The sequence below is a fragment of the Cervus elaphus genome, chromosome 25, assembly GCF_910594005.1.
Source record: "Cervus elaphus chromosome 25, mCerEla1.1, whole genome shotgun sequence".
Lineage (NCBI taxonomy): Eukaryota > Metazoa > Chordata > Mammalia > Artiodactyla > Cervidae > Cervus > Cervus elaphus.
Window position 1 is genome coordinate 10,395,363 of NC_057839.1, and position 72,089 is coordinate 10,467,451.

The 72,089-nt window shown below is 44.1% G+C and overlaps 1 protein-coding gene across 2 annotated transcripts; it reads left to right on the top strand.

Annotated features, from left to right (window-relative positions):
* Positions 1-2,150: 2,150 nt before the first annotated feature.
* Positions 2,151-15,532, top strand: ENC1 (ectodermal-neural cortex 1). 2 transcript variants are annotated; one of them, XM_043887482.1, is made up of 3 exons: positions 2,151-2,279; positions 7,089-8,901; positions 12,927-15,532. In XM_043887482.1, exon 2 carries the CDS (start codon positions 7,100-7,102, stop codon positions 8,867-8,869), a length of 1,770 nt encoding a protein of 589 aa, XP_043743417.1. In that variant the 5' UTR covers positions 2,151-2,279; positions 7,089-7,099; the 3' UTR covers positions 8,870-8,901; positions 12,927-15,532. The 2 variants fall into 2 exon arrangements, with proteins under 2 accessions (XP_043743417.1, XP_043743416.1); XM_043887481.1 differs by lacking the exon at positions 2,151-2,279 and adding an exon at positions 2,799-3,172.
* Positions 15,533-72,089: the final 56,557 nt, after the last annotated feature.

The window sequence follows — 72,089 nt, forward strand, 5'->3', positions numbered from 1 at the left end:
TATCTCCGAAGTCTATATCATCCGGTTTGATCACAAGTCTATCTAGAGAGTTCTTCCTGTATAAATACAAGACTTGCTGACGCTTTTCCTCCAGTAAGTGAAGTGATAAGAACTACCTTTAGGACTGGCTGAGAGACGCTGGAGGAATAACAGTTTGAATGGCTGTGATCCTAAATTGCCAAATCACTTTCAGCTGTGAAGTAAACATTACAAAGTGCCTATAGGCCTGAAAACTTATCAGGCATCGGCTCAAGCAAACCACTGTACGGTTTGTAGGTCATTTGTCTTCCAGTTTTTATAACCCATAGAGTAAGTAATTTCTTTTCCCTTCCTCCATGCCGCTTATCTCCCTAAGGCAGATGAAGTGAATGTATATAGTCACTGAATACGTTCAAGATTTTCCAGACCACAACTTTTTTCCGCTTCTCTTTTCTTCAAGTGTAGAAAGGTGGCCACGTTAGGTAGAAAAGATACAGGAAAACAGCGTGGGTGGAAGACAGGATGGCCAGATGGAGTTCTCTCTTGTCTCAGTCCTGCCTGCTGAGCAAAGCTATTTGCAAAGACATGTAAACTTTGCTGTCCCCCCACCCCCCGTTTAAGGACACTCTGCATTTTCTGAGTGGTAAAGACGCAACAGAAACAGATGGCCTGTTCTTAGCTCAGCGGCTTCCGGTGGCAAGATCTCCAGCCGACCAAATGAACTGAGGACATGTGTTATTCCTAGGCAGGGTCATCTAGGTACAGGTCCCCATAGATTTGGTAAGTAACTGAAATAAGAAGGAAATATTTCTCTTTAATGAGAAAAAGTGTATAATCTCTTACACAGAACACCCGCCCCCACCCCAGTACCACCCTCCAGGGCAGATACTAACAATTGGTCTTCAGCACCAACCTGCTTGTTTTTGACCCGCAGTCCAGAGAGAGAAAGCGCTAGGAGGAGGTGCCTCCAGAGGCTGCACTGATTACCTTCCCCCACACCTTGCCGCAGGCTAAGAAAACATGTTTTTTAAAAGACATCTGTGCAATACAACACGTTTACCCCTCTCGGCTTTTCAGCACCTATCTCCGGTATCTGCGGCCTTTCTCTGTCTGGTCTTTGCTGATTTTTATCCACATCTTTAGGAACCAGGGGTCGGCTCGCAACCTACCCGGTCTCTTTACCTTGCAGCTCGCAGACCCCCCTGCACGTGGGTCTGATCGGTTACCGATCTGGCCTCTCTGGCTTTGTGGAGCAGTCTGGAGCCGCGACTCTGCATAATAAGTTAAAATATGAAGCAGATTTGTAAAGGCTCGTGGTGAAGCTGACGAGTTAATGCGAACAAAGGACTTCAGAGGGCACTGTCTTTCTTTGTTTGCGAGGAGCGAAATTTCTCAGCGCGAATACCTGGGGGGACCGTGCTTAAAGGAAAGTGGGGTTAAAGGACCGAGAGGGCCTTGGTTTCTGGTCTCTGGACTCCGGGCGCGCCAGGGGGAGCCTCCTCGGCCTGTTAAACCATCTCTGCGTCTAATATTTAAAAGAAAGCCGGGAAGTGGTTATCTCCACTCTAGCTATAGGGCTATGCCATTGCGAGTAGCGGTGTGCCCTCGAACTGGACAATTCACTCCAGATCTCCCTGGGCCTCAGTTTCCCAATCTGTAAAAAAAAAAGGGGGGGGGGGGTGGCTGGACCGGTAGTCTCTACAGTTCATTCATATACTTTATTCCAAATGCCCAATAAAAACAGGCATTTCAGCTCCCAGTGGAAAGACAAGCCCCTGGTACAAAGATCAAAAATGGGTTTCATAAAGTGATTGCCGTTCGAGATTATTTTCTAATCACTTTTCCTTTTCGTGGCACGCGGCGCTTCAAACATGTATGGGCTGAACCATTTCTTTGCTGAACTCCTACCTAACACAACCTGGCGATAAAAGATAGGAAAGAGCCGGGTCTGAGAGGACGATTAAAGGTTTATCTCTACGGAGAGGTGGCGGCGTGGCCACTCCTTGGAGCAGTTCCTTTTGAATCAAGCGGCCGCGGCGATTGGCTGCAAAGCACGTGGTGCGCGCTCCGCCGGACAGCGCCCGGCTGCTGCTGCCCAGGGCGGCGCGGGGCAGAGTCCGGCCGCGGGTGCCGCACCCGCGGTGGGTGGGGGGAGGACGTGGGGGCAGGAAGCGCCCGGGGCTCGAGTCTTTCTGGTCCCCTGCCCTAGAGAGAAGCCCCACAGCCCGGTTTTGCCCAACCTGCGGAGTGCCCAGAGTGTCCAAAATTGTGTTCACACCTCGCCACTGTCCTCCCTCCAGGTATCTCGCTCAGCGGGCAGGCTGTGTGCGCCCAGGGCGCGAACCACTAACCCCCGTCTCGCCTCTTGTCTCTCTTTGCTGAGCCTCACGTCCTCTCCCGCAAGGCCGAGATCACACCTGGGGGGCCGCGCTGTCCCCAGCCACCCCAGAAGGGTCCCTCAGCACCCGACTCTGCTCAAGACGCGGACACAGCGACCCAGGAAAACTTGTTTTACTCGCGATTCCCGAAGGCTGCAGCTGCTCGTGGCTGAGATTTCGCATCCGCTTTGTCTCTCTCTCTCCCCCTACTTGCCACAGCCCCCTCCCCCGCTTCCTCTCTCGATTAACTCCCCCGACACGCTCTCCTCCCCTTCCTCCTCCTCCTCCTCCTCCGCCGGCCGCTTTCACGCGCTTCCTCCCTCCCCCCCGGTGTCACTTTTTGCCTACGCGCCCTCTCCCCTCCCCTCCCCTCCCCGTCTCGCCGCTTATAGCCGGGCGCTGGGCTGCTGGGCGCAGACTGCTCGGGCAGCCGGAGAGGAGGCGGCGCGGCTGAGGCGCTGCAGAGGCCGAGTGGAGACGCCAGGCGGCCGCCGGCGCGCACGGCTCTTTCCAGCTCCCTCCCCCGAGCGTTCAGCCCGCCTCCTTCCGCGGCGCCTGCGGCCGCTGGCTCGCTCTTCCCTCCCGAGCGCCCTGCGGGAGCTGCTCCGCGGGTGGCAGGCACAGAATCCGTGACCTGGGAACCGCGAGACCGCGGCGATAACCAGCCAGCGAGCCGGAGCCCCATGCGCGCTCCTTTCGCTGGGGCAGTCGCTGTTGCTCCCTGGGGCTGAGACGTCTGCTCCGTCGCCTCCCCGCCCGGTTACCGAGGCCAGACCCAACTAACTGGTTGTGTACTGTGGCCGGCCGCCACTGCAGTAAGTCTCCGCCACCGCCGCGGACCTGTTGCGGGCGCCGCGGGTTTCAGGGGCTGCCTGGTCTGCGTGTGTGTGTGTGCGCGCGCGCGTGTGTGTGTGCGCGCGCGCGCGCGCACCGCGGAGCCCGGAGCTCCGACTTCGGTGGCGGTGAGGAGCTGTTCCCGGGCGGAGACCCCGGCCCGCCGCTGCGCTCCTACGGCAAACAGAGCCGGGCGCTGCCCGAGGGGCCTCCTCTCCGCCGCCCCGACGAGCCGCTGGGGAAAGAGGAGCTCAGCCAGGATACGATCGACGCCCCCAGCAACACGCCCGCAGCCCCACTCCCCTCCTCGGGAAGAGCTGTGCCGAGCGCGCGGGATTGTTTGTTCCCCTTGCACCCTTTGCGGCTCTGCGAGCCCATGGGTCACGCACAGACACCCCTAGTGAGGGCATGTTCACTGCGGCCAGATGTCTGTGGGGAATGAATGAAAACTGCTTTCTGAAAAATTAGTTTTTTGTCATTCAAGTTGTTTAGTCTTAACATGCTTAGCTTGGAAGGATAGGAATTGGTAGGCGGGGTGGAGATGAACCACTGAACTTGGCGTGTATCTGGTGTGCCCTTACAGGCATGGCCTTGTGTTAAAGAGCGTTACAATGCTATAGAGGACTTTACGGTAAAATGCTTTTCTTGTTAACAGTCTCTCTATAGTGTTGTTCCTTTGTTATCAATAATGTAAATAGCCTGAGAAAATCTGCCTAGTTTCTCCTTTGATGGCCTGGAGATCAGGTTCAAAACTTTAAGAAATGTGACGCGCTGCTAAGTACTGGAGGCTGAGATCCTGGTAAAAGAGCATTAAGTGAACTGAAGTTACTGTAGCCAGAATTCCTTTTGATGTTCACTGGTAATAGCAGCCCTTTTCCCCTTCTTCTTTGTGGAGGCAGGTTAAGTATATGTGTGCGTTTTTTGGCCACTTACTTGGCATGCAAATATTATTTCTCTGGGGGCTTAAAAAATGCCAGAAGGATGATTCATTCTGTGTTGAAGGTGTGTTTAGAGGCTGTATACAGGGTTTCTGCTGATGCTTTAACGTTTGCATACTTTTAAAGCAAAAGGCAAGTTGTCTCCCTTGGGTCTTCAAGTGTACCTTTTAATCAAATATTCCTGCAAGATTGTTGGATTTTGACTGTGACACACTTCTCCATCTGGGTGGCATCCAAGATGACAGGCTAGGCTCTTCTGCTGGCTTTTGAACCTACTTGGGAAATACAGGAGCATAAACACAGGCTGCAAAGAGATGCAGATCCTATATCCCACGGTCTTCTAAACTGTTATGTTAAGTGTAAGCCTGGCTATGAGTGTTATTTTACACTGCTCAGGGAAATGCCTTCTGGGCCTGGTGGATGTGATTCCAGCTCAATCTGCAGGCACTTTGGTGCTTCTGTACCTTTTGCAAGAGCCTCATTCTTCTGTCAGAGCTGCATTCACTGTTTGCCAGAAAGAAGGCAGCTTTTTTTAAAATTGAAATACAGTTGATTTACAATGTTGTTAGTTTCAGGTATAGAGCAAACTGTTCAGAATACACACACTTTCATGAATTCCTTTCCATTGTAGGCTATTGCAGGACATTGAGTATATATGCTATACAGTAGGTCCTCTGCTACACAGTAGGTCCTTGTTGGCTGTCTATTTTATATATAGTAGTGTGTATTTTAATCCCAAACTCCTAATTTATTCCTCCTTTCTCCTTTCCCCCTTGGTAACCATGTTTGTTTTCTATGTGTGTGTCTATTTCTGTTTTGTAAATAAGTTCATTTCTATCTTTTTTAAAAAGGTTTTCCATGTAAGCAATATCATATGGTGTCTGTCTTTCTCTGTCTCACTTACTTTGTATGATACTCTCTAGGTCCATCCAAGGGAGGCAGCTTTGGAGATTGCTTTGGAAGCATTAGTTTAAAAAAATTAAAAAGCATAGCTACTCATTTGGAATTCTTGCAAGTTTCTATATAAGGCATAAGAGTATTTATACCATTTTTTGAGGTTTAGGCTAAAACTCTTCTTCAAAGTACTTAAGATTGAATGTGCTCATGCAAATGATGACTACAGCAGTTGAACAGCAGGGATGCTAATTCAGGTTTTGAACACATTGGAGAACCTGGTGCATTTACATAGGATCCTGTTGCTCTTTGGAGCACTGGGCCTTGGGTAACATGGACTAGACCTTAGAGGCTTAGCTTGAGGTGGGGGTGATGCTGGCCTCCTCACCATTTGTCACAGCTCAGGTCACTGTGGAGATGGATGGCTGCTTCCTAAAGTCTTAACACCAGAGCCCTAGGACTCTGTTGTTTATTTTCATCTCCAGTAAGTCATGTTTACTCATGATAAAAAGTTACATGCCTAAAATAAAAGAAAACAAGTTGCAACCCCTAATAGTATGAGGCTGGTGTGTCAAAGGCACCTGCCTCTGTTGTTTTTCTGTGCCTGCCTTGCCGCTGCTGGTCAGGTTGAAGGAAACAACCTGGTAAGGACTGGCTGTTCCCTCTCTGGAACAGATACTGTATCGATGCAGTTCACTGTCCAGGAGTAAACAGTTTCCCTACGAATCCTCTGACAGGTGGGTTCTTGAAGCCTTTATTCCTTTGACTTAACAGAAGGGTAGGGTTAAAAAGGAAAAAGATAATTCAATTTTTGAAGATAGGTGATAGGCGTGTCCTGTATCTTTAGTCTACACTTTGATGATTGAGGAAAGCCAAAGAGTCAATTCAGCTCTGCTATAATTCCCATTTAGATACTGAGGAAAGCACTGTAGTCAGCAAATAAATTCTAGGGTGCAAATAAATTCTAGAGTGACCGTAAGTTAACAATGGCTGGCAACACACATACACACGCACACACGTGTGTATGTGTGTTTTGATTTAGATAAAGTAACATTTGCGTTCTGATCTCCCTGTTTGCAGGTGCCAGCGTTTGCAGGTACCCAGGGATGGTCCTGGTGATCCCTGTGTAGCCGAGAGCGAGCAGTGGATACACTCTTCGTTCTTGCAGCTGGTTTTCTAAGAATTGATTTAAAGCAGGGAGAACAGAACAACGAAACTCCTGAGTTTGCTACTCAAAATAGTCTTTCTTTTCTGGGCACAAATCCCCATTTTGGAAGCCGGCCAGAGCAGGAAAGGTGGGTGGTAATTGAGGCCAGAGTCTATTCTGTGTTTCCAGGATAGCTTGCTGATCAGTAAATGGTCATGTTTATACTGGGGCTCTTTTAGGACTGAAGTGGTAGAGGTGTCTGGTTAGAAATGATTTGTGATGTTAAATAAATGTTTGGTCACTTCAGAAGTTGGCTTACACCTGTGGTTTTAGTGTTACATTTCCCATTTACTGTACCTACACTTTGGTAAAGACAGTGGGTCTTACCAAAGGAATTCTTAATGGAATTAATTAGTAGGTATTTGTCTTACACATGGCTTTATGTTGCATAGGGCATTAAAACTTGTGCCCATCCCGGCATTACGAGAGCTGGAGGCCTGGCATTCATTGCAAGGGACCAACCCTGAATCAGCTGGCCCAGGGCAGGGACCTGTGAGAATGAGACCTTGATCCTCTTGGCTTTTGCTGACTTACATTCTCCAGGACTTCAACATCCTGAAAGTTGGCAGTCAGGTTTTCCAAGATGAACCTGCTCTTGAGCAGTGATTTTTTTTTTTTTTAAACAATGTATAGTTTACATAGCTCAACAGTAGTCTTGAGTGTCTTTCCTTATAGGTAACTGTCTCTGGCTTTGGATAGGCCTGGCCATCCATTATTCAGAATATTAGGCAGCGGGGCCCGCCGTGAAGTTTTTTGTTCCCTCGTGTCTTTTGTCTTCTGGTTTCCATGTGGCTTTGGTTCGGCTGTTCCGAACACCGGGAGCATCCCTGTTCAGTAGTTGCGTGTGGTTTTTTTCAGGAGTGGAGACAATGTCTGTCAGTGTGCACGAGAACCGCAAGTCCAGGGCCAGCAGTGGCTCCATCAACATCTACCTGTTCCACAAGTCCTCCTACGCGGACAGTGTCCTCACTCACCTGAACCTGTTACGCCAGCAGCGCCTCTTCACTGACGTCCTTCTCCACGCGGGCAACAGGACCTTCCCCTGTCACCGGGCCGTGCTGGCCGCGTGCAGCCGCTACTTCGAAGCCATGTTCAGCGGGGGCCTGAAAGAGAGCCAGGACAGTGAGGTCAACTTCGACAATTCCATCCATCCGGAAGTCTTGGAGCTGCTCCTCGACTATGCCTACTCCTCCCGGGTCATCATCAATGAAGAAAATGCAGAATCGCTCCTGGAAGCCGGCGACATGCTGGAGTTTCAGGACATCCGGGATGCGTGCGCCGAGTTCCTGGAAAAGAACCTGCACCCCACCAACTGCCTGGGCATGCTTCTGCTGTCCGACGCGCACCAGTGCACCAAACTCTACGAGCTGTCCTGGCGGATGTGTCTCAGCAACTTCCAGACCATCAGGAAGAACGAAGACTTCCTGCAGCTGCCCCAGGACATGGTAGTGCAGCTCTTGTCCAGTGAAGAGCTGGAGACCGAAGACGAAAGGCTTGTGTACGAGTCTGCAATTAACTGGATCAGCTACGACCTGAAGAAGCGCTACTGCTACCTCCCAGAGCTGTTGCAGACGGTGCGGCTGGCGCTGCTGCCGGCCATCTATCTCATGGAGAACGTGGCCATGGAAGAACTCATCACCAAGCAGAGGAAGAGCAAGGAGATCGTGGAAGAGGCCATCAGGTGCAAACTGAAAATCCTGCAGAATGACGGCGTGGTGACCAGCCTCTGTGCCCGGCCCCGGAAAACTGGCCATGCCCTCTTCCTCTTGGGAGGACAGACTTTTATGTGTGACAAACTGTATCTGGTCGACCAGAAGGCCAAAGAGATCATTCCCAAGGCTGACATCCCAAGCCCGAGAAAAGAATTCAGTGCGTGTGCAATTGGCTGCAAAGTATACATTACTGGGGGCCGAGGGTCTGAGAATGGAGTCTCGAAAGACGTCTGGGTGTATGATACCCTGCATGAAGAGTGGTCCAAGGCGGCCCCCATGCTGGTGGCCAGGTTCGGCCACGGCTCTGCTGAACTCAAGCACTGCCTGTATGTGGTCGGGGGGCACACTGCTGCCACTGGCTGCCTCCCAGCCTCCCCCTCAGTCTCTCTGAAGCAAGTGGAACACTATGACCCCACAACCAACAAATGGACCATGGTGGCTCCCCTCCGAGAAGGGGTCAGCAACGCCGCAGTGGTGAGTGCCAAGCTCAAGCTGTTTGCTTTTGGGGGTACCAGCGTCAGTCATGACAAGCTCCCCAAAGTTCAGTGTTATGATCAGTGTGAGAACAGGTGGACGGTCCCGGCCACCTGTCCCCAGCCCTGGCGTTACACGGCGGCAGCTGTGCTGGGTAACCAGATTTTTATTATGGGGGGAGACACCGAGTTCTCCGCCTGCTCTGCGTATAAATTCAACAGCGAGACTTACCAGTGGACCAAGGTGGGAGATGTGACGGCAAAGCGCATGAGCTGCCATGCCGTGGCCTCCGGAAACAAACTCTACGTGGTTGGAGGGTACTTTGGCATTCAGCGATGCAAAACTCTGGACTGCTACGACCCAACGTTGGATGCGTGGAACAGCATCACCACAGTCCCGTATTCACTGATCCCTACTGCATTTGTCAGCACCTGGAAACATCTGCCTTCTTAAATGCCTTGCATCCTGGAGAGAGTGAGCATGAGGTAAGTCAGCTTAGCTGTAAGTATCTGTATAGTTGAGTAAGCTGTGTAAGCTCGTATGTGGAATAAGACAGGCTCCATATAGCCCATCCTGTAGAGGGACCACACAAACTATACCAATAAAAGCACTTGCACCCCAAAGCTTAAACACTTTTGTTGACCACAGCTGCAACCCCCCCAGATCATCAGCCAGTGGTTCTCAGCCTCTACTGAGCCTCAGAATCTCCCAAGGAGCTTGCCAAAATCTGCCCACCCCAGAGCCTAGGTTTGTTGGGTCTGGATGGGTCCCAGGCATTAGCATTTTTAGAAAGTTCTTCAGTGATTCTAATTACGACCTGGTTGGGAACCCTGACCTATGTTAATAATGCCAGCTGATGTCTTCTGAGCCCTCCCCATTTGCTGGCTGTTGGGCTGTGTGTTTCACATGGATCTTTTCATTTGGTCCCTACAACAACCCTGTGGGGCATTATTACAGGAGCACTTTATAGATGAAAACACCTGATGTACACAGGGGTTAAGTAAGTTGCCTGAGGTCATAGGGCTTAGCAGGTGGAAAGGTTGGTCAAGACCTCCGCCCAGGCAGTCTGGCTTCAGAGCGTAAGCACTTCAGCTCATGCCGAATGGACACTTAGTACACTTCACATTGGTATCACCCCAGGAGATAATTGTTGATATTTAGATTGAGCTTCCTTAAACCCTTTTAGGAATAAAGTAGGGTTTCAAAAATCGAATGCTAAAAATTATTCCCAGTGTGTTCTGTCCAAAATTATTTATTAGCTTATTTAAAATGTCCACCCGCCCCCCATCCCCAAACTGCCCCCTATAGGGCATTCACTAACTTTTGTGAAATCTGGGTCTGTCCTTGGAAACAGTTGCACCTGCATTGTATAAGCTTGTCTGATGCATGGACACAGAGCCATCCAAACCGCCCTCCCTGCAGCTTTTCAGAGTTAATCATTCAGGCTGACCTCATTGTCAGGGTGAACGAAAATTGTGTTTCTGTGTCATATATCTGAGTACATAATGGTTGTCTTGTGTACTTAAGAGTATATCATACTCTTGGTTCAAATAATTAATAGGCCTTTGCAGTTCAGGGTTCAGGGAGCTAATGGCTGCCTCGCTTGCTTGTAAAGCACTCAGGATTGGCCCCGAAGTCACTTAAGCATGTGTACGTGTAGCACAGAGCACGTGGAATGGGTTGATTTGTTTTGGTGACTAGAGGGCTCGTTACTAATAATAAGAGGATGAAGTTTAAGACTCTGGAGGAGCTGCTTGTGAAGAGGAACTCATTACTTGGAAAGGTTCAGTTCTGTGTCCTCTAGTATGTTTCACACCTTTCAAGGGGACCGTCCAGCAAAGAGGGGATTTGGACTCATTTGTCTTTTCTTTACCCATCTCTTACAGCTCGTTTAGAAACACCAGTAAAATTGACCTCCCTTTCACATGTAATCTTTTTATTTCTTTCATTTCTTCCACCATCTCCTCCCGCCTGTTACAGTTGGTACAGTTCTTAGTAATGTAATGTTTACCTGCTCTGAGACACCGTCAGGGGTGCAGGAACTGTCAGGATCGTCTTCTGGGGAGCGAATGGGGTAACTGTTCAAACCAAACTGGTTTTTGCAGCCTTGCTGGCATCTCAGTAATCCTGAATAAACAAATGCTCTGAAAGGGGTTACTTCATTTGCAATATAAATGCATTACTCAACTCTAAAGCAAGTTTAAAGAACCTTCTAGGCAGAAACATCAATTAACAGCGTGCTAAATTGGGTGTTAGTCCAGAATTGAGTATATTTGCATAGGAGAGCCTTAAAAGTTGCCAGTGACAGTTTCGATACTTCCAAGCGGTAATTGGCCTGGCATCCTTGGAGGGAGATAAGGAACTGGAGGCAGAAAGAGAGCGACCACGTGAGTCTGGTTCTAGCGTTCAGCTGTGAAGGCTAGACCTCTCTGCACTTCAGACTTCTCCTTTGTTAAATGAGTGATTCAAATTGTGCTTTCCTTGAGATCTGTCCCAGTTTAGACTTGGATGAATTGATAAATGAGAAAAAAGCAAAGAAAGGGGTGAGAATACCTAGCCCATGTCAGTAACATATTAAGTGTTCAATACTCTTTACTAGTTTTCTTTCCTCCCTTCAATTTAGGCCTTACTGCGAAGTGGAATTAGCTTTATGTGTTGTGGGAAAATGAGGTTTCTATGACTGTTACCTGCTTGTTATCTCTATACTTCAATTTTGGTACCTTCTTTCTCAGCCCAGAGTGAGTATGTTAGCAAACACTTGAATTCATCCTCTCCTGGGGCTTTGAACCTTAATCACACATGTCCGGCCCCTGGGAAATGGAGCAAAAAAAGTGTTGGGTTATATTCGAAACATATCCTCTCCACTCTTGGTGCTATTAGCCAGAGAGTCAAGCACAGGACAAGCAAATTTGACTGGGCTGGATTTGCCTTTTTAAAGGATAGTGTGGGCCTGATCAAAGCCGCTCTTGCAGTTTCCGACGGGGAGAATGTTGGTTTAAATTTTTAAAGTTTACTGCACACAAGATAGTGTTGAAACACTTAAGCCGGATGGAGTGACTTAAAAGAGGTACTGTGTAGGTATCAGCCGTGAGCTGCAAGCATTTCCGGGACCTGGCTTTGCCTTCCAAATGTAGGTGCTACCTGAATTAATACAGTGTTAAACTTTACCTCTGCCTGAAAGCTTATCCACCAAGGTGATTTTAATTCTTTCTTGCTGCTCTGTCAGCGCTGGGAGGGACGGAAAGGAGATGACTTTGATTTCACTGCATGTTCATGGTGCTCTGTGGCCCCAGCTTGACAACACTTGGATTTTGGTTCGCTTGTGCCCTGCACCCCTTTCTAGAGGTGTTTTTGTTTTGGGTGTTTTGTGTTTTTTTTTTGGCTTGTTTTTCTGTTTGAGTATGCAACATCTTGAAATTTCATATTGTTACAAGATACATTCTTTTGGTCTCATGTTGATGTATAGGTTCCAAGGAGGTGTGGGGGTGGGGGATGACACCTTAGTCTAAGGAATGTCTTGAAAGCTTGAATCGCTGTTTTGAAATGGAAGAAACAGCTAATGGAATGATCAGACTTCTGAACACACGAGAGCAAGAAGGACTCCGTGAGTGATGAGCGGCCGCTCCTGAATTCCCTTTGTCTCTACTTGGAATTTCAGCATTGGGGCTGCAGATTCCTATGCTAGGGCTGGAAGTGTGCTCCAAGAACAGATAGGGGGAGCTTTTCAAAGACAAAAGCCCTCTGCAAACTCTCCTTATGTAAAATTAGACTTAACCAAGTGTGAAGGATGGGTGCTGTGAGAAACCACCAGCTCCCATGAAACCTGCAAGCTTTGTGGTTCCAGCACCTTGAATTTCTAATTGACGGGCAGTCAGTCCTGTGGGTAATGATGCTGAATGCTGCATCCCACAGCCCGAGTCTCCCAAGTGTGGACTGATGAACTTGGAGAATAAACTCCAGCCCTGGCTGCTGAGGCCTGATGTGCTGTCATGTGAAAAGAAGCGAGACTGATTTCTGCCATAATGAATAGCAGAGATGCATTTAAATAAGAGGATTAATATGTCTGCTTTCTATATGGTGAATAAATTTAATTTGGAATCCTTTATGGTAAATGGGCCAAAGCGGGTGGGGGTGAATTGGCAGAGGAATCTCTTGTGACCCTCTGGTGATCACTTTACAGTGGCTCTGTTTAACCATGGAGAGGAATTACGCATATCAGAAGCAGAAGATGTAACAGCACCTAGATGTGTAGGTTTGGTTTGAATGTATGTGTGTTTAATCAGGAAGTGAGGATCTTTTCTGTGGATACCATTGTTTTTGCTGGAGCATCTGCATGCACAAATGCACAAGTGTGTTCATTTAAGTCTGGCACTTTAAATATCTTTGCACTGTGCCTACCAAATGTGTAATTAAGACCTTTAGAAGCAATATTGACCAGCTCTGTCCTGAGTTTAAATTTTTTTTTTAGATTTGAGACTTAACAAAAAATCTTCCTTCTCCTCTATTTTAGCTGACTCCATCCCTCGATGAGACAAGATGTGATTTCTACTTTAGAGATGCCAAATTGAATGAAAGACAAGAAAAAGGAAAAGAAGTTGCTACAAGACTCGCATCCAATCCACTGCACCTTGTAAATGCTTCAAACTGGACATGAAGGAAGGGGATGGGGGAGGGGGTGGGATTTTCAGTGCAAGTAGCACATGGTTTAAATATGAATGAACAAACCTGTGATCTAGTCCTTGTCTTGTAATTGTGGATTAATGTCAGCATTAATCAGCTTCTCAAAGGGAGAGAAAAGCCAGCCCTTTTTCCTTGCTGTACCATATTCAGCATTTGATTTTCCATGGGTTCCACCACTTAAGTGTAAAATTTGAAATGGTTGTCACCTCTCTCTGAGGAGCAAGCTTGAAGCCTCCACACCAGCTGCTGTTGGAGATTTGAAAACCCGACTGTGGGGCCAAGAGGGGAGCTGGCTGGGCTGGCTGCAGAAGTAAGGACCGCTGGACTCCACGCTAATCTCCCAGGGCTGTGCTCCCCAGAAATGCTTCTGAACAATGGGGACATTGTTGGTAGCTGTTTGCTAGATGTTCTTTTCTATTTATAAGTGACTTTAAACTTTCCCTTGGCTGGTAAGAAATGTGTTGTAGATTTAGCTATTTATTGTTTGAATCCTGCATGCTGAAACAGTGCTTATAGTTGTCTTCACGTGTATGGACGCGTGTGAATGGTTGTATGTTTTGCACAATTTTGTGACCATTGTGATGTGCTCTGCTGCACAAAAGTGAAAACTTTGGCGTTACAATTAGGGGAATAACTGGAGGGTGGGTTGGGCAGGGTTGGGGGTGGGCGGATTTTGTAAATGTCAAGACAGGGAAAGATTACAAAGTAGAAACTTAAAGTTACATCCTAGAGGTAGGGAAAGCATGAAGGTCATTTTTTTCTTAAACTTAAGTCAACTTTGGGGTTTCGTGGGCTCTGGTCATGCCGGTGGCTCCTGGGGCAAGGGAAGCCTTCTTTCTGTCCTTCCCATCCCTCTTAGATTTACTTGCTTCTGTCTCAGCTACTGAAGTTTGGAAAGGACCAAATCACTTGGCAGTTTTTCTGTTTTTTTTTTTTTTTTTTCCCCTTTGTGTGATATCCTGGAATCCTGGAAATTCTATCGACTAGTTCTGTATATAGGGCACAGGTAAAGGCATTGTCCAAAGTTTATTTATTTATTTATTACCCTGTGAGAATGCTTGGCCATAACCCCAGTTAAAACAGAACTCTCACCGACAGAAATTAATTCACTCATCAGATTTGCTTGACCAAGACTGGTCGTTCTTTCTTCCTGCTGTAGCATTTAGCAAGTGCTAGAAGTTCTCCAAGGCGATATTCAGAGGGGTAGAGTGTATACTGCAGTGCTCTCTCTTAGGTAATTCTCTGAGAGAACTCTTTGGTGCACGAAAGTGACACGTATGGCCCCCCCAAACACCAGAGAATTGTAAGCAGTGGCCCCCGCTGAGAGGCCTCCCTGGAGAGCTGGGAATGGGTTGTGAATACATTCTTTGCTAGTTGCAGTGCTTGTTTGCTAAACATGTGCCGTGATGGGTATTAGCGGTAGACTCATAGGTGCTTCTTTGCAAGTGTCCGGGGACGCCCAGCATTTGCAACTCACACTGCTTCCATTGCTGTTTCTCATAATATTGTATCTTAGAAAATAGGGTTTAAGACCGATAACCTTTGACATTGTGTGTTTGCATTGTCTGATGACAGATAAACCCCTCACATTTCTCTCCACCTGAATACATTAGACTAATTGTACATGTCTGTCCGTGCCGTGAATAAGTGGGCTATAGTCGGACCAAAATAAATGAGCCATTGAAATCAAAGGGAGGGTCTTAATACTTTCCAGCAGTCAGTCCCTCGCTCTTAGATGTGTTCTAAGCAATGCAAATGTCTGATTGTACCCTGGCAGTGTATTGTAGCAGTTACAGCTCCGTAGTTTGTGATGCAAATCTGGCAAGATGTGGGTGTCGCTACGTGGCTTTTGAGAGCAGGGTGAATTTTCTGCAGCTGTTTCGAAGTTGTGGTCTGCCCTTGAATTCTCTATTAATTGCAGTGTGTGAGCCAGAGGGAGCGGTGGTCAGGGTGGGCCCGCAGCCTGCAGGGAACTTTCTGGACTCCTGCTCTTTGAATTGACAGAGGCATTTGGGCTCACTGCTTGACCATTCTCACCCTGTGAAATGTCCTACACTTTGAAGCAAATACAATTCACAGCACAGCGCACACAAAAACCTTGGCATAAGACAGAAAAGGTTCTTCTTATTCTGTGGACTGGTTGCTGTGGAAACGGATAACAAAGGGCAGCCTTCCACTTCTGGTATAATTGTGTAGACCCCTTTTCTCTGGGCTTGACACCTGTCTGAATAAGAATGATTAGAGCTGAATAATATCCCTCTCTTGACTATTTTGAGTATGTGGTTCACGTACAAAACTGTAAGTTGAAGAAGTAAAGTGTTCGTGTTCATATGTACTTGTTTGCTACTACATTTTTGAGGTTTTGTAAAACTGTTATTTTTTTTTTTCACAATGTGAAACTGAAGGTCAAATAAATTATTAGAGATTTTCTCTTCATTGTGTGTATGGGTCATTATTGAATATAACTTTAGGCATTTAAAAATTGTGCTTTCTCTAGTTGAATTCAAAAGAGGATCATTTCAAATTTTTCTGGGTGTCCTCTATTTCACCATTTAGTTATATCCATTTATTAGAGCAGTTTTGCACATTAAGTAATTTAAAATTTTGGCCTTTTAGAATATTTAAGCAAACCCAAAGTATACCTCAGTTGGGCTTACTGGTAGTTTAGAATATAAAGTCATGTACTATGCAGTGATAAGACAGCATGCCTAATATATAGAAGGAATTTAGTTTCTGTACTCCTTGTGGGATATATTTTGTTACGAAAGCTGTGAGAGAAGAGGCTGGAGGTAAATCCTGTTTTCATCTGACACTGCCTTAGAGTCATTTAAAGTAAGTGAAAATGTATGCATATTATTTCTTTGAAGTGGCACGAAAAAGCACAAATTTAACCCCTCTGGTACACTTCGCTTCTTTCCAGTTGAAAGCCGCCATCCCAGCCGGCTCATCGTAAAGCCTCTTGCGCCCACTTCAGGGTGGCTTCATGTCTCATGGAGATGGTCCCTTATCACTTAAGGTGGGCCCCTTGTTGTTTTAATGGGCAGAGCAACATTGGGCATGATCTTTTTTGGATAGACCATAAATACTACCTAATTAGAAGTCTAGGAGAGACACAAGTAGGCAGAGTGCAATTACTGCCCTTGGACTTGGACCAAGATGTCAGAGCAGATGCCTCAGGTTTTACAGAAGCGTCTTTCAGGCCCATGCTGGGTGAGGCTGGTCCGGAGCCAAGCCTTGAGAACAAGTGACTGAAGAGTCCTTCTGTCCCTTGGCACACAGTGACCCATGGAAGCCCTGATGGTGACATCATCTATGACACCATGTGACGTGGTGAGAGGGGAGAGTTAGTGGACGCGTGGGATCCTGAGGGAAAGCCTTGATGCCAGTCCTCAGAAGGCCGGAGAAGAGTTCATGTAGAGATGATTGGGGACCGACTTCTCATTCTCAGGAGTTCTTTATCATCTCAGTAGGGATGTGTAAACAGATTAAAGAAGATACTTCAGATTCCTAATTTTCATTCATTTGGAAATTTCACTTCATTCAGATACCCTTATCACCCCAATGGTGGCTACATTAGTCTGGATTGCCTTCAAATGTGTATAATAGCAATTGAAATCTGGCCATGGTGGTTTATCCACAGTTGGTGAAACCTTTTGGAGGCTGGCAATCCAGGGCTTGAACAGTATGCCTACAAGGCCATTAGTGGTCTGGGGTTCTTCTTTTTAAAAATTTATTTATTTATTTTTTGCTTGGCTGTGTGAAGTTCTAGCGTGGCAGGTGGGACCCTCAGTTGTAGACGTGGGATCCTTTTGTTACGGCATTCTGGGTCTTTAGTTTCAGCATGTGGGATCTAGTTCCCTGTCTAAGAATCAAAACCAGACCCGCTGCAATGGAGGGGCAGAGTCCCAGGCTCTGGATCACCAGGGAAGTCCCAGGGGCTCTTCTGCCTTGGCATCCTGGACATGGGCCTTTGGTCCTTATGCTTACAGGCTGGCAGATGGGCTGTGCTGTACGTAGTCTCTCAGTCGTGTCCAAGTCTTGGACTGCAGCCCACCAGACTTCTCTGCCCATGGGATTCTCCTGGCAAGAACATTGGAGTGGGTTGCCATGTTCTCCTCCAGGGAATCTTCCGAACCCAGGGATCGAACCGCTGTCTCCTGCCTTGTAGGTGGATTCTTTACCAGCTGGGCTACCAGAAAAGCCCATGGCAGCTGTAGCTCACAGAACTACATGTGCATTCTAGGTGGCAAAGATGGGGGCAAAGGGGAAGAAGTATTTGTCAGATGAAATTTCCTTTTTCTTGAGACAATTAAGTTTCCCAAAAAGACCCACCTCAGAAACTTAAACACCTCTCACTGGCCAGAATTGGGTCTCACGACCTCCTAAAGAAGTGAGAGAGCCTGATAAGAGGAGTACTTTTATGTACTCCTCTTACAGGGCGTGATGCCACCCCATACAAAAAAGTGATTTTTTTGTTGCTAAGGGTGAAAAGGAGAGCAGATGTTGCTAAGCAGTTGCTGCCTAGGGTCTGCCACAGTGGATGATCCAAGGGTCATTTTAAACAATAGCCCCATTGATGGAGTGACTATGAGGCACTGGGGCTGCACTAAGGACATGCTTTCCTTCATCTCTTAATTCTCACAACAAATGCAGGTAAGTACAGAGAGGTTCCCTAACATCTCTAAGCCTCAGTTCCTTCCTCTGTAAAATAAGGGTGATTAATTTTTGTTCTTGTTCAGTCACTAAGTCGTGTCTGACTCGTTGCGACCTCGTGGACTGCAGCACGCCAGGGTCCTCTGCCCTCCACTGTCTCGTGGAGTTTGCTCAGATGCATGTCCTTTGAGTCGGTGATGCTATCCAACCATCTCACCCTCTGCTGCCCCCTTCTTTCTCCTTCAATGTTTCCCAGCATTCAGGGCCTTTTCTAATGAGTCAGCTAGAAACATTTATTTATATGCTACATTTAAGCACCAAGCTCAGTGCCTGGCACATCGTAGGTTCTCACTAATTTTCATGTCATTTTTAGATATTTTAAACATCCAATAAATCAGAATCTGAGTGCTTATTCTGTGTGACGGATTGTACTGACATGTCCATCACCTTAATTGATCCTTAGAGCAATTAAGAGGCACTTTTTTTTTTTTGGCTGCACCCACGAGGCATGTGGGATCTTAGGTCCCCACCAGGACTCAAACCCCTGCCCCCTGCAGTGGAAGCTCAGAGTCTTAACCACTGTACCCCCAGGGAGGTCCTGAGAACAGGCACTGTTATTACCCCCGTTTTGTAGATGAAGAAACAGGTTTTGAGAGATTAACTTGCCAAGGAAGTGGTGAAGCCTGGATTTCAAGGCATGCTCTATGAACCTGTCCAGGAATGTGGAGGATGGTGACTCACGGGGCTGAGCCTGACTGTGGGAAAGCCAGGACTGCCCATATCTATTGTGTCTGGGAAGGCGTGACTTCGTGAGAAGGGCTGAGAAGTTTGCAAGTGGTGAGTCCCACCCTGGACACCAGGACTAAAGCAAAGGCAAGGAAAATCTACTAGGCCGCTCACAATGTTCCTTGATGACAGGTTTCTGAAATTCTGATTGAGGAGAATTTTTAAATAAATGGGGGCCCTGGGTGGTTGTTACACTTGATAACTCACTGAGCTGTACACTTAGACTCTGTGTACTTTTCATTCGTATAATGTTAATCGCTTAAACATTGAATATACAAATGGACAATGGACAGTGCATAATAAAAATACAATTCTGAACCATAAAAACCTGCAGCAACCAGACCAGGAAACCAACTGTATTATCTTCTGTAACCAGCCCAGAATGTCAGCCTGCAATCTACAAGTCAGACTTGCAGGAAGTCAGATTACTATCTCTAGCAACTGGTCTAAGAAGTCAAACAATAACCTGTGCAACAATTGGCCCCAAACAGCCAGGACCTGATTAATAACTTCCAGCTTTTCTAGTTTTTGTTGCTACTCCCCACTTCGGACCAACCAGAAAAAAATCAAATATCCCCTCCTAACTATCATATAGCATGCCTGCTTCTAGTTAGCCTGCCTCCAGCTTCCCTAGGTCACCAGCCTCCAACCCGGGCATATCTGAAACCTTCCATTTTTTCCACTATAAAGCTTTCCCACTTCTGTGCCGCCTTTGAGTCTCTGCCAAAACCAACTGACAGTGACTGACTCCCCTGCGATACAGCAAGCTCTGAATAAATAGCCTTTGCCTGTCTCATTTTGTTGATTTTTGTTTATTTTGACAGACAAATGTTTGTTCGATAAAAAGTTAAATATTTCAATAAAAGTGTTCATAAAAATGAAGTGAGAACCAACATTTTGGGTTCTGGGCAAGCTGGGCTTTCAGAGGATGTTATTTGCATCCTGCATGTCACAGTAAGATGAAACGTACACAACACATATTGTATGAGAAAAATGGATTTTGAGTTAATGAGGTTGAGATTAGGGCATCTGGTTTGCCAAAAGGAGAGCAGTTGCTTTGTTTGGGAATATTGTGAATAAAGTGAGAACACTTAAGTGAGTTTTACAGCCATATTCATGGTGCACATGAATGTATGAATAAATGCAAAAACTTAGCAGTTAATTCCTGGTCTTGCCTGTCACAAATCTTAAGTGCTTTGCCTGTCTGACACATACTCAGACAAGCCATCTGTCCTGCATTTGAGTTTAATCACAGACAATGAATTGTAAAGCTCTGTTATTTGTCAGACCTTGGACCACTAAGTGCAAGACCTAACTTTCAGAGGAAAAATAAAGTGTACATTGAAGCTTGACTAGGAATTAAAAGCAACTTGACTAAGTAAATTATAAATCTACCATAATCTCGTCCCGCTCTGCTTACAGCCCAGCTTGCTTTGTGAATTTGGGAAGACCAGATGAGACAAAGTTTCTGTCTTTCTCTTTCTCTGGTCCTGTTTCCTTGGCAACCATAATCTTTATATGGGCAAAGATGGGGGACGGCATCGAGGAAAGGCAGTTGGAGGGGCAGCCAAGTCTTCTACTAATCCTTTTCTTGGGTTGTTGGATGATTTGTTTTGTTACAAAAAGTGATTTTACACCCAGTTTTTAGACGTTGCTGGGGGTGTTTATTGAATATCCTAGAAGGGCTGAGAGCACTTGCTGATATTGTAAGTACAAAGAAGATGAAATCAGTAGATACAAATTGGGCACCTGCAAAGTGAGAACTAAAACCTCTCTCTCTCTCTCTCTGAGGATCTAACTAATCTATCCGCAAGCTCTAAATTGCAAACACCCGGGTACCACTCAGCCACCCACACACATTCTGGCCAAGTCCGTTGCTGCCAGGAAAACTGTTTTTGAGAGAAGAGATCTAGGAATTCTGCTATCATGTGTCTGCTCTGAAGGGAAGGAAGGGAGAAAGAGTAAAAGTAGAAGGATCCTGGGGCAGACGTGCCTGGGGGTCCACCTCACATTCCTTTCAGATGCTTACTGAGGTTGCACCTATTCAAGAGACGGAGGCGATCAGTCAGTATCCTGTTAAAATGGAAATCCCTAAGCTCAGTCTGGGGGCTGTTGGTATTTACCTGTTCAAATGATCCAGGCCACCCTGGGGCGTGGGTGGGGGTGGGGGCTCTGATCAGATGCGTCAGGGAACCCTGTGGGGGGTTCTGCCCAAGTGGGGCTCAGGCTGGAAGGCACACACAGGGGAACACTGGGAGTCAGGAGGCCTGTGGGTCTTGTAGCAGCAGGTGGGAGAACAAATGAGAAAGGCACGATTTTACTTCAAAAATGTTACCGTTGGTGGGAGGGAGGGATGAGAGGGCAGAGCATGGAAGATTTTTAGGGCCCTTAAGCTATTCTGTATGATACTATAATCATTGAAATGTCCTTATGTATTTGTCCAGACCCGTAGAATATATACCAAGAGTGAATCCTAAGGTGATAATGTGTCAGCGTTAAGTTCCCAATAGACCCAGGCTGCAACAAATGGACGACTCTGGTGGGGACTTTGACACAGGGGGATGTTGTGTGTTGCTGGACGGGGGGGTTATGAATCCCTGGTCAGGTGGTGTGGGAACCCTGTCCTTTGCTGGCAGTTCTGCTGTGAACCTAAAACTGCCCTAAAAAAAAAAGAAGGTGTATTAAATGCCAAAAAAATAAAACAAAGAGTCTTTAAAGGATGTCAAATACATTGTTAAACCTAAATAAGTCATATAGTGTATATATATATATTTTAAAAACTGTTACCATGGGTGAACTCCATGTACTGGAAAGAGAAACTCTCCCATCCGTGCATTCATTGACCCAGGACCCTGGATCAGGCCCTCCTAGTGCAGGCTTAGGACGTGGAGTCATGATGAGGAACGAGCCACCAATTATAACACCGCTGCCAGGAGGATACGTCCTACACTCCAAGCTGCGAACTCAAAATTCACACTGTCAGAACCGACTGACTCACAAATTAATGACAGTCAGTATTTTGGCAAATACCTATACATGAATATCTGCATTCACAGTATAAGCGTTGATTCAGGGATCTTTATTTCTGCACATTTTTTTTTTCCTTCGTAAGACTTTGTGTTTGAAATTTAAGGACTGTAATATATTCTTATTTCCATATTCAGGTATTTTTCTAGTGCAGAAAGTCAACTTCATAAATGGCAGTTGTTGTTCGATCACTAGGTCGTGTCCAACTCTTTGCAACCCAATGGACTGCAGCACGCCAGGCTTCTCTGTGAAAGTTGCTCAGTCGTGTTTGACTCTCTGTGACCCCATGCACTATTCAGTCCATGGAATTCTCCAGGCCAGGATACTGGAGTGGGTAGCCGTTCCCTTCTCCAGGGGATCTTCCCAACCCAGGGATCGAACCCAGGTCTCCCACATTTCAGGTGGATTCTTTACCAGCTGAGCCACCAGGGAAGTCCAAAATACAAATGCCTGTGTGACTAGAAATTCATTTTGTCGTTCACTGGTCTATTGGCTTGGAACATTTTCTTTTGAAATAACCAGAGAAGGAAGGGATAATAATCCCAGGTTGAAATATAGAAATGTTCAGAGATAAAACAAGCCATTTGGGAACAACAATGGGTCTTTTAAAAGTTCTGGTAGCACTGATTAAAGATAGCTGGGAGAAGCAGGGTGTCTGTCTCTCGAATGACACAGCAAGGCTGGCCTTGCTGGCTGGGGCTAGGGCAGACGGCTTGAAGTATCTGTGCAGAGGCACCTTGGAAATCCCTGGGGGGTGGAGAATGGGGTGGAGCATAGAGTCACGATGGAGGTGGGTAACAGGTTGGGTGTCCTTCACTCCCAGCAGACCAGAGAGGAGGCTGTGAAGAAGATGGGTCTTGGGGGACGACTGCCTGAACAATCTCTGAATGGCACCCCCAGCTTTTCTTGCCATCCAGGAACCATGTCCAAGGGCAGACAGTCACCCTCGGGCAGGGATTCCCGAGGCCTCTGGGCTGGCACTGCGTGTGCCCTAAACGCTGCACATTCAGCGAGTTACTCAGTCTGGGTGGTGAGCTGTCATCAGCAGATCCCTTCCTGCCTCTGAGAGCAAGGGCTGGGCAGCATCCTCCCCTTTGCATCTCTGACGAAGGGTGTAGGGGCTCTTTCAAAAACAAGAGAAGAAAGGGGCCACCTTCCAGGTGGGAAGGGGTGGTGGGTACTGCACCTGGAGACCAGGGGCCAGGCAGCAGCCCTCAGTGGAAACAGAAACGGGCGAAGCGGAGAGGGGAGAGGAGCCGCTCACCTCCTCAGGTTTGGCTCATGCACAGATGGCCACGTTCACAGGTGGACCCGGAGTGGCGTCAGAGTCTGTGATGAACGTACATGGTTTCTGTACCCACCGTATGGGACAGAGCCTATAAGAAAGGGAAGCGGGGGGACTTCCCTGGATCCAGTGTTTAAGATGCCACACTTCCAATGCAGGAGGTGCAGTTTGAATCCCTGGTCAGGAAACTAAAATCCCACATGCCAAGCAGTCCCTCCATAAAAAAAAAAAAAGAAAGGGATGAGGGATGGGTAGATGATGGAGCTGTTGATGCCTGGCAGGCGCCCCACTAGCAACAGGGAACATTAGTCTTTAGAAAAGCGCTTTCTCTCCTTCCTGCCTTGCTTCACAAGGGTCTGACCTGGGATGTGGTCTGAATCTCTCTCCACTTTCTCTGGTCATCTCCTCATATTCTTCAGGCCTTTCTCCTGAACATCTCTCGCTGGGCCCATCCTGTCTTGATGTCCGCTTCTCAGAAAGTCTTAGTCACTCAGTCATGTCCAACTCTTTGTGACCTCATGGACTGTGGCCCGTCCATGGAATTCTCCAGGCAAGAATAATGGAGGGGGTTGCCTTTTCTTCTTCCAGGGGATCTTCCCCACCCAGGGATGGAAGCCGAGTCTCTTGTGTCTCCTGCATTGCAGGAGATGCTTTACCGTCTGAGCTACGTGAGGACCCGACTAACCCAGGAGGGTCACAGCTGAAGACAGATTGGAATCACCGCCTACCTGCTACCTCACCCCTTGACCCTGTGATTTCATGCGGGCCAGGCAGGTGTGGGAGCAGGTGAGGGATGGTTTCCAATAGGGATGAGATCATCTGCATGGCCCAGCTCTCAGTATCTCACTTGCAGAGGGATAGTTTTTTTTTTTTCCACTTTCAATTTTGTATTCAGGGGAGATGACTAAATGGTTTTGAAAACTTCCTAGCATTTGGCAGCAGTCTGCCTGAGCAGAGTGATATGATTGCTCTGCTAGCAACTAAGCTGCAATTTTCGGCAGGATTTCCAGAGCGTCTCAGCATCTAACAACTCATGAAAACTGGGTGGTAGTTTCAGGATGCCTAACATCTGTTTGTTCGTTTCGTTACAAGTCACCTGGGCAAATGCTCTTCCTCCCTCTGCCCCATAAATGAGCTAATATCCAATTAGAACATTCTGGTTAATAGCAGCAGCAATCATCCAGGGGCAGTCTACAACAAAGCCTTAAAAGTAATGGCACTTCCCCATGTTAACAAAACCAAACCATTATTTTTCTCCTAGCTCAGATGGGCTATTTGCTGATGTCTTACCAGCCATCACAGCTTATTCTCTGAGGAAGCAGCAGCCTTGGTTTCTTTGAAAAGAAACTGCTCCTTTTATCTGGCGGTTTTGAATAAAAAGATTTGGGAGCAATATAATGTGCATTTTTACAATAATGTGGTTCCATAATAGCACCGTGGCGCATCCCTTTCTGATTAGTTTTAGAAGCATGACTACTGCATCTATTCAAGATTTTCCAATGGAGACCTTTGAGCATGGTTTTGAAATAGATGTTGAGCATGCTGAGTTCCACAGTTATTTCTCCTCTTTTTTTTTTTCTTCTCCGAAATGGCTATCATGTTACTCAGGAAGAGCATGGAGATTGAACATACCTGGAAAGGTCTTAACAGCTTTGGAAGCAGCAGGAAGCCCACCCTGGTCACCTTCAGTTTATTAAACATCCTGACACCCTAGTAAGTATCTTTCCTCAAGGTCAGTCTTCTGCTGCTGGGGTGGAGAATTGGAAGATGACCAAAAGACAGCCCTTAGAAGCTGCCACAAGTGGATGCAGTGTCTCGATGCCGTCAGCCAGCAGGCAGGAGGAGAGGCACAGGCATTGCGGGGGCATCCCATCCTGCCTGAGGGCATCCAGGGCAAACCCCGTGGGACAGGGGGTGACTGCAAGTGGTCTTAGCTGGGGCCCCACCAAAAAGCTGAGAGCTCCCTTTCTGTTGTCCATTCATGTTTTCTCTCTCTACCCCAAAGACAACGCTTTCGCAATATCATGGGATCAGGACTGGTTACCCGTCTGGGGTTTATAGTCAGCCTTGGATCCTGACTCTCAGCCTGTGCCTAATTTTCTGTGGTGACAATTAAAGCTCATTAAAAAGCTGACACATTGTTTTCAGCCTTCCACTTGTCTCTGTGATTCACTTAGAAGTTTTAAGAAAGGAGGAGGAGAAACCATATTAGTCACAGGAAAGAATAAAGTTTGGGGCCTCCCTTTCTACATCATAAAGTCATTGGCAACCGGAGAGTTATTGAATGACTTCCACTAAGTCCTTCTGCTGAAATGGTAACAGCAGGAGATGAAGTTAAGCCTTGTCGGGGTGCCATCCTTCACCCACTGGCAGTGGTGTTAGGAACTAAAATAGAGTCAGTGACAGCCACATACCTTGCTTGTCACAAGCTCAACCTAGGATTTTAACTGAAGGAGAAATGACAGATGATAAAGAATAAGTTTTTAAAATCCAGAAAAAAGTTTTCATGTGGCAACTTGAGAAAAATAATTTCAAACTTCTTTTTACCAAAATTGAAATATCTAAGGAACTCAACCTGTTCCCTGTAGAGTAGGTGGCCTAAAACTATATTTATTTAAAGAAATAAATACTTAATTTGATATTTAACCTGATGATCATAGTTCCAGATGGAAATATTTTCCAGGGAATTTGAAAACAAATATTTCTGGAGGTGAGGTTTGAGTCTTTACGTGGCACCTATGGTAGGAAGCGTCCACAGAAATGTACCAGAGGCCTGAATGAAGACGAGAGCATGTTACCTTGCTCCTGGGAAGTAATTTTTCATAAACCACCCACCTTTTGAGAAATAAAAATCAAGGTAGGGCCAAGTGAAACCATTGTGTAACAAATTTTTGAAAGCCTTTAAGTATGACTCATGTGTAGAAGCTGATAAGCAAGAACTGTTTGAAATTTGGGACATACTTTTCCACGGAAGAGGTGTCATTCTTGGATGAACTTGCTGTGATGGCCTCTAACATTTTGTGGCCTAAATGCAGCTGACCCCACAATACCATTTGCTTGGATTCTGACCAATTTGGTCACAACGTGGAGCAAGGAGGATCATTCATACTACTGAATCTGCAACTTGCATTTTCTTTTAATATGTCATTGAGCTGTTTCCATGTGGATATTTTTCTAATATGTTCTCTTTTCCTCTGGAAGCAGCTTGGGCATCAGGACTTTAGAAATATAGTAGGCACCCTGGCGCAGTTTTAAATATCATTCAACAGCAGGTACACCCAACCAGAAACAGTTTGGGCTCCTTCCTGTTTCACGTTCCATTAGCCTCCTCAATCCAGGCTGCCTGGTAAACACTTGCTACTGTTGTTGCCTACTCGCTGATTCATGTCCGACTCTTTGTGACCTCATGGACTGTAGCCTGCCAGATTCTTCTGTCCGTGGGATTTCCCAGGCAAGAACACTGGAGTGGGTTGCTGTTTCCTTCTCCAAGGGATCTTCCTGTCCCAGGGATTGAACCCGAGTCTCCTGCATTGGCAGGTGGATTCTTTACTGCTGGGCCACCAGGGAAGCCCAATAAACACTTATTTCACTTCTGCTTTTTGGGGTTCTTTTGCTAGTTTAAGACCTGGGATTTCAGATATATTTGAATGAATGGAATCAGAAAATATATTTTCTCAGTGGCTTGGCTGTGAACAGAGCTTCTTAATTAATACAGTCTCTCAGAAGCATTTACTGCATAGAAGTGCAGTCTGCTGGCCAACATCTCAGACCCCCAAATCAATTTTCTTGAAATCTTTGCAGTGCATTTGACACCACCATTGTGGTTGTAGTCTTGGCACTGCTGAGCCGCTAACAGTGATGTGCTGGATTCTGTATCAATCAACACTGTCCTGGGATGTAAACTGTTCAACTAAGAGCTGCTGTGTTGAGCAGCAGAGTAGGTGTGCAACAGTATAACACGCCAATTTTACATGTGAGAGAAGAAAATGCATGTGCAAAGCATTTGCCTAAGCTAACTGGCCGTCCTTACATAGGCTTCCTGCTTTTTACAGCAACATGAATGTATTTTTTTTCACTGAAGTACAGTTGATTCACAGTGTTCCGATAGTTTCTTCTGTACAGCAAAGTGACTTGGTTATATACATATATACGTTCTTTTTAATATTCTTTTCCATTATGCTTTATTACAGGATATCGAATACAGTTCCCTGGGCTACACATTAGGACTTTGTTGTTCATCTAGTTTATGTATAGTAGTGTGTATCTGCTAATTCCAAACTCCTAATTTATCCTCCCCTACCCCCTTTCCCCTTTAGTAACCCTAAGTTTGTTTTCTGTGTCTGCGAGTTAGTTTCTGTTTTGTAAATGTTTGTGTCATATTTTAGATTCCATATGTAAATGATATCATGTGGTATTTGTCTTTATCCTTCTGACTTACTTCATTTACCATGATAATCTCTGATCACGGATCCATCCGTGAGCAACATGAATATTTTAATAAAAGCTCTCTCTGAGGTACAAATGATGTGATGAGCAAATAGATGTACCATTTATTTCTTAACTCAATTTTTAGCCTTGAACTAAGTGACTGGAATAGAATTGTACAGCTTTGTTATCTGTGAAATAGAAGTTGAGTGAGTAAAAGCATTTCTTTCTCAACCTGGTGTCTTCTTTCTTGGGCACTAGGGCTTCTTTTTATGTGAGGCAGGCCCTAAGTCATGAGAAGAAGGTAAATGGTATTGCTGCTGTAATAGGGACGCTTGGCTTAATCTTATTTTCCTAGCTTGCAATTACATTAGCCTATGTCACTAGAAGCAGAATATGTTCCATTATGTAGTGTCTTTAATCTGGACTGTCTCTGTGCTTGAAAACCATTATTGCTTTAATTATCACCACACCCCAGGAGGAACCAGAGGTGGAAACTCTGACTGGCATTCTAGGGTGACAGGTGAAGGAGTTAAGGAAGAGATACTGAGTGATGAGACAGCCTCCAATACCCAGCCAACCTGGAGACAGTCTGCCAGCCCTGAGGAGCCACACTCTCAGACTCTGATCTGTGTTTCTGTGTGAAATGTCTGACAGTTAAGATAGTCAATGATCCTGTGGCATCTTGAAGAATTATGTCAACAGTCAATTTGATTAAGGTCACAGAGCCAGGTAAATAACCCTCAGCCTGGCTTTACTATAAAGGAACACATCCCTGGCATGATTTTGAATTGATGCTTTTGAACTGTGGTGTTGGAGAAGACTCTTGAGAGTCCCTTGGACAGCAAGGAGATCCAGCCAGTCCACCCTAAAGGAAATCAGTCCTGAATATTCATTGGAAGGACTGATGTGGAAGTTGAAACTCCAATCCTTTGGCCACCTAATTCGAAGGACCGACTCATTGGGAAAGACTCTGATGCTGGGAAAGATTGAAGGCAGGAGGAGAAGGGGATGACAGAGGACAAGATGGTTGGATGGCATCACCGACTTGATGGACGTGAGTTTGAGTGAGCTCCTGTACTTGGTGATGGACAGGGAAGCCTGGTGTTCTGCAGTCCACGGGGTCACAAAGAGTTGGATATGACTGAGCAAATGAACTGAACTGAACTCCCTGGCATGAGAAAAAACTTAGTTCTTTCCAGGGATTTTGAATCACTGGCTTGGGGCAGCCTGGTTTAGAGGGCTAAACCAGAGGAGGAAGTGTGGTGCTCGCTGGTCTTGCTTTTGGCTTGTCCTCCTCTACTGCCCTTGAGGCCAGCAAGCACTCTCTCCCACACAGCCCTGCAGAGCATCCACACGTACACACATGCACACATGCTCACGCACACATGCACACTCCAGCTCTCCTCAAGCTCTGTGAATCTTCGTCAGTTGACAGTTTAAGGAGAACTACAATTCTGTGATATTAAGAATGATATTAAACCTGTATTTCATAAAAAAAAAAAAGTCTCAAAGGACAAAGTGCCTGGTGCTATCGAGCCAGTTTATTACTTCTTTAGGTACCTGGCATCTCTCAGAAAGCTAAAGAGTCAGCCGGCCGTTCACAGGCGAGGCTTTAAAAATGTGGGAAGGGCATGCACTGCTGCGGGTTGCTGGTTGCAACCAGCAAGTGCTTGCTGAAGGATACAGGGCCTGGCAGGTGGATAATCTGGGGGGAAATTGCTGATGTGAAGTGATGCTGTATAGGAACACTTGTTTGTTTGTGTTTTTTTAATTTTTTTATTAGTTGGAGGCTAATTACTTCACAACATTTCAGTGGGTTTTGTCATACATTGATATGAATCAGCCATAGATTTACACTTATTCCCCATCCCGATCCCCCCTCCCACCTCCCTCTCCACCCAATTCCTCTGGGTCTTCCCAGTGTACCAGGCCCGAGCACTTGTCTCATGCATCCCACCTGGGCTGGTGATCTGTTTCACCATAGATAGTATACATGCTGTTCTTTTGAAACATCCCACCCTCACCTTCTCCCACAGAGTTCAAAAGTCTGTTCTGTATTTCTGTGTCTCTTTTTCTGTTTTGCATATAGGGTTATCGTTACCATCTTTCTAAATTCCATATATATGTGTTAGTATGCTGTAATGTTCTTTATCTTTCTGGCTTACTTCACTCTGTATAAGGGGCTCCAGTTTCATCCATCTCATTAGGACTGGTTCAAATGAATTCTTTTTGACGGCTGAGTAATATTCCATGGTGTATATGTACCACAGCTTCCTTATCCATTCATCTGCTGATGGGCATCTAGGTTGCTTCCATGTCCTGGCTATTATAAACAGTGCTGCAATGAACATTGGGGTGCATGTGTCTCTTTCAGATCTGGTTTCCTCGGTGTGTATGCCCAGGAGTGGGATTGCTGGGTCATATGGCAGTTCTATTTCCAGTTTTTTAAGGAATCTCCACACTGTTTTCCATAGTGGCTGTACTAGTTTGCATTCCCACCAACAGTGTAAGAGGGTTCCCTTTTCTCCACAGCCTCTCCAGCATTTATTGCTTGTAGACTTTTGGATAGCAGCCATCCTGACTGGTGTGTAATGGTACCTCATTGTGGTTTTGATTTGCATTTCTCTAATAATGAGTGATGTTGAGCACCTTTTTTTTTTTTTTTTACTTTATGTGTTTTTTTTTTTTTTTTTCATTTTTTTTTTTTTTTTAATTTTTTTATTAGTTGGAGGCTAATTACTTCACAACATTTCAGTGGGTTTTGTCATACATTGATATGAATCAGCCATAGATTTACACTTATTCCCCATCCCGATCCCCCCTCCCACCTCCCTCTCCACCCGATTCCTCTGGGTCTTCCCAGTGCACCAGGCCGGAGCACTTGTCTCATGCATCCCACCTGGGCTGGTGATCTGTTTCACCATAGATAGTATACATGCTGTTCTTTTGAAACATCCCACCCTCACCTTCTCCCACAGAGTTCAAAAGTCTGTTCTGTATTTCTGTGTCTCTTTTTCTGTTTTGCATATAGGGTTATCGTTACCATCTTTCTAAATTCCATATATATGTGTTAGTATGCTGTAATGTTCTTTATCTTTCTGGCTTACTTCACTCTGTATAAGGGGCTCCAGTTTCATCCATCTCATTAGGACTGGTTCAAATGAATTCCTTTTGACGGCTGAGTAAAATTCCATGGTGTATATGTACCACAGCTTCCTTATCCATTCATCTGCTGATGGGCATCTAGGTTGCTTCCATGTCCTGGCTATTATAAACAGTGCTGCGATGAACATTGGGGTGCATGTGTCTCTTTCAGATCTGGTTTCCTCGGTGTGTATGCCCAGGAGTGGGATTGCTGGGTCATATGGCAGTTCTATTTCCAGTTTTTTAAGGAATCTCCACACTGTTTTCCATAGTGGCTGTACTAGTTTGCATTCCCACCAACAGTGTAAGAGGGTTCCCTTTTCTCCACAGCCTCTCCAGCATTTATTGCTTGTAGACTTTTGGATAGCAGCCATCCTGACTGGTGTGTAATGGTACCTCATTGTGGTTTTGATTTGCATTTCTCTAATAATGAGTGATGTTGAGCACCTTTTCATGTGTTTGTTAGCCATCTGTATGTCTTCTTTGGAGAAATGTCTGTTTAGTTCTCTGGCCCATTTTTTGATTGGGTCATTTATTTTTCTGGAATTGAGCTGCAGGAGTTGCTTGTATATTTTTGAGATTAATCCTTTGTCTGTTTCTTCATTTGCTATTATTTTCTCCAAATCTGACGGCTGTCTTTTCACCTTGCTTATAGTTTCCTTTGTAGTGCAAAAGCTTTTAAGTTTCATTAGATCCCATTTGTTTAGTTTTGCTTTTATTTCCAATATTCTGGGAGGTGGGTCATAGAGGATCTTGCTGTGATTTATGTCGGAGAGTGTTTTGCCTATGTTCTCCTCTAGGAGTTTTATAGTTTCTGGTCTGACATTTAGATCTTTAATCCCACTACCACTACTGTTCAGCATAGTGTTGGAAGTTTTGGCCACAGCAATCAGAGCAGAAAAAGAAGTAAAAGGAATCCAGATAGGAAAAGAAGAAGTGAAACTCTCACTGTTTGCAGATGACATGATCCTCTACATATAAAACCCTAAAGACTCTACCAGAAAATTACTAGAACTAATCAATGAATATAGTAAAGTTGCAGGATATAAAATTAACACACAGAAATCCCTTGCATTCCTATATACTAACAATGAAAAAACAGAAAGAGAAATTAAGGAAACAATACCATTCACCATTGCAACAAAAAGAATAAAATACTTAGGAGTATATCTACCTAAAGAAACAAAAGACCTATACATAGAAAACTATAAAACACTGATGAAAGAAATCAAAGAGGACACAAACAGATGGAGAAACATACCGTGTTCATGGATTGGAAGAATCAATATTGTCAAAATGGCTATTCTACCCAAAGCAATCTATAGATTCAATGCAATCCCTATCAAGCTACCAACGGTATTTTTCACAGAACTAGACCAAAGAATTTCACAATTTGTATGGAAATACAAAAAACCTCGAATAGCCAAAGTAATCTTGAGAAAGAAGAATGGAACTGGAGGAATCAACCTGCCTGACTTCAGACTCTACTACAAAGCCACAGTCATCAAGACAGTGTGGTACTGGCACAAAGACAGAAATATAGACCAATGGAACAGAATAGAAAGCCCAGAGATAAATCCACGAACCTATGGACACCTTATCTTTGACAAAGGAGGCAAGGATATACAATGGAAAAAAGACAACCTCTTTAACAAGTGGTGCTGGGAAAACTGGTCAACCACTTGTAAAAGAATGAAACTAGAACACTTTCTAACACCATACACGGAACACTTGTTTTATTTAAGTATGTGAGAAGGAGTTACAGAAGGCATCATCTGAGTCTGGATTACTTGCCCACCTGGGACAGGGAGTATTCCTGCCCTCCAGGAGAGGGCCTTGAGTTGGAGGGACCCTGCAGAGATCACCTAGTCCAGAGGCTCTCATGCCCACAAGATACAGTGCTTCTTTTCTTATTATTACAAATATTTGCTAATTTCCCCCTTTACTATCCTCGGTTAAAATTGCCAGATAAAGACACCCAATGTCCAAATGCCATTATAATGCTGTACTTATGTTACAGTCCAGGTTGCCCAGAGAACCAGAGACGGCCTTAGGCGGTAGGAAGCACATGGGACACGCTCTCAGGACCAGCACGCGTGGGCGAGGGAAGGAAGCAGGACTGAGTGGGACAGAGGTTGGGCTGTGCTTGACCACCGTCCCACAGTTGGCTCAGCAGATCCCATGGGGAGCTCTGGAGCTGGGGCGATCCTGCATAACTGTGCCAAATCAGAGCCTTATTACCCGCCAGCGACCACGCAGTGGATGGAGGCGGCTCCGATGAGGAATGATGGGGCAGGACCTTGGCAGAGGCAGCCCTCCGGAATGATGGCTGCGAGAGGGTGGTGGCGCTCAGCTCCGGGCTGTCAGCAGTCAACACTCCAGCAGCTGAGAAGGCCCTGGGGTGGGAACTGGCCTGGGTCACACAGGGTCCAGCACAACCTGTAAGAGAAAGGAAAAAGATAATAGGGAAGTAACTTATAATAAAAGCATATGCATTTTTGGTATAAAATTAAAGATATTCCATTCTATTGTCTAGCCACAACTCTTTCTTTTTTCAAGTTAACTTCATCTTTTTACTTTCTTTTACTTTCAAAATATTTATTTGTAATATTTTAATACTTTCTTTGTAAAATTAAAAATGATTTATAATTTCTTTATAGTAAATAAACATAAATATATTTTAATTTTTCGACCTGGACCATTTTTAAAGTCTCTATTCAATTTGTCACAATATCGCTTCTGTTTTATGTTTTGGTTTTTTGGCTGAGAGGCATGTGGGATCTTAGCTCTCTGAAAAGTGAAGTGAAAGTGAAAGTCGCTGAGTTGTGTCCGACTCCTTGCGACCCTATGGACTATATCCATGGAATTCTCTAGACAAGAATATTAGAGTGGGTAGCCTTTCCTTTCTCCAGGGGATCTTCCCAACCCAGGGATCGAACCCAGGTCTGCTGCGTTGCAGGTGGATTCTTTACCAGCTGAGCCACCAGGGAAGCCCAAGAATACTGGAGTGGGTAGGCTAACCCTTCTCCAGCAGATCTTCCTGACCCAGGAATTGAACCAGGGTCTCCTGCATTGCAGGTGGATTCTTTACCAACTGAGCTATGAGGGCAGCCCTCAGCCAGGGATCAAACCCGCACTCCCTGCATTGGAAGGTGAAGTCCTAACCCCTGAACCACCAGGGAAGTCCCTAAATATATATTTTCTAAACGTAAAAGATGCACTGGGGCTTCTCTGGTGGCTCAGTAGTAAAGAATCCACCTGCCAATTCAGTAGACACAGGTTGGATCCCTTGTCTAAGAAGATCCCACATGCCAAGGAGCAAGTAAGCCCGTGCTCCGCAACTACTGAGCCTGTGCTCTAGGGCCTGGGAAATGCAGCTGCTGAGCCCGTGTGCTGCAAATACCGACACCCCCATGCCCCGGAGCCTGTGCTCTGTAACCGGAGAGGCCACAACAACGAGAAGCCTGCAAGGAGGGCGAGGCTCCTGCTCACTGCAACTAGAGAAAAGCCCATCAGCAACGAAGACCCAACACAGCCAGAAGAATAAATCAATAATATTGTTAAAAAAAAAAAGGCCCTGGTCTTGATTGTGGCATGTGGGATCTAGTTCCCCAACTAGGGATTGAACTCAGCCCCCTGCATCAGGAGTGCAGAGTCTTAGCGATTGGACTACCAGGGAAGTCCCTAGCCACAGCTATTTCTTACGAATTAATTTGGGCTTATGAGAAAACAACACTCAGATGAGTATTGTCAACACTTTTTTAATACTTGGCATTTTGAAAGAAGGGCCAGGGAAGTATATTTGTATTTGTACTTGAATGCAGCAGTTACACAGGCATACTAATACACTTTCACCAGAGATTACTGAAAGGGTGATCATTTCTTGGTAAAATTCCAAAGAAGTATTTGCACACAATGGTACATTTTCAAAGAATCCAATGTATATTAAATCTGAGAAAAAATACATTGTGTTTATATGTTAAATGGAGTTAGACCTTAGATAATTTTATCAAGGTTTTTGCTTATATAACTGGACGTTCATATGAGCTTAGGGAGGGATATGGGAAAAATTTTTGTCATGTGGACCAAATCCCACACTTAGTAAGGTGCTGACTGCCTCTGGTTCCACCCATTAAATGCTAGTGGTGCCTCCCAATCCATGCAACAATCAAAAATAATCCCACAGATTTCCGTATTACCCCAAAGGGTACTACTATTCCTTCCTCTGAGAACCAAGCTGGTCAATCCTCTGCTTCTAGCTTAAATATATCTGCTTTCTCTTCTCAAGGTTTTTTAAAGCAAGGGATGTGGCAACCTCTGGTCAGTACCTGTTTCAGCAATACTGTGCTGTGCTTAGTCGCTCAGTTATGTCCAACTCTTTGTGACCCTATATAGCTATAGCCCGCCAGGCTCCTCTGTCCCTGGGGATTCTCCAGGCAAGAATACTGAAGTGGGTTGCCATGCCCTCCTCCAGGGGATCTTCCCAACCCAGGAATCAAACCTAGGTCTCCCTCATTGCCAGTAGATTCTTTACCATCTGAGCCACCAGGGAAGCCCTATTTAAAGCAAAGTTGTCCAAATTAAAGAGCCTCCATGGCCACATGCACATCTGGTCAAGCTCAAAATCACACCAGGAATCCCATGGCCTTGAGTGCCGGCCTCCCAGGCTCTCCCACAAGACTTGGGGATGTCTCTCTCAAGTGTCTGAGCAACAAACAGGTTGTCAAAGGTGCAATATGGTTTCTTGATGGCTAGCATCCAGGAAGGGCTGTTGCATCTTGGGCTCCCTTTACTTAGCCCACTGTGGCTACTCCCCTGCTTCTTGCTGTGGGAAAGCTGAACTTCAGGAGAAATAAATCTATCCTACCTGCTTAAACACAAGCAAAGGAAATGGTTGTTTTCTCTGTGTGCTTGATTTGACCCTTATGGATCAGATGCCATATTCCTTTCCTCCTACATCAAACGTCCATCCTAGCAAACACAACAGACGTAGCCTGCCTGAAGGCATGTCAGGCCAAGCACCAAGGAAATGGAATTAGAGAGAAGAGAAGAGGTTTCTAGGCTGAAATTGGGGAAGGAGTACATTAAGGCTGTATATTGTCACCCTGTTTATTTAGCTGATATGCAGAGTACATCATGTGAAATGTCGGGCTGGATGAAGCACAAGCTGGAATCAAGATTGCTGGGAGAAAGAGCAAAAACCTCAGATATGTAGATGATACCACTTTAACGGCAGAAGGCAAAGAGGAATAAAGAGCCTCTTGGTGAAAGTGAGGAGGAAAGTAAGAGGAGATTGAAAAAGCTGGCTTAAAACTCAACATTCAAAAAACGAAGATCATGGCATCTGATCCCAGCACTTCATGGCAAATAGATGGGGGAGCAATGGAAACAGTGACAGACTTTATTTTCTTGGGCTCCAAAATCATTGCAGATGGTGACTGCAGCCATGAAATTAAAAGATGCTTGTTTCTTGGAAGAAAAACTATGAAAAACCTAGACATCATATTACAAAGCAGAGACATTACTTTACTGACAAAGGCCCATCTAGTCAAAACTATGGTTTTTCCAGTAGTAGTCATATATGGATGTGAGAGTTTCCAACTCTCACCATAAAGAGAGGTGAACGCTGAAGAATTGATGCTTTTGAACTGTGTATGGTGTTGGAGAAGACTCTTGACAGTCCCTTGGACAGCAAGGAGATCCAATCAGTCCATCCTAAAGGAAATCAGTCCTGAATATTCACTGGAAGGATTGATGCTGAAGCTGAAGCTCCAATACTTTGGTCACCCGATGTGAAGAACTGACTCATTGGAAAAGACCCTGATGCTGGGAAAGATTGAAGGCAGGAGAAGAAGGGGACGACAGAGGATGAGATGGTTGGATGGCATCACCGACTCGATGGACATGAATTTGAGGAGGCTCTGGGAGTTGGTGATGGATAGGGAAGCCTGGTGGGCTGCAGTCCATGGAGTCGCAGAGAACTGAGTGGCTGAACTGAACTGTGAAGTACAAGACAATAGCAACGGACAATTTGGAAACTGAAAAGGAAAACCTCTGATGTGACTTATTTTGCACAGAATGTTTTATGCTAATTTAGATGTCAGGATTTAATGTTAAAGTGCTTATGCAGCAAAACTGCTAACACCCATGATGGCTTGGGCTGCATGAGGAATTACAAGACCCTGGAAATGACTGCCTGAGCCTCAGAGTAATTTGCATCCAGAGGACTCCATGCAAGGAGATGGATGTATTTTATCTGCGCACCTGAATAACATACAAACAAGTGTTAGTCATTTGTTTATGAGTATTTTCCATTACCGCTCCTCTCCCGAAACATGGCAAACATTTCTTATTGTTCGGGTCTGTCCCCTCTTCGATGGGCTGCCAGAAACAGCTGGCATGGATCTTTCTGTTTTTGTTGATGACTTTTCTGATGCGCTGGGTTTCTTCTTGGGATTAGAGTGAAAATTTATTGATCTACTGAAAACATTAGTATGTTTTCATACTAATGATGTTGCTGAGATGTCTAAGAGTTTTTTTTTTTTTTTAATGAATAATCAATCACCTTTCAGATTCTAACTCAGAAAGCGATTGTCTTAGGAATTTTGAACAAGCGTATGTTGGCATAAGCCCCATTCTATACTCCAAGGAGCGCATTGTGATAATGTTCTAAATTGTGGTATCACACCTTTTTTAAAATTTATTTTTGATTGAAGGATAATTGCTGCACAGTCTTGTGTTGGTTTCTACCAAACATCAAGATGAATCAGCGGTAGGTTTACCCGCGTCCCCTCCCACTTGAACCCCCCACCCTCCTCCCTCCCCATCCCGCCCTCTAGTTTGTTGTCCCGCCCCGGTTTGAGTGCCCTGAGCCATAATGAGAATTCCCATTGGCTCTCTGTTTTACACGTGGTCATGTATGTTTCCATGTTACTCTCTCCACACAGCCCGCCCTCTCCTCCCCCGCCCCCACCCCGGCCGTGTTCATAAGTTCGTCCTCAGTGTCTGTGTCTCCACTGCTGCTCTGCAAACACACCTTTGTAGGTTTCACACTAGTTCACATCTCATCAGAAAAATCCGTGCTCAAAATTATGTGCACACAGTTTTACTTGTAGCAAACCTCTTGTTAAATCTGACGTAGTACAGCCTTACTTAATTCAGCTTAATCTTGATTTTACACTTTTCTTAGTTTTTGAAAAAAATAATAAAAGCAATTCTGAATATTTGAACTTCAAGTAAGGACTCAACATGGATTTTTTAAACGCACATTTGAGAGGCAGGGCCATCGCACTCAGCGGTACCGGCTGTGCACGTACACCTGCTCTCGGAGACTGCCCCCGTTACCGACATATGCAGGTGACTGGACGCCTCCATAGTGTGTGGGTGCGTGCTAAGCCACTTCAGTCCTGCTCGACCCTTTGCAGCCCCATGGACTGTAAACTGCCAGGCTCCTCTGTCCATGGGATTCTCCAGGCAAGAGTACTGGACTGGGTTGCCATGCCCTCCTCCAGGGGCGGAACCCTAGTCTCTTATGTTTCTTTCATTGGCAGACAGGTTCCTTACCACTAACGCCATCTGGGAAGCCCCTCCTTCATAGTAGGTTTTCTTAAATGCATTATGCTTATTTCAAGGACGTTATTTTACCCTAAACCTCCTCGCTACTATAGTTTTCAGATCTGAATTTAGATTCTTGGGATTATAGACTGATGTGGACAGATGCAATGTGGCAATCATCTAGTCCTAGAGATGAGAGAAACTTTATCATTAGAATCTTCCCAAAGTAGGTTAAACCAAAATAAGTAAATAAGAATTATATCAACCTGGGTAATATTTGCAACAAAAATGAAGGAGGCTCAGAAACTAATTGGAAGGCAATTCCAAAAGAGGATTCTAAACAAAAATTTCAGTGAAATTAATGCACAGTTTTTCAAATAGTTATTTTTTAAAATAAATTACCTACTTAATTAAATTTTAAATAAAAGTTTCTCATTTTTTATTTTAAATACTCAATCCTTAATTTTGTTTGCTTCTGAGAGCAAAAAATATCATATGTACTTGACTGGACTGGTGACTAAAACAAAAGAGAGCAAAATTAAAATTTGTCTCCTCTTTTGCATCTCAAATGAAAGCTGCATTATTTGTGTTCATAGTTTAGAATTATCACCACAAAAATGTAAAGGGTCAATAGGTTGAAAAATATTACAGTGCAAACTGGGGAATTCTTTTCCTCCAAAGCATAAAAGAAGGCTAATTGAAAATGGACAGAGAACATTAATAGACAATATATCAAAAAGAAAATACAATTAACACCAAATAAAGGAATATTATTAAGCACACAGAAATGCAAATTAAGATACTACCCATGACATTTTTTGCCTAGCAAATTTTTAATAAAAGTTAAGAGAGTGGAAAGAAAGTAAGAGAGAGGAGACTGGCAATGTGATTGCAAGAACGAGTGCTTGCATACATTGTCAACAGGAGGATAAATTGATACAGTATTTGAAGACACAGTCTGGACAAAATTTTAGGGATCTTTGAAAATTTATACCTTTGACCTAATTATGCCATATCCGGAAGTCCTTGCTGATGAGTAGTCCTCTTTATTCAAAAAAAAAGTCAGGTTAAAAAGCTTATGGAAGCCCTAAATGTCCCACAGTAGAAGACTGGTGAAGTAAACAATGGCACTCCCCCTCAATGGGATATTGTGAAATCCCCAAACATAACATTTACAAAAGTTATAACAGAGGAAAATGTGTATTATAGAATGCTAAGTAAGCATTACATAGCTCTCAGTTATATGTAGATTATTAAATTACTTATATTCACAACAAAAGATAAAACTTGAAAAGGAAGAATGAGAAAAAAATGGAAAAGAAATATACCCAAATGTAAATTATTGTTTTTATTTGAGTAATGATTTGAAAGATGGGTCACTTCTTTCCTTTTCCCCCCTACATTTCTCATTTTCTTTTAAAAAAGTAAAGACTATTTCTAAAACTATCCATATAAAAACCATCAATAACATGTTATAATTGTAGGCCAAGATAAGTGAGCAGTGAAGTTCTGGTCTGGTAATACATGAAAAGTCCTACCATCAAGGGAAATAGGTGAATGTTCCAAAAATTCTGAACGCTGATATGGTTTATGCTGAGTCATTACAGTCTAGCTGGAGGCATAACACTGACCATTAGCTACTGGTGGGTGTCATTTTGCACAAACGAGTCATTTGTGAACAAACCTCCAAGGGAGGGGTATTATTCTACATTTTTCTTTTTGGTTGCCTGAAAAGGTTCTGTGGACAAATCACCACCATTTACCCTGTCCTGTGTGAACTCCGTTTGACTCAGTCCCTGTCCACCAGCCCCTGCTTCTGTGGCTTGCCCACATGTCCCCTTACTTTTCTTAACCAGGGAGGCCTGACTCTGGGGTACTCCACAGAATGGATGCTGGAACAGATCACTGTCAGGCCATTGTGAGTTTCATTTCTAACGACTCATTATTGCCTGTCTACATAAGGGCCTGGTTTCGTTAGATATGATATTTCTTGTTTTTTAGAATTATGCGTGTAGCTATCAGTAATATCAGACGTTTAAACTCAAAAAATCTTAAAAAGCTGAGTTGTAACAAACAAACGGGGTTGGGAAGCTTCCAGGTTTGGAGGAAGAAAGGCTTTAAAATATAATCATTTTGAAAACTCCCTTTGCTTTACCTGACTGCAGAAAAAGACTGGCTTTGCCCTTCCCCCATCTCTGAGCTAATCATGCCTAGTTGATGTTAAGCTCTCAAATTAAGCATCACTTCCTCATTAGCCACTTTCCTTGAATCCTAAACTAGAATAGACCCTACACTCGCTGTGGTGGGCTGCCCTTTTTCTTCCAGGACTTCTCAGCATCACTTCTAAGTATTCATAATTGAGATGAATACTTGTAAGTATCAGCAAATCTTTCTTTCCTGCTGAACTCTGAGTCCATGAGAGCAGAGTCCTTATCTATTTTATTTATCATCATGTCCCCAGTGCCAAGAACAGGAGCTTGGTATGCACTGGGTGCTGAATAAATATTTGTTTAATGAATGAATTTTCCGGTGTGACCTACTAAAGCAGAAAAAGAATGGTTGGCACAAAATCAAATAGTGGTGGAGTTGGAAACATAAATACTAAAGGCTTTGTTACTTTTTCTTTAAAATTTTACTTTTATATACAGACACACGCATACACAAAATCTTATATATCATTGCTCTAGTTTTGAGTTCCAGAACTTTTGTTTTTGTTTTTGTTTTATTATGTTTGAAAGTTATGAATACGTGGTTTGGGTGGTTCCTCTGCTATGAGAATAGCAAACATTTGGAACCCCTCCAAAAGTTTAGGGTAAATACTTCTTAGACAACTTTACCCACTTGAGCTGTGCTTTTACATAAATAAAATTTAGTACAACCTCAAAGATAGCTGCATTGCGCGGTATCCTGCAACTTGGCCTATGAATCCAGAGATCCCTAAGTCCCTCTTTCCTGAAGTTCACAATAAATTACTCCACTTAGCACGTCTGTTATTCTGCCACTTTGACTTCTTTGCCTTTTGTAAAAGCAAAATTCTTGGAATTTATTTTACAGGCACAAATCACCTTGTAATTCTTTGCACTTAGTTAGTAGCTATTGAGCATGTAACTACAGAGCTGAACAATTACCAGATACTGTAATCATGCAAAGATTTTAATCTTTCAAATTAGATCTCACCTCCACGCTAGGGAAGAGTAGGAAATTTGCAGGATAATTAGCTCATGGGCTAGTCAGCACTTCCAGGGATTGTCAGGAAGTGTCTGCATGAATGGTCTTAAGGTATTATTTATTTTTTATTAAGCGCCTTTTCTTGAAACTACCCTGCGTGCTTTGCATTGTAGAAACTGGAGAAAAATGTCTTTTGCAAGCTGAGGCAGCCCGTCTGCAATGAATCTTGGGCAGAGGGTGGCATGTTTGGGGATGGCATATTCTGCTACTCTTCCAGGGAAATAGTCTTCCAATTATAAAAAGGGAGCTGAGTAAACCTTTAAAAATGAGATACCAAAAAGCAAGAAGCCAAAGTTATGATTGTTTTCTTCATAATGTTTTTTGATCTTTCTAAATGTCCTTTCTGGCAATTACCAGTGTAATTGATTCCCCCCCCCCCAAATATTTAGTTTTTGTTTATGTATTTATTTGGCTGTGCTGAGTCTTAGTTGTAGCAGGTGGGATCTAGTTCCCTGATCAGGGGTGGAACCTGGGCCCCCTGCATTGGGAGCCCGGAGTCTTAGCCACCGGACCACCAGGAAAGTCCCCTATGCTTATTTTTTATGAGCTTATGTTTTCAGAAATTTTGGGAGAGAGAATTTTGAGTTGCAGGGCTACCTACCCTTACCCCAGACTGGAGCCCGATCCCCCCTGCTCAACGGCACAGAGAATGCAGAATGCATTCAGTGGTGACACACTCCTAACTTGAACTTGGCTATGTTATGACAGGACCATCTCCCCAGGCTACACATCAGGGCTCCCTCCTCCAGACGGGTTATCACACATTTACCAGCACTCCCCACCTGCAGCAGAAGAGCCCCAGACCCACACAAGCATTCAAAGAACGCGACTTCTTCCTTCTTTTTGGTAGCAGACAAGAGAAGTGAGACTTTCAGGCCACTAGAGCAGTGCGTGGGGCTGGGAGCAGAGGAGCCTTCTGGCTGCTGGCCCTTCGTTCTGACAAACAGGGCATTTTCAGGGGGTGGCCTGTAAAAATGAGGAGGCTGGAGAGGGCTATGGCCAGGAAACATGGGTGAGTTGAAAAGGGAGGTGTCCTACTCAGCACCAACTTCTGAGAGCAGGAGACAGGCTGGGAAATTCAGCAGTAAGTAGTAGGATAGTCGGGGACTGTGTTCAGGGCTTTGGAGGGCTTGGAGCAACTCCTCTTCAAGAGAAATATTTTTTAAAAGGTTTGAATTTAGTAGTCTTTCAATTTAGCAATTTCATTAGAAGTCATCCTTTTTTCACTATGATTAAGAGAATTCTCAGGCTGAAATTACGTTGCCAATCAAAAGTGTTCCTGTTCTGTAAATAAGCTCATTAGTGTCATTTTTTTAGGTTCTACATATAAATATCACATGGTACCTGTCTTCCTCTTTCTGATTTACTTACTATGATGATCTTTACATTGTAAATCAACTGTTTCAATTTTAAAAAAAGTTACAGAGGACTTCCGTGGGCTTCAGTTTAAAGGGTCGCAGAGTTGGACATGACTGAGCATCTAAGCAGGCTTGCATCTGCGACCTGTAACCCGTCCTGAATCTGGTACTGCAGAGGTTCAGGAGAAACACCAAGCCTGAGCCTTATTTCCAAGGGTCTTTCCATCTCACTGGGACAAAGCTAACCCACAGAAAATAGTAAGATAAGAGTTAATCACTGGCAGGTTGATACTTGCTAAAAAAAAAAAAAAAAGAAAAATTCAGAGCGGTTTAGGGAAGGGAGGGAACACATTGGGCAGATCATTCTTAAAGGCCATAGCAGTAGAGCCTTTCTGAGCTTCCAGGCCTGCTGATGGATTTCTTATATTATTATGAGCTCCATTAACACCATCAATAAAATTACAGGACTGCTAATAGAGATCCATAATCATAAAATCTTGACTATGGTTACAGACTCATTCATCCTTACAGCTTCATTCCAAAGTGGATGAATGCCAAGTATTTTAAATCCCTGCTTTATACTGACTGAGAGAGTCAAGTTCAGTACCTTGTCTCCAGCTTTTTATCATGTCAGTAGCGGAGCCAGGGGAAAACAAAACAAAACACAAATCTCTACTGGCTCTAATGAAATAGCTTGAAGAGCCATATCAGATTTGAAGATGGCAGTTAGCCTAGAGAACTCCCAAATGTCCGAGGAGATGAGGACAACCAAGGAAGTGATATGTGCACCTCTTGGATGTGGAGCAGACACAGGATTTTCATCTGTAGACTGTCAGACAATAGGGAGGTGTGTGGCCCATGTATGGGAAAATTGGACCTGTCAAGATAAGTCGAGATTAGATGTGTGCATGGGTTTCGATCTCATCAAGGAGTAATTCTAGGAATGTTTTAGAGATAGTGCCAGGCAGGCCAGCTGAGAAAGTGGCTGTGGGAACTCAGCGTAAGTTCACGGGTCAAGGCCTTGGGAACAAATTATAAAAAAGAAATAAAGAAGAAAAAAAATGATATAGTTTTTTTTTTCAAAGAAGAGATTAGATTAGAGCAATATCAGGCTGGAGAGACAGGAAGTACTGGTGTGTTCAACAGGTGACAGAAAAGACAAATAGGGGAGAAATGTACATTTGAGGAGTCAAGAGCATCAGATGATACTAAATAATATTTAGTATATGAAAAAAAGGGAGGTTAAATGTCAAAGGCAAAAAAAGTACAGCTAAGCCTAGGAAAGCCCGGTACTGATTAGGCTATAAACTTTAGTCCACCTATTCAGAGAATCTAGAGCAGAGCAAGTTTCTGAGACCTAGAAATGTCAGTTGTCGCCTGTCACATAATGGTGCAGACAGGGCATGATAACCAATTTGACCAAAAGATGCAAGTAGGATGGTTCTTAGGTTTAACAGACTGCTTCCTCCAGAAAATAGGGCTTCAAATCTCGAATTCTTTTCCTTCTACATTATTCATTCATTCAACCTTCCATTTTTTCACTTAACAAATATTTACTGAGTGCCCAGCTTGGGTCAGTCTCTGTACTGGCTTTGAGGATATGAAGATAAGTAAGACCACATAGCACACACTCTTGGTCAAGCAGACAAAACAGATGGTTTGGAAAATAAGTGATTACAAAATAATCTAATAATGTGTTGTAAGGAAAGAGTTCAGAGACAGACAACTGCACTTTTTTTAAGTTGAAAAATAGCTGACATCCTATTCGTTTCAGGCATACTACATAGTGCTTTGACATTGCCTATGTTATGAAGTGGTCACCACAATAAGTCTAGGGACCATCTGTTCCCAAACAAAGTGATTACCATATTCTTGACCATATTCCTTATGTTGTATGTTACATCCCTGTGGCTTATTTATTTTATAACTGGGATTTGAAAATGGCCTTCATCTCATTTCTGAAACTCTATGTTGCTTGCCCTGCACTGGAGAACCATCCCCATCCTCTGTGCTGCCCTTTGGGGGTTCTGGGGGCAAGGGAAGGCTATGTCAGGATCGCACGTCATTGCGCAGAAACAGCACAGATGTGACAGGGAGATACAAAGCTTGCCTCTAAAGGACACTTTTTGCTGGAGAAGCTTTCCTTTTCACAGCATCCAACATAGTTCAATACTGAGCACCCCTGCGGTAAGAATACCGGCATCCTTCCTTATCTCACAGGGCAGCTCTGGCCAGATGGCCTTTCCATTTTGCACAGTGACATATGTCATCGTCGGACACAAAGGAAAAGTCTCAGTTGAAAAGTCGAAGGTTCAATCAATAGGCTAGCTTGTTGAATTGACATCAAATAAGCAATTTTTGCTAATCTTGGGATTGAAAAGATATCTTTTTATCCACTGCATTAACTAAATTGGAGGCATTTGGGGGCATCAGATGGACAACCAAGTAAACTTTTTTAATCTTGTTCAAGAAAAGTAAAGACAATACTTGTAAGCATCCTGGAAAGACCATGTGAAATACACACAGGTACAGGATTTGATCTGGAGGAAGATCAATGACCCTATGTCATTGATGATATAGGAAGATGTCCTTCATCATGGTTTATCTCAGCTACTGGTCCATGCCTCTGGCTTCTTTCCATACACTTTGTGGTGTGAGGGATGTGTCAGTAAGAAGGCCTATTGGGTAGTGTTCTATGAACACAGGCTGAATGCTGTTAAGAACTGAAGCAAGTTTGCAGATAATTCAATAGAAAAATATCCAGATGGGCACATATGGATAGTATAAGAGAAGTACATAGACATTTTTGAGGTCTGGCATTATCTTTGCAATTGCTTCAACTCTGTATGTCTCTTGCATGATGTAACTGTGGTCAGGGTATATTTGACCTACTGCTTCATAACTTTCTTCTCAGAACACATTTTGATCCCCAGTTCTGTCCAAGTTGCTGGTGTGAGCCCGTGAGTACAGGCTTCAGCCCTCTATTGACTGAAGATTGTGTTTATAGTAAGATACGTATTAACTGAGTTTATGTGTTATGGGGAGGGGTAGTTGGGGGGCGCTGCTGGAGAGATGGAGATTATTGGGGTGAGGTGTGAAATGCTCTCAAGCTCCCCCTGGGTGCTGCCCCTCGCGTATGGTCAAAGCTTGGGAAAAACTCTCTGGAGAGACTCTAACATGATTAGGCTATTGAAAGGCTGAGACCTGTGCCACTGTAACTCAGCACCTCTCAAACTTAATCTACCACCGAGACCCACCTCTCCTCACATTGCTTCCTTCTCAACATGTACTGACATCTCAAGGAAATCAACTTTCTTAAAACTCACTTGCTGGGGGCACTCCCAAAAGGTTTTTCCATAACTATGTGCTCTTTTATAAACATTTAAATTAACATCTATCAGTTTTCATACTGGATTTAAAGAAGTTCACTCTGTTAGTAGGAGATTGAAAATGTTAATTATATTATAATTATAATTTGAAATCAGATGAGAACTGATTGTAATTAGAATACATAGTTGATGATGCACTTGGCAAAATAGATTTTAAGTGACTTCCTGAAATGCCACTTGAATCAGAAAGAATTCAAACTGAATTTTTACCTGAGGGTTTTATCTTTAAAAAGTTGATAACTCTAGGAATGATTCAAATAATGTTATAGATTAGTGTCACTAATCTATATTGCATCGATTATTCTGAATTCAGAACCTCCCTCAAAGGTCAAGTTTCATCCTTAACAGAAAGGACCAAGAGGACAAGGAGACAGGAAGCCCGTGCATTTAAGGAATCTTGATGAATAACCTATCATTGAAAGATTTGGCATAGGTGAGGGAAACAGGCTTCATTTCAGGTGTGAGTCTACTTATCAGGCAGTTTTAGAAAAAAGAACATATAGAAGTTGAAGATCTAGAAGTTGATTCCTTTCAAATAGTCCATTTATTTTACATCCCGCCCCCAGAAAGTCTTTGTGGATCCCTGGGAATGTATCTCTACTTGAGGACCCCTTGCCATAGAGTTCTCTTGCCATTGCTTTGAGTGAAAACCCCTGGGCTGTTCTCTTGCCCTCCTTTCTCTAGAAGGAAATCAACTTCTTAGCCAAGTGGGAAAGCCCCTCTACAACATAGTCTCCTCTACCCTCACGTTGTCTTCCCCTCCTAACAGCCCCCCACAACTTCCCTTCAGCCCCAGGGATCTCCAGGCTTTTTCTTGAACATGCGTTGCTCTTTCTTGCCACCAAATTCTTGTTCTCTCTGTCTGGGAATATTATTCTCCAGATAGCGGCTTCTTGCACCTGTTGTTAGTTCAGTTCAGTCACTCATTGTGTCCGACTCTTTGTGACCCCATGGACTGTAGGACACCAGGCCTCCCTGTCCATCAGCAACTCCCGGAGCTTGCTCAAACTCATATCCATTGAGTCCCTAATGCCATCCAACCATCTCACCCTCTGTCGTCCTCTTCTCCTCCCACCTTCAATCTTTCCCAGCATCAGGTGCTTTTCCAATGAGTCAGTTCTTCACATCAGGTGGCCAAAGTATTGGAGTTTCAGCTGCAGCATCAGTCCTTCCAATGAATATTCAGGACTGATTTCCTTTAGGATGGACTGGTTGGATCTCCTTTCAGTTCAAGGGACTCTCAAGAATCTTCTCCAACACCACAGTTCAAAAGCATCAGTTCTTTGATGCTCAGCTTTCTTTATGGTTCATCTCTCACGTCCACACATGACTACTAGAAAAACCATAGCTTTGACTAGATGGACCTTTGTTGGCAAAGTAATGTCTCTGCTTTTTAATATGCTGTCTAGGTTGGTCATAACTTTTCTTCCAAGGAGCAAGTGTTTTTTAAGTTCAAGGCTGCAGTCACCATCTGCATTTATTTTGGAGCCCAAGAAAATAAAGTCTGTCACTATTTTCATTGTTTCCCCATCTATTTGCCATGAAGTGATGGGACCAGATGCCATGAGCTTCATTTTTTGAATGTTGAGTTTTAAGAAAGCTTTCTCACTCTCCTCTTTCAGTTTCATCAAGAGGTTCTTCAGTTTCTCTTCACTTTCTGCCATAAGAGTGGTGTCGTCTGCATATCTGAGGTTATTGATATTTCTCCTGGCAATCTTGATTCCAGCTTGTGCTTCCTCCAGCCCATGATTTTGCATGATATACCCTGCATATAAGTTAAATAAGCAGGGTGACTATACATCCTTGACGTACTCCTTTCTCAATTTGAAACCAGTCTGTTTTTCCATGACCGGTTCTAACTGTTGCTTCTTGACCTTCATACAGATTTCTCAGGAGGCAGGTAAGGTGGTCTGGTATTCCCATCTCTTTAAGAATTCTCCGCAGTTTGTTGTGATCTACACAGTCAAAGGGTTTATCATAGTCAATAAAGTAGAAGTAGATGTTTTCCTGGAGTTCTCTTGCTTTTCCTCTGATCCAATGGATGCTGGCTATTTGATCTCTTTGATGTTGGCAATTCGATCTACCTGTTAAGGAAGAGCTTAACGCCTTCCAGGAGGGTTTGCCCATCCTTGTATCTCTTCCTTTGCCCCACTGTCACCGTGTCCTTTGCTTGTATCTCCAGTACATCTTCCATGTCTGTGTGCCTTGTATTAGTGTTACCTGGACAAATGTTTGTCTTCTTTTTAATTTGTTTATCTGACTGTGCTGGATCTTAGTTGTGATGCCGGGATCTTCAATCTTCACTGTGGCATGCAGCCTCTTTAGTTATGGCATGTGGGCTCTAGTTCCCTGACCAGGGATTGAATTCAGGCCCCCTGCATTGGGAATGCGGAGTCTTAAACCCTGGACCACCAGGGAAGTCCCAGGGTTTGTCTTCCTAATCAAGATCAAATCTCTGAGCAGCAAGGAGACTTATACTGTACTTATCTGTGTACCTAACAGTACCTATCACAGGGCAGGATTAGATGTTGATTGAAAGATGCATCTAACTAAGTTTCAACCCATTTTGAATATAGATAGTACATGGAGCTGCCAAGGGAGAGTATTGCTCCCCTTGTACGTGGGGGGCCCCTGTCTATGGAATTTGCCATTTTGGCACTAGCCCTTAGGATACAAAGGAGGAAAGCATCTGTGCTCCCAACCTACCCTCACTGCGATGGGGGTGGTATGCAGGTGACTTGCAAGCTGGCTTATATTTGTGGAACAGCTGTGAAATTTGCAGGGTTACCCTTAGACTGTACTTATTTACAAAGGCAAATAAGTATCTCCTTTTGTTTAAAAAAAAAAAAAAAAAAAGTCTGCATACCCAAAGTATTTTAGGGAAATGAAAACCTTAGTTTTCCTTAAAGGGACTAACAAGGAATTTCATTCCTTGTTGTCAGTAATGTCTTTGTGGCAGGTCCCTAATCTTTTCTTTTTCAAACTTCCTTCAAAGGATGGTTCAGGAGTCTTTAATTAACTATTAAAACGGGTGTTCTAACATGGGGGCAAGATTTAGAAAATCCCTTTAATTACTGGAACCAGATTTTCTCCTGATGTGTAAATACGAGTTTACTCCTCTACCAAATTGGGCTTTAATTAAACTGGGGGTGGGAGGTTGGGGGCCTGAATACTGGAAAGTGCCTTAATTTGCATTGGTCCCTGTTTCAATGAAATTGGCTTAAGGGTGGGGATGAGAGACTCTTATGGTTTATTGTTTAAACTGGAAAATCAAGCAAAATGGGATTTGCTTTCCATACAGGAACTCATAGAAATTAGACACACCCTTGCCACCTCTGATTTATTCAAATACCCGTGCTATAGGATTACCACGGGGACCCTCGGTGGTATGAGTTTATGATCCACCATGCATTTCTTTTTGTTTTTTTCCCCTTCTGGATACATTAATCAGGCAAAACTAGGCTTACGGTTCTAGTTGACAAGGAAAGAAAAACCAGAGCTTGCTTTACCCCTCCCTCAATTTAATGCTTAACATTCAATATGGTGCACAGTTTGTTGAGAAAATAAGGTACATGTTTTGTCATTCCCCTTATGGATTTCAGTCAACACATGGAGGTGTTTGAAATGATCGGCTAATCCAGTTTCCTTTCCTTGAACCATCTGGTTCGAATTCTGTCTACCTGCTCAGAGTGCACGAGTCTCGTCTGCATGTACATATAAGGAAGTCACAACTCATTAACAGTTTAGGGAAAATCCCTGTGGAAATATACAACTTTACTATTGTGGTAGATTTCCTCTTGGGAGCAAATTAGATAGGACTTTGATGTAAACCAAAGAAACTTGAGAGTTTTTGGAAGATATGAGTGGTCCTAAAAAAAATTCAACCAACTTAAAAGCTTTTATTTTAAGTAGGAACAAAGTTATTGCATACTATCAGCTCACTCACACCATAGCTCAACTTGAAGTGGTCAGGTGATGAGCAGACCTTGGCCTTACTAGCTTCATGATAAGGTCCTTGATCAAATTTCAGCAACAAGCATGTAGTAATAATAAAATTAATGGAAAATAATTTGGTGGCAGATGTTTATTATTGGTTGAGCCAAAAGATCTACTCAATTTTCTTATTATTTCCATTTTATTGACTTAATTTGTTATTTATTTTAATTTTTATTGGAGTATAATTAACTTAGACTCCATTGTAGAGGCTGGGAAACTCACCCCACCCTTTCCAGCCTCCCTAGAAGGTATATCACATATTTTGCTCAATGAGTTAGTTATATGTCAAAGCTTGCTAGGGGCTTCTGGGAAACATTTCTCTTTCCTGGGAAAAGGGAAAGCTATCACCATACTTCCTTCCTTCTTCTTAGATGCTAAGAGAATGATTGAATGTAGATGTGATGTCCAGAGCATAGCAATCAGCTTATGACCATAAAGGAAAACCTATAAAAATTGCAGACAGCAACCTGAAATCGGTCAGGGGCTGGACCCAAACCAACAACTGCCTCCCTCTAGGTTTCTTCCTATTTAAGCCACCTTGATGGTTACTTGCAGCCGAGAGCAATGTAACCAAGCAGGACCCTATGGGACCTTCCCAGGACAGACCCCTCCCCTGAGTCCTCTGCTGTGGCTTCTCTCTGAAGTACCTATTAGATAAGAGCATCTCATGCACATTTCCTGAGTTTTCCTATAGATTCTAAAACTCCCACCAAATGGAAGATGTTAACTACTTGATGACCATGAGCATATAGTCCCCAGGCCTTCTGAAGCCTAAGAACTGAATATTAACCCCTGTGATACTGCTCTGTTACATGCATACGTGCTCAGTCCTGTCTGACTCTTTGAGACTCCATGAACTGTAGCCCGCCAGGCTCCTCTGTCCATGGGATTTCCCAGGCAAGAATACTGGAGTGGGTTGCATTTCCTCCTCCAGGGGATCTTCCTGATGCAGGGATTGAACCTGTGCCTCCACGTTTCCTGCATTGCAGGGGAATTCTTTACCACTGAGCCAGCAGAAAAGCTGCTCTGCTCTGTTCCCTCACTACCAACCAATTAAAGAATTGTGCTTGAGTTGACCACACACCCTGCAACCCTTCTCCCTCACCTGGCCTCTAAAAATACTTCGCTGTAATCCTTCCAGGAGTTCGGGTGTCTTGAGCCATTGCTTTGCTTTGTTGTTGTTCAATCCCTCAGTTGTGTCTGATTCTTGGACCCTATGGACTGCAGCACACCAGGCTTCCCTGTCCTTCACCGCCTCCTGGAGCTTACTCAAACTCTTGTCCATCGAGTCGGTATAGTGCCCTGCAATAAACACAGAAATTTCCTTCACCACATCCCCATGTCAGAAGATGGACTTTACTATTTGAGGGCGAGTGGACTCAAGTTTGGTTTAGTAACAGCAATACTAACTGATGGAGATAAAGTCTATATATTTGTATCTGCTTTGAGACAGTCTTCCTGAATTGAATAACTCAGTCAACCTTCCTTCCTCCTCAATGGCGCCTGGGATCTCCAATAGGTCGAAACATTCATGAGGGCCTGGGATGTAGCTTTTGGGTCTAAGCATGGAATGGATGAAAACAGTGTAGGTTGAAGGATTAAGTCAAAGGCTAAAGAAGAAAGATTAAAGGTGATTTCCCAGCTTCCATTACACACAGGGAGAAGTGATGCAATAAGAACGTTACAGTCTCTGTTACATGTTTTGAGTGAAAATGAGAAGTCAGCTCTTCATAGAGTATTTGCAGCACCCTGTGCCCTGAAGGCAATGGCACCCCACTCCAGTACTCTTGCCTGGAAAATCCCATGGACGGAGGAGCCTGGTGGGCTGCAGCCCATGGGGTCGCTACGAGTCGGACACGACTGAGCGACTTCACTTTCACTTTTCACTTTCATGCATTGGAGATGGAAATGGCAACCCACTCCGGTGTTCTTGTCTCGAGAATCCCAGGGACAGGGGAGCCTGGTGGGCTGCCGTCTCTGGGGTCGCACAGAGTCGGACACGGCTGAAGTGACTTAGAAGCAGCAGTGCCCCATCACAGACCCATTCTCTGATTCACCCCCTTTTCCCTCTACTTCTCTCTTCCTTCTTCTCCAGGGCCCGGAACCTCGTAATGAAGTCAGTTTATTTCTTTGTTTGTCATAGCTCAATCTGATGGCTATTATAGCCCCTTCTCAATTCCCTCCATCTTCCCGTTTACTTAAGTACTTTCCCTCAGCTCCCTTGGTCTCATCTTACACAAAGTTAGTTCAAAGGTGCATTCAAATTTATAGGGTCTGACAGTTTAGCCAAAAACCCCCACAAAACTCTGGTGATGAGGAAATAAAAAGAGAATCCTTAAGAGCATATGCAGATGCTGTATTTCCTGATTTAAAATGGGATATAATACCTAAAAGAAAAAACGCTGTCGTAAACATTTTTACTTTTCCTGACTGGATTTTTTTTTCTTCCCCAAAACAGTGCTTCTTATTGACCTAAGATACAGAAAAAAATAGGAAAGAAGGTTACAAAAATCTGACTGTGTTCGTTCTTTGATTTTTCCCTCAGGGTGCAGTGCTGAAGGACAAAGGGGCTTTTCTAAGAGGAGTTTTTCCTCTGTCCTGGAAAAAAAATGCCCCAAACAGATCTCTAATTCAGCAGGTCAAAGGCCCACTTCATCAGAGGGGCTGCTTGGACAGGAAGTGGTGGATTTCCTCTTCAGTAGGGATCCCTCCCAGAGCTGGGCAGGTTTGGTGGGAGGGGGGACAACTGTTTGGACCACTCAAATCCAGAATTTAAACTGGGAGAGACCTCTGAGATCCAGTCCCCAAGTTTACAAGGATGGGAGAAGGTGCCGCTTCTCATTGCCAATCCCTGTCAGCCTTGGTAGAAAGGCCAAGTCGGAATTTTTGGTAACTCTGCAGAACCCACGTTTCCTTGACCAAATGAATCTTGGGAAACACTGGCAAAATAAAGTTAAAGAGGACTCTTCACTACTGTGGTTCTCTACTGGACACTAAATCCAGTGTCCAGTACTCCCCAAGTTTATATGATTGTAAACAGACTGTTTATCTTTTTGCTGGAGTAGCAAAAATACTCCTCAAACAGGAGCACACAGTTCCTACCGTGTGGGGAAAGGCTGAGGTGATAAATCTGTTACTAGGATCCGTCTTCCTTTGCTCCCCAGTCTTCCTCAGCTCTGTGAGTAATAACAGCTGACTCTACAGGGCTTCCCTGGTAGCTCAGCTGGTGAAGAATCTGCTTTCAATGCAGAAGACCCTGGTTCGATTCCTGGGTTGGAAAGATCCACCGGAGAAGGGCTAGGCCACCCACTCCAGTATTCTGGCCTGGAGAATTCCATGGTTAGAGGAGCCTGGCAGTCCCCAGTCCATGAGGTCACAAAGAGTCAGACACGACTGAGCAACTTTCACGTCACTACTTGATCACTTGGCCATGTGTGCTATCCCAGTTCTGCAGCTTAGCGGTAACCAAAGTGGGCTACCATCTGAAGACTTTTCTGAAAGAACATGGTCGCAGCAGAAAGAACGTGGAGACTTATTCTGCCCCTGCTTGGTGGCAAGGCTCACTTTACCTTTTCAGAGGGGGAGAAAGCTTCAGAGAATATGGTACTGTTTACATGGGCACAGGAAATTATTGGCGAAACAGCAGCTGTATTTTTCAGAGCTTCATGAATTACCCATTGCATTCGTGTAGCAAGCTGATCTCTTCCCCGTTTTTGTTTAGTATTGAAACAAACCCTTGGCTAATTCTTTTGTTGGGAGAGAAAAGAATTTGAAAATGATTGTTCTTTTTTAAAAAAGAAATTACTTTTCTTCTTCCCTTTTATTTTTTTTAAATAGTTGGAATGAAATACGGGTTTAAGATCACTATTCTTTATCATATCCCCAAAGCACTACATATGATGACAGCTTGTAAATTGAATTCCCCAGACCCAACTCTGCTTCTGAGTCCAAACCAGTGTTTACCACCACCCACTGCCCAGCCATTCCAGGACAGGGCAAGGCCCTGCAGACCCAGCATCCTCACTCCTGCTCTCTGTTCCCTGCATCCACCCTGACCAAGGGTACTGCTGTCCATCCACGAACACAGGCCAGAACCTGGGGCTCAGCCTTCTTTCTTTCTCTTGAGAGTCATTCTCTCTAGGGTGAATTTTTGCCTCCAATTGTCAAGCTGCTCCAACAGCTTTAGAAAATGCTCTTCTTCATTGTCTTCCCCTCAGTTCAGCAAAGTGAACCTTGGCATTGCTTAACATCCTTCCAGACCTGACTCTTCCAGCCTCTCCTGTCACTGGCTACCACCCCTGCCTCACCCTGCACATGCCGATTTCTGCACAGTTCTCCAAACTCATTCTGTTGTTTCACATTGCTCTGACTTGACCTACTATTTCTCTTTCTCCCAAATAACCTCCTTTCCCCCACCGTCTTTGCCTAATGAGCTTCTACCTCTGTCTGAGGGCTGAGACCTCGATTAGGTGCTTCTCTTTTCAGAGGCTTCCCTGAGTTCCACAGGAAGAAATAGCCATATCCATCTCAGTGCTGCCGCTGTCCCTTCATCAGAAACCTTAGTTTTTACTTGGGCATGCAGAACCGTGAGAAATAATACATGCTTATTGTTCTGGGGTGAATTGTCACGCAGAAAAAGCAAATGGGTGCAACCTGACATCTAATAGGTGCTTAAGATGCATTCAGAATCAGCAAGTTGTAAATGCTTGAGGGTATTTTATTTTCCTCTACAAGATGAAAAAAGAAGATGATGTTTTGTGATTAAGTTGCCTGACTTAGAAGTTGACTGATGGAAAAGACCCTGATGCTCAGAAAGATTGAGGGCAGGAGGAGACAGGGGCAACGAAGGATGAGATGGTTGGATGGCATCACCGACTCGATGGACATGGGTTTGAGAAAACTCTGGGAGATAGTGAAGGACAGGGAAACCCACGGGATCGCAAAGAGTTGGACACAACTGAGCAACTAAACAACAGCAATGGGGAAGAGGGTCACTGGAGGCCTGCCAGGGACTAGCCATTCTGTCTTTGCCATTCTGGACCATTCAGTGGGCAGATGGCAGTGGGCTAGCTGCTCCGTCAGGGCCCTTCTGCACAGGCATTTTTGATGGCCTAAACTCCAGTCTCACAGAACTGGGACCAGATGTCACTTCCACCTCCTGTAGCCAGCTGAGCTGCTGAGACTTTTAAATGATCCCGTAAGTGTCAAATTACCTAGTACCAAGCCTGACAGAGAATACTCACTTGCTAAGAGGGAGTTTTCTTGTTTTGCCATTTTTTAAGAGGAAAAAACATACAAAACTTTTTTTTTTTTCATGAAAATCTGTGCCTGGTATATGGGAAGAGAATGGTTACTAAGGTACATGATGTTTTGGCTGTTACACATTCGTGGTTCTAATGCAAATCCCCCTCCATCTGCACCCTCCCTCTTTCTCTTACATCCTCAGCCTCTTCCACTTGACTGACTCCTGCCGCTTTACCTGTGAAGAAGGTCAAGACTTTCCTACCATAAAGATCCCTTCTTCTTCTTCTTTTTTTGGGCCACATTGCACAGCATGTGGGATCTTCGTTGCCCAACCAGGGATTGAACCTGTGTCTCCTGCAATGGAAGTGAGGAGTCTTAACCCCTGGACCACTAGGGAAGTCCCAAGGACCCTTCTTAATTCCTCTCCACATCCAGTCGGGCTTCTTCCATCGAGTGACCCCCAAACAGGACTCCTCTTGGACCTCTGACTCCCATTGCTGTTCTGGCCACTGCAACCTGGCTTCCATTTCAGCTCTTTCATTTACTGCTCCTGCTAATGTCAACTCTGATCTCCTAACTGCCTCCTGATTGCCACCTTGAATGGAAAGTTCAGTCCTTATCTAATTTGCTGACATCGAAACTCCTCCAGTTCTCTCTCTGAAGCCCCGCCTCCTCTGGGCTGTTGGGACACTGCTCCGTGCTGGCCTCTCCTATCCATCTAATGATGTCTTCTCATATTTCTGCCCTCCTTTTCTACCCACATATTGATAACAAAGTCTTCCCCATTCTTCAAAACTCAACTCCATTCTACTTCTTCCAAAAACCCAAATCCCATGTCTGTACTTACTGAAGGTCACAGTTTTTCTAAGACTCAGTTTCTCCATCTGTGAGATGGCGATCCTATGAGAACTTACTTCGGAGGACCACGTGAGGATTCAACATAAGGAACTTAGCACAGTGCCTGCCATGTGTGGAGGTCTTCATGCATGTTGGTTATTAGAAGTACTGTTTCCAGATGGAATCAGCATCTCCATCTCACTGGGATTTATGAATGACTGTCTCTGTCTGGATTAAGAGATCCTGAGGTGGTTGGGGAGGTGAGGAGTTACTCATCTGTTAATTCCTTCCCAACCGCTGTCGCGTCTCCTGTCCCTGATGTTGCTTGCACTCATGGTGACAAATTGTGTGTCATTCAGTATATTTAGTTTGTGCATTTCAGTCCCGTTCACCAAAGCCACACACAGCTACATATGGTGTATCAGGTGTTGTACTAGCCCCGGAGATGCACAAGAGAGGCAGACTCAGTCCTTTCCCCTGAGGAGCTCTAAGTTGGGCGAGAATGAGCTTGGGTACGAACCACTATACCTCCACACCGACTTTGAGATGTATGCTTGATGACGACAGTGTGGCTGGGCTGGTGAACATCGGTGGGTTGAATGGGTGGTTCAGGGGATGGACATAGTCACACCAATCAGTGCTGTGACGGCCTGAATCCTGAAGCTGACTCTGCTCTTTGGGCACCTGTAAGGTTTCCAGGTTCACTTTGTGTCCTGCCTGGCAGCCCCTGCTTCTTCCTGGGCATGAGGCTTCTATCATTGACCAGACACCCCTCCTGGGTTTGCTCTCCTAGGAAGCTTGGAGAACGTAAGCCCAGCAGTCTCTTTCCTAAGCAACAGAAGAGAGTTTAGACTTGGTGACCTCTGGAGTCCCTCCTGACCTTGAAACTGTGATGGGATAAAAGTGGCCCAGAAACAAAGGTCTGAGTTTCAGCGGCAGCATTCATGCTGACCTGCCTGGCTCATTAGGGTTAATCAGTAAACGGGTTGCTAAGACAATATTTGAGAGGTGGATTCTAGTAGATTAAGGTGGAGGTGGGTGGAAGAAAGTGTACTTTAAAGACAACAGTTGTTGCAGGGCCATATAAAACAAGCCTGGCACAAGTCCCACCTTTTCCTGAAAGTCTTTTTTGCTCTGTGGGCCCTCAGCTCATACAGCACACTGGCCTTTAGAAAATATTCTGGACTTAGACCATGATGAACCTCTGACCTACATGGTTTCTCTCGCCTCTTAAAATGTGTGTTTGCTTTGTAGCCCCCAAGGAGATTAGGAAACATTTTTGGGAAATGCCCCATTTCCCATAGTACCTGGTTTTAATCTGGAGACAGAGTATGTGTTTCATAAGAACTTGATTGATAGCACAAAAGCAAAAGTGTCCAAGGACTGTAGGAAGTCTTCTGTGCTGGGCAGGCAGGGCATACTGGAGTTTCTCTCTCCTCGGTCCAAGTCCCTGAGAAGGACCTCAGAGATGACCTGGGCTAGAGTTTGGTGATCATAGTGTGGCTTTGCTCCAAACGTGGGAGCCACGAAATTCATTGCTGAGGTGAGCCAAATACTTTCATGGTTGGTTTCCAGGAAGAATCAGGCAAGTACAAAAGGTGGGGTGACAATCTTTCTTTGTGGTGCAGGAGAGAGGCCAGTTTCCCCTTCCTCTGGGGCAGCAAATATTTTATGTCCCCAACTCTGATTCCCTCTTTGAGTTCAGGTCCCACAGTCTTCTTGCAGGTTGATAACGGCTGTGGGAGTGGTAGATGCATAGTTTTCCAAAACTTCATGCAAATTTATGGTGTATACTTTTTCTGGAGAATGATCCCATTGCTTCAGACACCTTTAAGTTCCTCAAAATGTAAAGATAACACTACTCCATCCACATTTCTGTTGTAGAGACTTTTCTGAGAATGATTTATATAGGAATATGCATAGAATACTACAAGAGAGGGTAGGGATGAGTAAGCCTTTGGGCTTAGGGTTTCAAGCTCAAAGGTGAAGCTCAATTTTTTTTTTTTAAAGACTTCATCTTTTAAACTTGTTTTTGGTTCACAGCAAAATTGAGAGGAAGGTACAGAAATTTCCCTGGCCCTGCATGCATGCATAGCCTACTCCATTATCAAGATCCCCCATCAGAATAGTACATTTATTATGATGAGCATACATCGGCACATCATTAAGACACAAAGTCCACAGTTTACATTAGTGTTCACCCTTAGCATTGTACATCCTATGGGTTTAGACAAATGTCTATATATCCACCTTAAAGTATCATACAGTATTTTCACTGCCCTAAAATTTCTGTGCTCTGCCTATTCGTTCCTCCCTCCCAGCCAACCTCTGGTAACCACTGATCTTTTTACTGTCTCTGTGGTTGGTTGGTTTAGTTGCTAAGTTGTGTCCGACTTGCGACCCCATGGATTGTAGCCCACCAGGCTCCTCTGTCCATGGGATTCTGCAGGCAGGATTACTGGAGTGGTTTGCCATTTCCCTCTCCATAGGTTGCTTTGTTTTACATTTTCCACAGTGACATACAGTTGGGATCATAAAATATGCAGGCTTTTCAGATTGGCTTCTCTTAATAATATGCATTAAAGTTTCCTCCATAGCTTTTCCTGGCTTGTTAGCTCATTTCTCTTTACCACTGACTAACACTCCGTTTGCTCCACAGTTAATCCATTTACCTTAGAAGGACATCTTTGTTGCTTCCAAGTTGTGGCAGTTATGAACAAAGCTGCTATACACAGCCACATGCATGTTTTCTGTGTCACAGAATTTCAAATTCCTTGCATAAATACCAAGGAGAAAGATTGCTGGATCATAGGATAAAAGAGTGATTAGTTTTGTAAGAAATTGCCAAGTTGTCTTCCAAAGCAGCTGTCCCATTTTGCATTCTCACCAGCAATGAATGAGAGTTCTTGTTGGTCTACATCCTTGCAGCATTTGGGGCCGTCAGTGTTCTGGATTTTGACCATTCTCATAGTCAAATAGTATGGTGATAGCTCACTGTCATTCTAATTTGCATTTTCCTGTTGGTGTATGAGGTGGAACATCTTTTCATGTGCTTACTTGCCATGTATTTGTTGGTGATGTATCTGCTAAGGTATTTGGCCCATTTTTTAACCAGGTTGCTTGACTTCTTATTGTTGAGTTTTTAAGAGTTCTTTGTGTATTTTGGATAACAATCCTTTATCAGATATGTCTTTTGGAAATATTTCCTTCCAGCCTGTGGTTCGTCTTTTCTTTTTCTTGACAATGTCTTTTTCAGAGCAGAACCTTTCATTTTAATGAAATCCAGATTAAGAACTTTCTCTTAGATTATGCTTTTGATTTCATATCAAAAAGTTACCACTGTACCAAACTCATCAAAGTTTTCTCCTATGTTATCTTTCTAGGAGTTTTACAAATTTGTGTTTTATATTTAGGTCTATGATTCACTTTGAGTTAACTTTTGTTAAGAGTGTGAGGTCTGGGTCTGATTCATTGTTTTGTGTGTGGATGTCTAGTTGGTTCAGCACCATTTGTGGAAAGACTATCTCTTCTCCATTTTATTGTCTTTACAATCTTGACTTTTTAGCAGCAAACTTGTTCATGCGTGCAGTTGAGGTCCTGACACTAATGCTTATTGAGCATTTAATACAACCTAGGTACTGGTCAAGGCTATGGTTTTTTCCAGTGGTCGTGTATGGATGTGAGAGTTGGACTGTGAAGAAAGCTGAGCGCCGAAACATTGATGCTTTTGAACTATGGTGTTGGAGAAGACTCTTGAGAGTCCCTTGGACTGCAAGGAGATCCAACCAGTCCATCCTAAAGGAGATCAGTCCTGGGTATTCATTGGAAAGACTGATGCTGAAGCTGAAACTCCAATACTTTGGCCACCTGATGCGAAGAGTTGACTCATTGGAAAAGACCCTGATGCAGGGAGGGATTGGGAGCAGGAGGAGAAGGGGACGACAGAGAATGAAACGGCTGGAGGGCATCACTGACTCGATGGACATGAGTTTGAGTAAACTCCGGGAGTTTGTGATGGACAGGGAGGCCTGGCGTGCTGCGATTCATGGGGTTGCAAAGAGTCGGAAACGACTGAGTGACTGAACTGAACTGAACTGACTGAAGTACTGTTTTAATTGCTTTATACACATTTTATCAGGGACTCCTTACAACCACATCATAAACTACCACGATTACCCCCAATTTACAGATAGAGAAACTGAGGTTCTAAGATTCAAACAGGCAGTCTGGTTCTCAGTGATGCTGTGTTTTTCTTCCAAGTGTCCAGGCTTCCGATAAGAAACTCCGAAAGGGTTGTAATGGTAACTTTGATCTTAGTGGTCTTTGGACATTGAGCCCTTTCATGTCACTTCTGGGTGAGCAGGCTTTCTCTTGCCCCCTGGTAAGTACGGTGAGGAGGCTGAAGGAAAACCTGCAGACATGCACACTTCTGTTGAGTCCTGGGGCACCTCTGTCAGGCACATAGTGTGAAATGAATAATGACAGAGAATCAACGTCTAGTGACCTCCTGACGTATTTCCCCCTTATTGTGTAATCTTCCCAAGCAAGATAATATTTTTGGTATCAAAGCAAATTGGAAATCAGAAAATGTGAACATGGTCAAAACTTTCACAAGAAAAAAAAATTTAAACTTCCCACACACAGAAAAAGGGCTTCCCTGGTGGTCCAGTGGTTAAGACTTTGCACTCCCAAAGTGGGGGCCTGCGTTTGATCCCTGGTTGAGGAAGCTCTGCATGCCGTGTGGTGCAGCCAAACAAACAAACAAAAGAAAGTGTGGTAGAACCAGAAATACAATTTAGCTAGTGGCCTAGTCCTTCCAAATGAAAGCTTCCTTTTTCATTAAAGATAGACTATTTGAGGGAATTCCCTGGTGGCCCAGTGGTTAGGACTCTGTCCTTCCACTGCAGGGGGCATGGGTTCGATCCGTGGTTGGAGGATTAAGATCCCCCAAGATGTGTGGTGAGGCTGAAATAAAAAGAAAAGATTATTTGAAATGAACTCTTATTTGAGATACTGAGTTGAGAGTCCCTCCTACACACACGTTCTGCAACCTACACTCTTCCAGCCACACAAACAAAGGAACCCAGAACTCCAGGACACCCGGACATCACAACAGGGAGACAACCTGAGGCCTTGGCAGAGTAAGCAAAGAGCCTCCTAATCTGTCTAATATGCTTTGGGGCTTAGGCAAATATCTGCTCTGGTGAAGACAGTCTGGCTCCAGCTGAAGTAAACACTCCCTGGTGTCAACACTGCCCTCCAACTACTGCCACGGACAGCAGCGGAATGCATCAAGTCCTACAGACGCAAAGGGTGGGCTTTCCGCCTGGACTCCAGTCAGAGCAGTAGGGCTGAGGGTTGAGTTGGTGGGGGGCTCAAGCTGACGCTGAGCTGATGCCGTTCTGGAGTCCAAGACCCCAAGGCTTTGTGTCCTGGCCAGGGATGTTGTCACAGAACTGGAAATACTTTCCCACTCTCCCTGGATTTTTTTCACTTCCCTCTCCCCACCACCCCCCCAAATCCTAAAAACTGCATCATTCTCACAGAGTCCTCTGTGGATCTGAAAGCATGCAAGAATTTGGTTCAATCTCCTATTGCTTGCCTAACTTCTAGCTTCTACATTTGGCCCCATGGAATAACAAGGTTAAAAGCAGACTGGGGACTTCCCTGGTGGTCCAGTGGTTAAGGCTCTGCGCTTCCAAGGCAGGTGGCAAGCGTTCCATCCCTGACTGGGGAACTAAGATCCCACATGCTCGTGGGGTGAGGTCAAAAGAGTATTTTTTAAAAAAGCAGACTGGATGACAGCAAAATGACTAAGCCATTTCTCACAAAAGACAATTTAAAAAATTCATTTTAGGCATCGCTTGAAATAATTATTATGATGAAGTATATTTTGAATTGCGCATGATCCACTGCTTAGAAAAACAGAGGTCATTAGCATGTGATAGAAGGTAGAATACACGTGTGTGGAATACGTGGTCTTTTTTTTCCCTTTGTAAACTCTGTGACCCACCCCAGTGTGCTCAGGTCATCATGCACGTCATCCTCACAGGTGAGTGGCAAGGGAAGCGGAACAGAGTCATTGTCGTTATTTCACAGACAGGAATCTGAGAGACTGTACCCTGCAGCGGTCCCAAACCTGTTAGCTATGAATGGAGACTCACTATCAGATGTGCTGTTGCATCTTGCTTTCTTCCTAACACACAATCCTGCTTCAGTGCATGCTCATACAGATGGTTGCTTTTCTTTTTTTATAGTTTTAATTCATTTGTTCATTTTTTTTGCTTTGGTTGAGCCATGTGGCATGTGGGTTCCATGACCAGAGTTCAAACCCGTGTGCCCTACATTGGAAGCATGGAGTCTTTACTGGACCACCAGGGAAGTCTCCTGCTTGCTTTTCTGGCTGTTTCCTAGAACTCTTCACACCCTAGAAAAGTCAAAGCCTTGTCCTCTTGTAGTTGCCAATGGCAGAGCCTTCACTTGTCACTGAATTTCCACGGGGGGGAGGGTGGAATGGCGGGACAGGGATGGGCAGGAGAGCCTTATTTGCCACAGTGAATGCCACCCCCCTCCCTCCTCAATAGTCTTCGACTAGCCAAGAGTGAAGTGGCCTATAGGTCATTCCTGACTTGTAAGCCAGGAACTTAAATAGTGGAAAAGAATTATGTGATTCAATTATACTATTCAGTTAAACGTAAGTAATTACAGTCATCTTCATTCTTTGTAATCTTCTTAACCTCGTGGTATTTCCTGACTCTGACATACTTTGGTGTGATTATATCTATCAGCTGGGATGATGACTAATTCCTCTGAGCTATTTTCTGTCTGTTCTTATTTGTGATGGAGAACTATCTCTTTGTAAATCTGCACCTAAAAAATCAGTTATTAGTATTACTTTTATAGATGTAGCTTAACACTGTACGTGGGACAAAGTTATGCCCAATAAATAAATGGTGGGTATAATCATTAAGAATCTAGGTTTGCTTGGGAACTGCTGGGCAGGTGATTTTTGAAGCCCTCCAGTCACATAATAACTTGGGAAATCTGGGAAGCTTTTCAGGAGTGATCACATCAGAAACCCAAGGGAAAGCAGTCAGAGAAATGGTTTAGTGTAGCATTGTTTTATTTATCCCTTTCATTTCTTTAATTCTTCCATGAAAAAGACAGATGAAGACTTCCCTAAATTAACATGCACTTTGAAAATAACCACGTGAGTGCTTAGTCACTCAGTTGTGTCCGACTGTTTGCGACCCGTTGTACTGTAGCCTGCCAGGTTCTTCTGTTCATCGGATTTTTCAGGCAAGAATACTGGAGTGGGTTGCCATTTCCTTCACACTTTGGAATAATAATATGAACATACTCAAAGGACATGAATTTTAGCAAACTCTAGAAGATGGTGAAGGGCAGGGAAGCCTGGCATTCTGCAGTCCATGGGATCACAAAGAGTCAGATGTGACTTAGCAACTGAAAAATAACAACTTGCTTGATAAGGAGAAGCTGTGACTGTCTTCCTCTCATTGTCTGATATTGATAAAACATCCCCTGGAGGACCATTCTAAGCTGGCCCGGCCTTGTCCAACTCCTCTCGACTTCAGATTTAAAGACCTTTCCCCAGACACCCACCCCACCCACTTGGTCCTAAGTCTTCAGGACCAAACTTAGGAAATTAAACATCCAGTTCTTATGAGCAGTGGGGGAGTAGAGTCAGTCTTGAGTGGCTAATGAGCACTCAGTGATACACCCTGACTCGGATTATGTTTGTCCAGCTTCTGGTTTAGGCTTCATCTCCCTCATCTTGAAACTACCTCAAGGTTCCTTCAGCCGGGCTCCTTCTGTCCAAACAGATAACATCAGGCCAGAACAAGTCTGAACAGTTGCATTTTAAGGGCAGGGCAGTGGAAACAATTCCCCCCAGTGAGCAAAAAATAAGAGGGTACAACTTCCAAGTTCTAAGAAATTGACTTCTAATAATGTGTGAGTGAAATGAGCATACTTTTATTATTGTCCTTTAATATAGTTCCCCCTTCAGTCTCTCTGATCAGGAAGCTTCCATAAGCCTCTTCTCCTTATCCATCAGAGGGCAGACAGAATGAAAACCACAGTCACAGAAAACGAATCATTCTGATCACATGGACCATAGTCTTGTACAGCTCAATGAAACTATGAGCCATACCGTGTAGGGCCACCTGAGATGGATGGGTCACGGCAGAGAGTTTGGACAAAACGTGGTCCACTGGAGAAGGGAATGGCAAACCACTTCTGTATTCTTGCCTTGAGAACCCCATGAACAGTATGAAAAGGCAAAAAGGTATGACAATGGATGAGCTCCCCAGGTTGGTATGTGCCCAATATGCTACTGGAGATGAGTGGAGAAATAACTCTAGAAAGAATGAAGAGATGGAGCCAAAGGAAAAACAACACCCAGCTGCTGATGTGAGGGGTGATGGAATTAAAGTCTGATGATGTAAAGAACAATTTAGCATAGGAACCTGGAAAGTTAGATCCATGAATCAAGGCAAATAGGAAGTGGTCAAACAGGGGATGGTGGGAGTGAATCGACATTTGAGGAATCAGCGAACTAAAATGGACTGGAATGAGTGAATTTAATTCAGCTGACCATATACCTACGACTGTGGGCAAGAATCCCTTAGAAGGAATGAAGTAGCCATCATAGTCAACAAAAGAGTCTGAAATGCAGTACCTGAATGCAGTCTCAAAAACAACAGAATGATCTCTGTTCGTTTCCAAGGCAAACCATTCAATATCACAGTAATCCAAGCCTATGCCCCAACCAGTAATGCTGAAGAAGCTGAAGTTGAATGGTTCTATGATGACCTACAAGACCTTCTAGAACTAACACTCAAAAAACATGTCCTTTTCATTATAGGGGACTGGAATGTAAAGTAGAAAGTCAAGAGCCACCTGAAGTAACAGGAAAGTTTGGCCTTGGAGTACAGAATGAAGCAGGTCAAAGGCTGAGTTTTGCCAAGAGAACGTGCTGGTCATAGAAAACACCCTCTTCCAGTAACACAAGAAAAGACTCTACACATGGACATCACCAGATAGCTAATACCAAAGTCAGATTGATTATATTCTTTGTAGCGAAAGATGGAGAAGCTCTATACAGTTGGCAAAAATAAGACCGGGAGCTGACTGTGGCTCAGATCATGAACTCCTTATTGCCAAATTCAGAAAAATTGAAGAAAGTAGGGAAAACCACTAGACCATTCAGGTATGACCTAAATCAAATCCCTTATGATTATACAGTGGAAGGGACAAATAGATTCAAGCGATTAGATCTGATAGACAGAGTGCCTGAAGAACTGTGGACAGAGGTTCATGACAATGTACAGGAGACAGGGATCAAGACCACCCCCAAGAAAAGAAATGCAAAAAGGCAAAATGGTTGTCTGACGAAGCCTTACAAACAGTTGAGAAAAGAAGAGAAGCCAAAGGCAAAGGAGAAAAGGAAATATATACCCATTTGAATGCAGAGTTCCAAAGAATAGCAAGGAGAGATAAGAAAGCCTTCCTTAGTGATCTATGCAAAGAAATGGAGGAAAACAATAGAATGGGAAAGACTAGAGATCTCATCAAGAAAATTAGAGAAACCAAGGGAACATTTCATGCAAAGATAGGCACAATAAAGGACAGAAATGGTATGGCCCTAACAGAACAGAAGATATTAAGAAGAGGTGGCAAGAATAGACAGACAAAATATACAAAAAAGATCTTCATGATCCAGATAACCACAATGGTTTGATCACTTACCTAGAGCTAGACATCCTGGAATGTGAAGTCAAGTGGGTCTTAGGAAGCATCACTATGAACAAAGCTAGTTGAGGTGATGGAATTCCAGCTGACATATTTCAAATCCTAAAAGATGATGCTGTGAAAGTGCTACACTCAGTATGCTAGCCAACTTGGGAAACTCAGCAGTGGCCACAGGACTGGAAAAGCTCTGTTTTCATTCCAGTCCCAAAGAAAGGCAATGCCAAAGAATGCTCAAACTACCACACAATTGCACTCATCTCACACGCTAGCAATGTGATGCTCAAAATTCTCCAAGCCAGGCTTCAATGGTACATGAACCGTGAACATCCAGATATTCAAGCTGCATTTAGAAAAGGCAGAGGGACCAGAGATCAAATTGCCAACATCTGTTGGATCATCGGAAAAGCAAGAGAGTTCCAGAAAAACATCTACTTCTGCTTTATTGACTACGCCAAAGCCTTTGACTGTGTGGATCACAACAGACTGTAGAAAGTTCTTAAAGAGATGGGAATACCTGAACACCATACCTGCCTCCTGAGAAATCTGTATGCAGGTCAAGAAGCAACAGTTAGAACTGGATGTGGAACAACAGACTGGTTCCAAATCAGGAAAGGAGTATGTCAAGGCTGTATGTTGTCACCCTGCTTATTTAACTTATATGCAGAGTACATCATGAGAAATGCTGGACTAGATGAAGCACAGCTGGAATCAAGATTACTGGGAGAAATATCAATAACCTCAGAAATGCAGATGACACCACCCTTATGGCAGAAAGCAAAGAAGAACTAAAGAGCCTCTTGATGAAAGTGAAAGAGGAGAGTGAAAAAGTTGGCTTAAAACTCAACATCAGAAAACAAAGATCATGGCATCTGGTCCCAGCACTTCATGGCAGAGAGATGGGGAAACAATGGAAACAGTGAGAAACCTTATTTTTTGGGGCTCCAAAATCACTGTAGATGGTGACTGCAGCCATGAAATGAAAAGACACTTGCTTCTTGGAAGAAAAGTTGTGACCAACCTAGACAGCATATTAAAAAGCAGAGACATTACTTTTCCAACAAAGGTCCATCTAGTCAAAGCTATGGTTTTTCCAGTGGTCATGCATGAATGTGAGAGTTGGACTGTAAACAAAGCTGAGCACTGAAGAATTGATGCTTTTGTACTGTGGTGTTGGAGAAAACTCTTGAGAGTCCCTTGGACTGCAAGGAGATCCAACCAGCCCATCCTAAAGGAGATCAGTCCTGAATACTCATTGGAAGGACTGATGCTGATGCTGAAACTCTAATCCTTTGGCTACCTGATGCAAAGAACCGACTCATTTGAAAAGACCTCGATGCTAGGAAAGATTGAAGGCGGGAGGAGAAGGGGACAACAGAGGATGAGATGGTTGGATGGCATTACAGACTCAACGGACATGAGTTTGAGTAAACTCTAGGAGTTGGTGATGGACGGGGAGACCTGGCGTGTGCTGCAGTCCATGGGGTTGCAAAGAGTTGGACATGACTGAGCGGCTGAACTGAACTGAACATGTTGTAATTTAATACAGTTATAATACATATTTGAATGCAATTGTAGTATTGGGTTGCCCAAAAAGTTTGTTTTATTTTCCATGCCTGCTTAGTCTGCTAAGTTGTTTCTGACTCTTGGCAACCCCCCTGGACTATAGCCTGCCAAGCTCTTCTGTCCATGGGTTTTCCCCAGGAAGAATATTGGAGTGGGTTGCCATCCTTCTCCATTCCCCCACACCCCCCATAAAATCTTACATATTTTATTATCATCCTTTACATTTCATGAAAACATGGAAATTAATTCTGAGGACTGCTATATAGTAGTCTGCAAGGTCGGCAGAGGTTGGTGTGTTTCCTAAGTTTGTAACAACTTAGAATCATTGGAGCTAGCTCAGGGCACCAGTTAGTGTCTCCAGCCCTTTTGGGACCAGATATTCCTTCATTTAAAGAAGAGATTCAAAATAAAAATGATGGCACAGTGATTATCAGCATGAAGAAACACGATCACTTGGAGCTTTGCCTTGTGTCTAAAATTTGAAACAGTGGAACAGACTGTGAATGGCAAGATTCATTACTAGAACAGATCACTATGTATGTATAAGCTTTTTCTTTTTTTTCAAAAAAAACAGTAATGTAAATTGAAAAGTATTATCACGTTAGCTTTTCCCTTTTATATACTTGCAGTGTTGCATTATTTACTATTATTATTATTTTTTACAGGCACAATTTTACACAGGCAGTTCAGTAAAAAAACACTTTCACTGTCTTTGTTTCCTTTCTGGCCATGATTCTTCTCAGGCTTACTTCATGACTTACTAAGAATGATTTTGTCTTTTTAAATCTTATTGTGATAACTTAAAACTTTTTATTGTTATAGTTTACATACCACACAATTCATTTGCTTTACTCTCACAATTCAACGATTTTGGTATATTTACAGAGTTGTGTGTGTATGAGTGCTAAGTCACTTCAGATGTGTCTGACTCTTTGCAACCCCATGGCCTGTACCTCTGTCTATGGATTCTCCAGGCAAGGATACTGGAGAGGGTTGCCACACCCTCCTCTTCCCAACCGAGGGATTGAATGTGTGTCTTCTGGGCCTCCTGTATTGCAGGCAGATTCTTTACTGCTGAGCCACCGGGGAAGCCCAGAGTTGTGCAACTATTATCAAAGGCATCAGGGTTGATTTATTTATTTATTTTTGGCTGTGTAGCATGTGGGATCTTAGTTCCCTGACCAGGGGTCAAACCGGTGCCCCTTGCATTGGAAGCTCAGAGTCTTAACCACTGGACAACCAGGGAAATTTCACTAAGAATAATTTTGTTGTCTTGAAGAGAGGGACCGAAAATCACTCAGTCATGTCCGACTCTTTGCGACCCCATGGACTGTGCAGTCCATGAAATTCTCCAGGCCGAAATACTGGAGCCTTTCCCTTCTCCAAGGGATTTTCCCAACCCAGGGGTCAAACCCAGGTCTCCTGCACTGCAGGTGGCTTCTTTACCAGCTGAGCCACAAGGGAAGCCCTTTGAAGAGAGGGAAGGTGTTAGAAATGATTCACTCTGTATGCCAAGTACTCCAGGTATGGCCTGAGCCTGAGTTCACAGTGCTTGCTGAATGCAAGATTTGGACTATGGACCATCTTTTCTCCAAAGGGAACCATTCCATCATCCGTCTTTGTTAGTCCTTTTATTTTCGGCTTATTCTCTGCTGAGATAGCAGCATGCCTCGCATCAAACCTACCAAGGTTTGAACGCTTAGATGTCAATGACCACGTCTCCCTCATAGCAAACACCCAGATGAAAAGAAAATTCCAGTTCATCATCTAGATCTTCTGTTTACTCAAGGGCAGACATCTGGTTGATTGAATGCTTTTATCAGTGTAGTGCTGTGGTCAGTGTCACCCCGGGATCCTTTTATCTTTCAAGTACATCAAGGGCTAGCAGTCACGCAGGTGTCATCCTTATCAATAGATAAGGAAGGGCTATGTTGGCAAAAATGGGTTTCAGTACTGAAAGGGGCGCTGAGCAGCCATGATTATAAAATTCTATTTGAGTTCTGTTTTTACACTGCTGGTTTCAGTGATAACTTGATTACAAGTGGGGCCTCATGTGCCCTTGCCTCTGGGTGGTTTAAAGAAATAATTGTGTAACTGAAAAGAAAAAAAATGTAACTAATAGTGACTTTATTTCTAACTTGTGTCTAGAGAAACCACAAAAAGACAGAGGAAAATACACCCTTAATTTATGCCAAATTATCTTCAACATCTTGTCTTCCCATTCCAAGAGGACTTTGGAGAAAGGAGTGGCCTCCTCCTTCTCTCCTTTGCAGTCTTGATTCTTAACCCCCCAAATAACCCCAAACACCAACAAGCAAAATCTCCCCTATACTCAGTGGGTCCAGCCCCTCCCTTCCCCGCTTTGTTTCCTGTATCCTCCCTTTCTGTCTCCTCTCTGGCTCTCCATATGATTCCCTCATTCTTTATTTTATTAATTTATTTTTAATTGGAGGGTAATTGCTTTACAATGTTGTGTTAGTTTCTGCTGTTCAACAAAGTGAATCAGCTTTCAGTTCAGTTCAGTTCAGTTCACTTCAGCCGCTGACTCTCTGCGACCCCAAGGACTGCAGCATGCCAGGCCTTCTTGTCCATCACCAACTCCTGGAGTTTACTCAAACTCATGTCCATTGAGCCTGTGATGTCATCCAACCACCTCATCCTCTGTTGTCCCCTTTTACTCCCGCCTTTAATCTTTCCCAGCATCAGGGTCTTTTCCAATGAATCTGTTCTTCCCATCAGATGGCCAAAGGATTGGAGTTTTGGCATCAACATCAGTCCTTCCAAAGAACACCCAGGACTGATTTCCTTTAGGATGGACTGGTTGGATCTCCTTGCAGTCCAAGGGACTCTCAAGAGTCTTCTCCAACACCACAGTACAAAAGCATCAATTCTTCGGTGCTCAGCTTTCTTTATGGCCCAACTCTCATATCCATACATGACTACTGGAAAAACCATAGCTTTGACTAGATGGACCTTTGTTGGCAAAGTAATGTCTCTGCTTTTTAATATGGTATCTAGGTTGGTCACAACTTTTCTTCCAAGAAGCAAGTGTCTTTTCATTTCATGGCTGCAGTCACCATCTACAGTGATTTTGGAGCCCCAAAAAATAAGGTTTCTCACTGTTTCCATTGTTTCCCCATCTCTCTGCCATGAAGTGATGGGACCAGATGCCATGACCTTCGTTTTCTGAATGTTGAGTTTTAAGCCAACTTTTTCACTCTCCTCTTTCACTTTCATCAAGAGGCTCTTTAGTTCTTCTTTGCTTTCTGCCATAAGGGTGGTGTCATCTGCATTTCTGAGGTTATTGATATTTCTCCCAGTAATCTTGATTCCAGCTGTGCTTCATCTAGTCCAGCATTTCTCATGATGTATTCTGCATATAAGTTAAATAAGCAGGGTGACAACATACAGCCTTGACATACTCCTTTCCTGATTTGGAACCAGTCTGTTGTTCCACATCCAGTTCTAACTGTTGCTTCTTGACCTGCATACAGATTTCTCAGGAGGCAGGTATGGTGGTCTGGTATTCCCATCTCTTTAAGAATTTTCTACAGTCTGTTGTGATCCACACAGTCAAAGGCTTTGGCATAGTCAATAAAGCAGAAGTAGATGTTTTTCTGGAACTCTCTTGCTTTTCCGATGATCCAACAGATGTTGGCAATTTGATCTCTGGTCCCTCTGCCTTTTCTAAATGCAGCTTGAATATCTGGATGTTCACGGTTCATGTACCATTGAAGCCTGGCTTGGAGAATTTTGAGCATCACATTGCTAGCGTGTGAGATGAGTGCAATTGTGTGGTAGTTTGAGCATTCTTTGGCATTGCCTTTCTTTGGGACTGGAATGAAAACAGAGCTTTTCCAGTCCTGTGGCCACTGCTGAGTTTTCCAAATTGGCTGGCATATTGAGTGTAGCACTTTCACAGCATCATCTTCTAGGATTTGAAATATGTCAGCTGGAATTCCATCACCTCAACTAGCTTTGTTCATAGTGATGCTTCCTAAGGCCCACTTGACTTCACATTCCAGGATGTCTGGCCCTAGGTGAATGATCACATCATTGTGATTATCTGGGTCATGAACATCTTTTTTGTATATTTTTTTGTGTATTCTTGCCACCTCTTAATATCTTCTGCTTCTGTTAGGTCCACACCATTTCTGTCCTTTATTGTGCCCATCTTTGCATGAAATGTTCCCTTGGTATCTCTAATTTTCTTGAAGAGATCTCTAGTCTTTCCCATTGTATTGTTTTCCTTTCCTTGCCTTGGAAATGAACAGAGGTCATGCTGTCATTTTTGAGATTGCACCCAACTACTGCATTTCAGACTCATTTGTTGACTATGGTGGCTACTTCATTTCTCCTAAGGGATTCTTGCCCACAGTAGTAGATATAATGGTCATCTGAGTTAAATTTACCCATTCCAGTCCATTTTAGTTTGTTGATTCCTAAAATGTCAATGTTCACTCTTGCCATCGCCTGTTTGACCACTTCCAATTTGCCTTGATTCATGGACGTAACATTCCAGGTACCTATGCAATATTGCTCTTTACATCATTGGACTTTACTACCATCACCAGTCACATCCATAGCTGGGTGTTTGTTTGTTTTTTTTTCTTTGGCTCCATCTCTTCATTCTTTCTGGATTTATATCTCCACTGATCTCCAGTAGCATATTGGGCACCCACTGGCTTGGGGAGTTCACCTTTCAGTGTCGTATCTTTTGGGCTTTT

Bases quoted from the DNA above. Each gene is read 5' to 3' on its own strand.
- ENC1 (XM_043887482.1), top strand. From the start codon at position 7,100: ATGTCTGTCAGTGTGCACGAGAACCGCAAGTCCAGGGCCAGCAGTGGC.